Source organism: Cupressus sempervirens, chromosome 5 (genome assembly GCF_028749045.1).
Source record: "Cupressus sempervirens isolate cs-2001-9-10 chromosome 5, ASM2874904v1, whole genome shotgun sequence".
In the NCBI taxonomy this organism is placed as follows: Eukaryota; Viridiplantae; Streptophyta; class Pinopsida; order Cupressales; family Cupressaceae; genus Cupressus; species Cupressus sempervirens.
This window is the reverse complement of record NC_143122.1, coordinates 518,997,586-519,069,674: the sequence shown is the minus strand read 5'-3', so window position 1 is coordinate 519,069,674 and position 72,089 is coordinate 518,997,586.

Here is a 72,089-nt window from a genome sequence, read left to right as displayed (position 1 = left end):
ATTTATAATTTATAGCCAACAACTCCATACAACTATTCATTCTAGCAATCTTCAAGAAGCATTAATATGTAAGAATGTGAGAATGCATAGTATTTTAGGAAAACATCATCTCAAGTGCAAAAATGGCCTTCACTCTAATTAGATTAAAAACACACAAATTGATATGAATGGTAAAAATTAATTTTTTTAAGAAAATAATCAAAATTTCCATCACAAAATTATAAAAAATAATTACATTGTTGATACATGGAAAATACCATTTCTAATTAATAAATATGCATCAAATTAGTAAAGTGTGACACTATAACCTAGGAAAAGAGGGACAAACAACAAAGATCCAAAATTGAAACTAATACTAAGCCAAGATACCTAAAATAAATTTAAAATAGAAAACTAAATCACTTACTAAATAAATAACAAGCAAGGATAGGGAGAAAGTGGAACTAGGCCCCTACTAGGAATCTAGTTATCTTGACATCTACCAAACTATATACAAACAACTCGTAATATGTTTAAAAAAAAGTTGTCTCTTAGCTAATTTTTCATTGTCTAAATGAGTAAAACACCACTCAATGTGGTTCTATAGGATGTAAAATTGTACTCATAATAAGAAAAAACAAAGTTAGACACAATAGTCTCACTTCCCAAGAACAAATCTTGTAAAATCCATACTTAGGGTCATTGTCCTTGGTTATGTGTAATATATAAGGATATATTGCTACAAGAACAACCATATTCAAACTAAAAGAACATCAAAATGTAAAGGAGAGAGGAAAGTTACAACCTTGATCCAATCAATTTCTGACTACAAGTTAATGCTCATACAGTGTTATTTCATGTTTTGAAGTTCTTAACTCATTATGTGTTTCTTAATATTTCTCAAATATATAAATATTATAAAATAGAGAGTTTATTACTTATTATATTATATGGGATGAACACTTATTAGGTAATTAATTAGAACACCATATATTTCTTATTTGTGAGATTCAACTTTCTAAGAAAATGTCTTGGAACCAAGCAAACCTCTATTACATCTTCCATCGGGAAAAGCTAAAAAAAAAATTGTTCATTCATTAAATTTAAGATTAATAATTTAGGGTGATTTTTTTCATATTTTTGAAGTTTTGAAATTTGTGTCTATCCAATCATAAATATTCATACCAAGTCACATCGTATGTACATGGTCATTTATTATATGCAAATAGTCTTCAAAAAAATGGGTGGATAAATTAATTTTTATCAACAAAGTAATTATTCTATAATAATTATTCTATAATAATTATTTTATAGTGATCTCTCTAATGGAGATGAGGGAATGGAGGTCAATGAAGATTAATCTTCTCATAGGATTACTTTTGTGTAAGAGGGACAAGATTCAACTATTAACACCTATATCCCTTGATGATATGTCTCCCAAAATAATATTTAGTAAGGATGAAACTCTAGACAATGAGAATCCTTCTTAGAAAACCTCTATTCCTTGAGTCAATATAGTTAATGATGAAGATGCACATCTTCTTACAAGGACACCCACTCATTCCTCTATCCATCTTTCCTTTGGACCTCCAAATAATATTAACACAAGAATATCCAAGGAAGTCTACACTCAAATTCCTTCTCTATCACATTTGCAAACTAAATAAGATAATATCTTCAATCAGATTAATGATAATCAATAGCATGATCTATATATGCATATGTGTGTGTGTATATCACCGTATAGATATAGACACATACATAATTACTATTATATGACTCAAAATAATATTTATCTTATTGAAATTGATCATCATTTGTATCATATCATAATACTTATAGAGTCTTAGTATATTATCAATCTTAAAGTGCATTTTCTATCTATGAAATTGCTATTTTATATTCTTTAGATTTTGATCAAGCAATGGTCAAATGATTGATTGAATGAATCAGATCAAAGTTTGATTGTACTTTATATTAGATTGGAAATATGATATATATTGATTGAGTGCAAGCAACTATTAATCCCAATTAGTATTTGGGCTTGTATATCTAGTAAACAAACAGTTATAAAGGAGGAGGCATGTAATGAATGGACATTGCTCCACTTTGTGAAGACACATCCATTCATGGACATGACTCTCCACTTGATTATATATACTCAAACCTATCAGGTAGAAGACCATTAGAATCAATATATTATCTTCCCTTTGGAGTTTGGTAAATACAAATATCAAATTTAGAGTTGCAAAATAATATTCAGTATTAATCAATATTGAATAGTCATATACATACACATTTTTCAAAGATCGAATTCTGATTACATCTTGTAAAATAGAATTCAAAGATTAGTAATAATCTAATTTTGAAAATAAAAAAAAATCATAGCTTTTAAAGGATATGAACCTAATCATCATTAACATGGTATCAGAGCCAAGTTAAGAAAGATCTGATTTAATTTGAGACTTTTAGATTGTTCAAAACTCTGGGAATATGAATATTTTTTAGATGAATTCTTATTAGAGAAAAGTTTGGAAGAGATTGAAATTGTCACAAAGTTATATGTTTGATTATAATTGATAGTCTTAGTCAAAGGTTGGAAAGAGGATTGTAAAAAATTTTGTGATTGGTTGAAGAATTATGTTCACTGTTAATTGCAAACAATAGTTTGAAGAAATACAATACATGTTTGTTATAAACTGAATTCACTAAAGGAGCACAGCCTAAAGTATTATAGTATTTAGTTTTATACTAGAAGTATTGAAAAATGTTATAGGAATGCAACACATATTAGCCATAAAAGCATATCTCAAGTAAAAACAAAATGATATTTACAATGGAGATAGGTAATCTTTGTTGAATGAATTCTATGATTAACATGATCAAATGACTTCTAGGTAATCTATTATAGTGGTTGTGCAATATAAAGTTTCTCAATAGAGCTTTCTGTTTGCTAGCTCGATAGGTATTGAGAATACATAGACACCAAAGAAAAATTGTATGAGATGATAAAAGAAAAATCAAGAAGAGGTCAGTATCTAACATAATAATAAATAATGAACAAGTAACTATTAGGTATGTCAAGTGTATATTAAAAAATACTTGGTGACGTTTTAGATTAAGGTAAAAATAGGTTTTGAAGGAACCCAAAATCCTTAACAAAAAAGAAAAAGATATTAAAGAAAGCACAACCAAGTTTTACAAGGACCTAAAACCTATAGTATAATAGTTACAAAATCAAGTTTTACAAGGACCTAAAATCACAAAATAAGACTAGATAATGAAACTAGGTTTTACAAAGACCTAGAACCTAGTGTTTGAACAAAAGGAACAATAACTAGATAAAAAACCTAGACTAGAAACTAGTTACCAAAACCACCACTAGAATAGAGACTAGTTACTGAACCACCACGAGTAGCTATTGCAGCTCCTTGATCATTTTCACAACCTCCTTTCCCATTTCTGTAGTGTTTTGGATAGTGTCAGTAGTAGATCCCTCAATTACCTCAGCTACCTTTTTCCTTGAACTCTATCTTGTTCTTTTGCTTGGCCTACTAGGGGACATGATTTCCTCATTATTTATCTTCCCTAAGATAGCAGTAGCTACACAAATGCTTGAAGTGATCTATTCCATCTTATTTCCACTCTCTTTGATCAAAAGATGGAGTTTATGTTCATATTCCTTTAGCTTCTTTGGGATATTTCCACCTAAACTTCTAGCTGAATGATCTTAGCTCGATTAGCTTCCTAGTACTACTACATCTTTCCCATTCTTCTTTTTAGATTCATTAACTCATTGTACATCTAGGAGTCACCTTGGAGAGAGGAGTCTGCCTTGAGCTTAGCATTGTAAAGGAAAGGAAGCATTGTCTCCTTACCACTAGAGTCATCCTTCTCCTTCCCTATATCTTCCTCTACATTCATAGCACCCTTATCAGTGAGGTCATCCTTCTCCTCTGCCTTCACCATTTCTTCCTCCAAATTTTCCTCCCTCACTTTCTAGGTTTGCTCACTCTAGTTTTTATCCTCTTCTCCAACATTTTTTGACCCTATATTTTTATCATAACTTTCCTTAGCCTCATCGTTACCAGTCTCACCTTTACTGCCAAGGTAACCCTCTAGATTTGAACTAAAGTCTCCCATATCCATATTCTCCTCATTCTCCATATCCTTTTCATCATTTTTGTCTAAATTCTTAGACTTAGTAATTTCCTCTACATTTTTTTGAGGCATGTCTTGCTTCAAACTCCTCTTTCTCACACTAACCCCTTCTTCTCCCTTACTCCTCCTAGAATAGGTTTCACTAATAGAGCCCCTCTTTTTCTTAAAGGGTGGGGAAGATTCAATACTCTTACTCTTATAGTAATTCTCAATTAAAAGGATTAGCCCTTCATGTAAAATCATATGGGAATCATTTTTCCTATGGGCTTGAAGAATTTGAAGCAAAGAAAATCTCAGATAAAAAGGAAATGAGATCTTATCCTTATACTGAAAATGATTCAGGAACACAACATGATATTTATGAACTTATTTTTCCCTAAATGAAGTACTCAAAGATGCAAGAGAGAATGTCCTTCCAAATAACTTTTATTTGACTCAACTTGTAAAAGTCGCCATTCTTCTCTAGATTCTTTTCCTCCTCTTTTGTCTTCAAAAATTTCTTAAATGTAGCATTGGAGATACTAGTTTCCTTGCTGAATTTTATGCCCTCCTTAGGTAGCCTTGTAACTTTGGCAATGAAATCCTCAAACAAATGAACCATTACCCCATGCATGGAAACCCTATCCTTGATCTGATTTTTGAAGAATGCCTTCGTAACATGTGGTTTGTAGCCATTAAGGTGCTTCAGGTAAGTAGTGACATTAGCCTTCTCCAAAATCTTCCAAATAGAGACTTTGGCCTTTCATGCTTTACAATTCTTTGGATCTTGTTTTCTTAGTTCCCCACCCATTTTTGAAAACTTTGTTTCTCTGTGAAAGGACAAAGTCGAGTAGATAAGTAGATGTAAAGATTTGAGAAAAGCTAAGGTGTTGATTAAAACAACCAAGGCACTCATTAAAACACTTATGTACCAAGCTAAGATAATAATCACATTTATGTACTTTCTTGTGAATACAACATTGTCCTCCATAACCCCACTTCCATTTATCATTAAATTTCTAATCTTAGAAGATCTTTCCTTTTGTCATGTAAGTTTTCATAATTAGTTAGAGCTTTCAAATCCATGCTCCTACTTAAGTCATCATGCCATGTCATCTTACATACCCACTGGATAGCCTAGTTAGCAATCTAGTTAGCCACAACATTTCCTTTAGGAAAGGAATGAGATATAAACACTTTATCAAATTTATCCATTAAGGATTTATTTTTCATTACACTAGCTTCAATAAACCATGTGATGAAACTTTTTTCATTGAACATATTTGTGATGTTCAAGGATTCTCCTTTGATCCAGAGGTACCAGAAACCAGTTTCCATTGCTAACCTCATCGTATAAAGAGCTATAGTAGCCTCAACTTTATGAATAGTATAAGTACCAATAGATAAAGCAATAGCATCTATAATATCACCATTGTGATCCCTCAAAACCCCTCTATAGTTTGCTTTGCTAGGGTTTCCTTTAGCAACACCATTGAAATTCCTTTTAATCCATCCTGTAGGAGGAGCCTTCAACTTAGTATTCAGCCTTTGATATTCTTTCTTCATATTAGAAACTTTAGAATTCATTGGATTGTCAATTTGGATATCTTCATTACACTGTCTTTGGGAATTGAAGTTTTTCTTTATTGCTTTGACAATGTTTTAGCCAAGCACCCACTCAGGCATTTCTTTGTTTCTAAAGATTTTGTTATTTCTTTCTTTCTATATTTCCCACTAGAGATGGGGAAGAGTAATTTTCCACAGGAAACCAACATCATTATCCTTAGATGGGCAAGTCCAACTCTAAAAATAGTGTTCTATATTATTTTGATGGACCCAAGTAATATTCTAGAAGTTGAGAATAGAACTCCATACTTTTTTACTATAAGTACAATTTAAGAACAAGTGATATTTATCTTCATAACACTTTTTACATAGGCTGCACCTATTAACCACATTAATGCCTCTCTTTTTCAAGTTGTCTTGAGTAAAAATTTTATGCTAAAGCAAGATCTAATAAAAGATATTTATTTTTGGAGTAAAACCTTTTATCTAAGCTCTAGTCCATAAAGGGTGATTACTTTTCTCCTCAAATTTGAATACAGAGGAAACTTTGAAATGGCCACTTACATTAGCACTCCATATCATTTTATCTTCCTTATGGGGATATAAAGAAAAGGCATTCAACATAATATGGATATTATGAGAATCCTAATTATCATCAACAAGGGTAACCCACTTGTTATTATACTAGTAATGTCCCCCAAGAGTTCCATATAATTGCTTACATTTATCAATTTGGGTCCTATCCTTAAATTCCTCAATCAGAGGATGATCCAAGATCCAAACATCTTCCCAGAATCTAACCTTCTACCCATTTCCAACTTTCCATGAGCATCCTTTACTTACGATGTTCTTAGCTCCCTACATAGCTCCCCAAATAGTAGAAGGGGATAGAACATCTAGAGCTGACAAAAAATTAGATAAGGAAGGAGCATTAAAAAGGTATTTATGTTTCCATATAGTGCTCCATTCCTTATCATCATGATACACTCTCCATCCCTATTTGGCTAAAAGAGCTTTATTCATACTTTGCACTAACCTGATTCCCAAACCACCTTTCCTAGTAGGCTTACAAATTTGATCCAAAGCTATTAGAGCCATTCTCTTCCTTTCCTTGATGCCAGACCAGAGGAAATTCCTTTGGATTTTATCAATAGTATTTGTAAATTTTTTTGGAATTCTAAAGAGACTCAAAGCATAAGTAGGGATGCTTTGGAGACAAGCTTTAAGGAGGGTGATTTTTCCAGTCTAACTCAAAAGGTTACCCTTCTAGCTAGCAATCTTCTTATTAAACTTCTTAATGAGATCCTCCCAAAAAGAATCTAGAGCTTTAGGTCCCAAAGGGAGACCCAAGTAAATACAAGGAAAAGATCCTATTGAGCACTCTAGAATTTTAGCAATTTTCTTCTGTCTTAAAACTAGAGTATTAATAAAAAACAAAGAGCTCTTGTTCTAGTTAATCAACTAACCTAAAGTAGAAGAGTATAGGCTAAGGGCTTTTTAAAGATTTTTGGCTTCCCTGACTTCAGCTTTCCCCATGAAAATAGTGTAATCAACAAATTGATCATGAGAGCAAGTAACAAGTTGAGAAGAAGGTTGTAGACCTTTAGTATCCCCTTGCAAAACTAGTTTCCCAATATGCCTCCCCAAACATCCAGCCATTATAGTGAATAGAATAGGGGATAAAGGGTCTCCCTATCTCAATCCTCTAGAAGGGCTAAAGAATTTAGAGGAGCACAGTGCCCATTCACCAAAACAAAAAATTGAAGTAGTAGAAATCAACTAAAGAATTGCCCTCACTATCCTAGAACCAAAGCCAAAGGAAAATAAAATCTTTTCAAGAAAAGCCCATTCCACTCTGTCATAGGATTTCACAATATCAATTTTCATGATAAAACCCTGATTATTGGAACAAGATAAAGAATGAATATTCTCATGAGAAACAATAATAGAGTTAAGAATTTGCCTACCTAGGAAAAAACCATTGTGTTGAACAATAAGAGATGAAAGCACCATAAGCAACCTAGAAGTGAGGACTTTTGAGATAATCTTATAGAAAGAATTGTACAAACTAATAGCCCTGAATTGGTCAAGAGAATCAGCCCCAATCTTTTTGGTAATAAGGCAGATCAAAGTGGAATTGGTCTCCTTTAACATACGTTTTTCCCCAAACAATTCTTTAATAGAATCACACACATCTTTTCTAACTAGTTTCCATTCCTTCTAGAAAAAGAACATAGGAAAACCATCCAGTCCTAGAGACTTATCCCCTCCTAAGGAATAGACTACCTTTAAAATTTCATTTTCCTTAGGAATAGCGCGTAACATTTTTATTTTTCTCTTTAGTAATTAGAGATGGAATAACCTTTAAAAGTTTAGCTTGGTGAATGAAATCAATATTAGAGTCAAATGTCATCAGAATGGAAAAAAAGGAGACCATCTCTTTTGAGATTTCCTTTTCCTCTATAATCTTCATATTACCATTCTTAAGATATAAGATACAAATTTTAGGTCTATGCTTCAAAGTAGAAAGATGAAAAACCTGGTATTTTTATCTCCTTCATTCAGCCAGACCGATCTAGATCTTTGCCTCCAATAAATTTCCTATTTGGTAACAATGTCATGATACTCCACAATTTTTTCTCTAACAAGGTCAAGAGTTTATCCTTCCTTCTGTATCTTACCTTGGATATTTTATAGCTTTTCCTTGATACTTTATTTACTCTCAAAACTATTACCAAAACATCTTTTATTCTATATTTTAACTTCCTTTTTGACATTTCTTAATTTTGAAGCCACTCTAAAAAGACCAGTTCCATCAACATCTATATTCTACCATTTAGCTAATTTATGCTCAAATTGTGGGTGCTGCATCCACATTTTTTCAAACTTAAAAGGAAAGGCTTTTTTTATATATTAAACTTTTTAGCAGCTAAAATCAGAGAAAAATGATTTGACCCAATTTTATGTAATGCCTCTAACTTACATACAAAATCTTTAGAGTTTGGAGAAATAAGATCTCTATCCAATCGATCCTAAATACAATTATCACCTAGCCTCTTATTACTTCAAGTAAACTCTATACCATGAAGATCCAGATCCATTAAACCCTCTTTATAAATGAAATCCATAAGATCTAGTCTCTCATCTAGCTGACTCACATTACTCCCTTTTTTCATGGTCATAAAGAGGAACATTAAAATCCCCCATGAAGATCCATTTCCAAAGTAGTTTTTACTCTTTATATTAGATAGAGTTTCCCATACCTTTTTTCTAGAATTCTTAATATTAGGTTCATACATGTTGATATACCATTCATTATTCTGGTCAATGCTATTAATTTTAACCATCATGAAATGTTTACTAGCATTCAAAATAGTTCCTAAGAAGCGGGATTTCTTCCATAACATCATAATACTTCCTAAAGCTCCTTCTAAACTACTTGCTTTTAAATAGTAATCATTAAAAGACTTAATTTTTTCAGCTCTCTCCTTCTCCATTTTCATTTCTTGCAGCAAGAGAAAATGTGGCTTATGCTCTCTAACAAAATTCCTAACAAAATCAAGTTTATAACTTTTGTTCAATCCCCTAATATTCCAACTGATAATTTTCATGTTTTCTTTTTAGGGGTAAAATCCAAAATAGTTGCTTGTCTTCCATCAGCAATATTGTGTAAACTTTTTATTTCTCTGGTTTTCCTATAAGATTTCCTTCCAAGCTTCTTTGGATTTTCAACATTCGATTTCACCTTAGATTCTTCCTCCAATTTACTACTGTAAGTCTCTACTCCTTTAGGAGTTGTATTACTTTTCTTTTTCATCTTTTTTCTTTGACTCTATTTTTGTTTTAGATCCTTCTCTTCCAAGTTCCTCTCCTCAACTTTGAAATCATTCCAAAAGGGAACAATTTCTTTGCACAAAGGTGTCTCGAGAGGCTTAGAAACAACATTCTAGATTTTGATAGACCAAAAAAATAGGATTCTTCCAATACCATAGATCAACTTCTATTCACCAGAATTTCATCTTCCTCTATTTCCTCCATTTCTACTAGATCTTCCTAGTTTGTATCATTCTTCTGGTAGATGACTAATTGTTTCATCATGTCAACCATATTCTCTTTATTTTTCTCAGGTGAGGTAGAATCTTATAACACCTCAATCTCCTGATTTTCACTACTCAAGTTATCCTTCAAAGCAAAATTTGACATCATGCCAATTTCCTAATTTTCTAAATTTAGATTATCCTTCAAACCCTTCTCAAGAGTAACTTTAGGTTCCAAACTTTCTTCTGGGTTTCTTCTTCTTTCTTTTTATCCTTCTTATTAGTCTTAGGATAGTTCTTGCTTTTTTTAGGATAGTTTTTCACCCTATGACCCTATTTTTTAGAAGCAAAACAGGTATTTAGAAGATCTTCATATATAATTTCTTGTATTCTTTTTCCAAGTTCTCAAATTAGTTCCACCTTTTTAGGGAGGTGATTCAAGTTTGCCACTTTCACATATAATCTTACACTCTAAAGTTTAAACTTTAAAGCCGTAGCATGATCCACTGCAATTAGTTCCCCAGAGGAACCAACTATTCTCTTAAAGATATCCTCATGCCAAAATTCCAAAGGAAGGCTAGGAAGTCCAAACCAAATCAGAGTAGTTAAGAAGAAGGCATCAAATAAGTCCATGTTTGGCTCCCATTTTTAATAGTGAGAGTACTTTTTCCAAATGACCATGGTCCTCCATAAAGGACCATATTCATATTTTCCCTTTAGTTAAAAACAAATGAAAGGAATCCATTCAACATAGGAGCTATATCAACTTGATCATGGATAACCCATTTCTTTTTTATCATATTTTTCAATGTATCTATATCTGGTCTAGCCCCCATAAATTTTCCAACAAGAGTAAATTCCATAGAAGAGACAAAGAAATCAACAATTGGGTTTGGAATAAAGATTTGAAACTCACCTTTCTCCCATCTAGATTTTGATGTAACCAAAGGAAAGATGATTTTCCACCAGATTTCCTACCAAACAAGGAAGACCATGCCCTTTAATCTCCTAACCCTTTTCTGAGCTTTCTGCTTTCCTTTCTTTAGTCTCCTCCACATTCTCCAAAGGAGTCTTTTCATTCTCGGGTTCTTGTCCAAGCATGTGATTTGCAGGAAAAGAATCCAAAGAGAGTTTTTAGACCCCACATCTAGTGGAACCAACATCCCTAAATCCTATAGAGTTTGCCAAATTTTCCACATTTTGATCTTCTAGTCCCACCATGATCAATACCTCCCACAAGATTTCCTCCTTCCAATTTCCTACCTAATAGAGCACCAGCCAATTCAAAAATGCTTAGAGCACTAGCCATTTTTTGATAGCTCTTTTCTTGTTAATGGATTTGATAGCCCCCTATTTTTAGTGAACTTAAATCTCTTAATAGAGTTATAAAAATTTGGTGATGTTATCTATATTAATTAATTGTATATATAGCTTATCAAATTATCACCTAAAATGGTGTGTTTATAATAATGCGATAGATCATATGCCACCTCAATAAAGTTTAGAAGATTTTATTGAATTGAAATGATGACATGGAACCAATTATGTATTTTGCAAATAAAAATAACTTTTTGGGTGATAGTTACTTAAGGTCTTAACGTATTCTTCAAAATTTATTTGCTCTGTGAAGTTTTGGGAGTCCCAGTGTTGTAATACAAGTCTACTCAAATTGTCATTGAAGATGGGATAATTATTAGATGGCTAGAAATTTTTTAGATGACGATTACAAAAATATTGTTTGTGTGGGAGAATAATTTACAATGGAAAGAAAGGTGAAAATATGCATGGGTACCAATCATCATAGGATATATCTTTAGTAGAGAGACATGTTGATCTCTTTCCTACTGAAAACAATGACAAAAATATGTAACTCCTTATTAGTGCTTAGAAAATTTGGCTAATTATATAGGAATTCATAACTAGTCCATTATAATAGTAATAGATGGGAGAATAACAATCTTGAATCGACCACATAATTTTATGTGTCCTCGCACCATAGGAATGACATTTACTTATGGAAGGAACAAGGATACAATGAAAATCATAACATTCACCATGTCAGATAAAGATACAAAACATTTATAAGTTTTGAGGTGATGGTATCAATTATCAATAGCGCACTACAACATATAGGGGAGGTAAAAGACAATTGTTGAGTCAATTGTCTTAATTTAAGATAGATCAAAGTTGTTTATTGTCATAAATAATGTCTTTAATTATAGTCACTTTCAGATGATATAAAACAAAGGTATTGGTTGTCTCTTAAAGATAATTTTCCTTTTATTTCCTTAGTTGTCTTATTTAATTATTGTCTCTTAAATATGATATAAAACAAAGGTATGTATTGTCTCTTAGAGGCAATTTTACTATTTTCTTTGTCAACAATAATTTTCTTTAATTGTAGCTATTTTCTTAAGAGACATTATAAATATCACCTATTATCTATAGAGACATTATGAACAAATGTATAAAAAATAAACAATTTACTTTTAATGTATTTTTTTACATTTAATATTACAAAATATATTCAATAATAGAATATTCACTAAAGTTATTCCTTCTATTTTATTCTACCAAAGTACTTAACAAAATTGTCTAAAACTAACTTGAATAAAAAAATCATATTTATTGCATTTAATATCAATGTTATCTTACAAAATAATGTGAGAGTTTATCCACAAGAAAGGTAATGTACCATGAACATGAATATTATTGAACAATGGCATTTGACACTAATTTTTCAATTGTTGCAACCTTACAATTAACTAGTCAAAAAAAATTTCATACAAAACATTTCCACCAAGCCCAGTGGTCTTGAATAAAAGCTCCTAGATTTGACAACATATTTTTAAGAAGAAAACTATGAATTCTTCATTTTTTATTTTTTGAAGCTATAGTGCTTTTATTATGCCATATCCAAAAAGACCACTTGTAGATGCAATAATCCATAATTTTTTTAAAGAACAAGATGCATATCACATTCTTCATTTTCCTTTGATAGGCTAAAAGTTAAAAATTATTGTAGAATATAGTATAACTTAACCAAATGATGTTGTTCATAAGTGCACTACTCCATTGATATAATTAAGAAATTATAAAGAACATTAGAATAGATTAATAGATAACAAATTGTAAAGAACATTACAATAGGAAATAAAACTAGTAAATTATAAAGAACAATACAACAAATAATTCAAAATGAACCAATTAAAATAGTTATTGATAAAGAAGAAGAAAATTGAAGCATGCTCATTCATTGTATGTGAGTCAATAATAATTATCTCTAGATTGTGAATAAAATGTGATCTCTACAACTTTACTACAATAGAAAGTACATAATGTATCAAAAAGATTTGTAAAATTCATGGAGTTCAGGCAAAGTTAGTGACAACAAAAAGAACATTATATGATATTGAAAACAAGAACTTTGTTAGATTTGTTGGTATGAATTAAAAGAACAATTAAACATGCAACAAAAGAGAAAGTAATCATTACTTGTAGGCAATAAATATAGAATTTGAACTATGCAAATCTTTAAAAACTTGAAATATGTTTAAAGTTTATTAGATTGAAATTAGTTTCTCTTAATTTATTATTAAATCCCTTAAATTTAACTAATAATATCTATTAACTAATATTGACATGAATGTTGGACATATTGAAGTGGTTGAGTTGGGGATTTTTTTCTTTTTTTTTTATACAAACACTTTTCGATACAAACCTATTTCAATTCAAAACTATTTTAATTTTTATAACAAATGATGGTTGAGGTCTTAGAAATTGTTACACCTAGCAAGGAAAATGTTAAATCTTGGAAAGATAGCCCTATACAAGATTTTCTTTGTTCATATTTGGGAAATAGATCAAAAGAAAAACTTCAAGGGAGGTTGAACAATATCAACTGGTTGAATTCCTATGCAGGATCTTCCAAGTATGTAGTTGAGAGTGGACCTCTTCACATATACTAATGTTGGATTTCCATTCTTTATGTATGTCGCATGCCAATCAAGAAAAGACCTCAAGTTTTTACAACAAGGCTTGTAATTTTAGACATAGAAAGAAATTGATTGTCCTTTCCTTCATGAGTGACAATTATATTGGTTGGGTCATCTAAGGCTCTTTCTACATGTTTTCTATTAGGGAATAAGGAGTAGACTTGAGTTGCATCAACGTGATTAGTTTATTTGAATCATTCAATGCATCAATACTAGAACCAACATCCTATTGTGTCATTACTTCAAATACCATAACCCATTAGTAGACTTGGAACCATTAATAAAAAATGGTAGGGAAGCAAGCATCAAAGTGTGCATTTTCTTGGGATTGAGACCTAGTAAAAAAAGAGATCAGTACCCATCTATATTTTACTATTTTTGCATTACCTATGTTTCCTTTTGATGTGTTCTTTTAGAATAGTAGGGGGCAACTAGCTAGTCTAGTTACTCTTTATGAGCTGATTAATAAAGAGGTAGATAACTATGATATCCTATCGAGAGATCATGGTTGACATTCAATTCATGGCATTAATTATATTTTGATCCACATTCATTGAAGCCAATCAAGATCTTCCTTTTTCCATGCATAGGCCACCTCCGCCCTAGCTCTATATTGACCCCTATTCTAGCTATAATGAGATGGGTGGTAGGCCCCTACCTATAGACTACCCCCTAGTCCCCAGCCCCTCTCCCCCTTTAGAGTAGTTAGGTAGGGAGTAAAGTTGCAAAGGCCCCTTGCCGAGGCAACCCTACTTAATTCTAGTTTTGGTAGGGTTCATTGGGTGCATGTTATGTATGGAATCTAATCTTCCCAATCTACTCTCACCCTAGCCCAATGCCCCCCCTCTTGTAGTTGTAGTCAAGGACATGAGACTATAGCTACCAATTAAGTCCTCCACCCCCCAGACATAGTAAAAAATGAGCTTAGTGCCCATTTCTATTTCTACATCACCTATGTTGCCTTTTGGATGCATACCTTTAGAATAGTAGAGGGTAACTGGTTGGTCTAGTTATTCTATATGAGCTGATTAATCAAGAGGTAGATAACTTTGATATCCTAACCAAGAGATCATGGTTCGCATTTAGTTGATGAAGTTAGTTACATTTTCCTCTATTTTCATCAAAGTCAATCGAGATGTTTCTTTTTCCATGTATAGGCCACCCTCACCCTACCTCTATAGTGGCCCCTACTCTAGCTATAATGGGGTGGAGGGTAGGTCCCAATCTCCTCCCATCTCAACCTAACACCCCACCACTTCCTCCCATAGTTGTAGCTGTGGGCCCAAAACTATAGTTTCCAATAAAGTTCTAGAGCACACCCCTCACCCTTAACCTTACTCTTAAAATAGTAGGGGTAAGGTTTCCCATTACAATTTTCCTCAAAAAAATTTGCAAGGTCTTCAAACATGTTGGCCATGAAGTTGGGTTAGAAGGAGCTACTTACATAGACTATGGAAAGAAGCCATTTTATTGTGTGTAAGTAACCCAGGTGGTCATAACACTATGACATGCCCATGCCAAATAGAAGAAGAATATAGGATTGCACTTTTCCCCCACAAATACATACTAGATTTCTTTAATTTTTTATATGAATGACAAATCAAATATCATTTAAATAGATCAAACAAATTTATGTGATTTCTACCCAACTAGACTATGAAATCAATTCTCACAGCAGACTTGTAACATGTTTCATCCTATGAATAATAAATGTATATATACATTAGGATCAAAAGGAACTATCAACTACACTGATAGTGATTAAGGTCTTATAGTACTCTTGATGGTCCTCAATCTAGATGGTTGGAATGGATCAACAACATTGAGACTGATGTATGAAATTGATATCAATCTTCAAAAAGTTCTTTTGCTGGTTAGCACCTTATAAATTATGTCTCATTTACTAGATAGACACATGATCAAATTAAAAAATAGGGTTTCTATTCTAATATATTAAAAAGGTTCAAAAATGGTGGGACTTTATTTCAATCCAATACATCTAGATCTTTTAATCAACCGTGGTAATGATCCTTTTTTGAGAACAAAGTTGGCATACACATAAGAAGTGAACTTTGTGTACTTTTCTCCAATACTAGCACTAAATCATGATACTAGAGGAGGATAAATAAGATAAACAAAATCATCAACATAAAGTGTGGGAACTCATTGTTCATGTGCCTCTAACAAATGAGAAAGAAATTAAGTAAATAACTATAGAGAAGAAGAAACATGAGCTTCTTAACAAATTTGCAAGTGATGACTTTTGGAAGAACAATTTGAGGATAAGAAAATGTCTAATAATTAGTGATAATATGGCATACCAGAATGTCCTAGGCTTGATCAATTTTACCACATTAACATACCTTTTGTCTAGTTTTCCCAGCTTGAACATTCTTTCGCATTCATTTAGGTGAGAAAGTTCTTATGGTGGTTTTAGATCAATGTACTAGTTTGACACAGTCTTTGGTTCTTATCAAATTTGCATGGATGTGGCCAACAATTCAAATTTTGTGGATTTGTACTTCATACATACATTAGGAAATGAAAGCATTGGGTGGTATTCTTGTGGGCAATTTAATCATTTATGACAAGTTAAAAGAATATAAGACATGTATGAGTGATAGTTAGAAATTTTATTTTGGAAAGTGAATTTAAATACTCATAGGAAGGCAAAATAGATGTATGAGTAATAGTTATGATAATGATGAGGTGGATGGTGATTTAAAAACCAATGAACTTACTTCTGGTAGATCTAAAAAACCTAGAAAAGGATGTTGACTTGTTATACCAGCACCCAGATTGTTGAAATATATAATCATCAATATTGATTCCTCAATTATAGTCCATGTTGTTTAAAATTGCTTCCTAGGCTTAGGCTTCTATTGTTGGAATGTGTAATTTCCCCGTCAAATGAAATACTAGAGGATTTTAGAAACTCCAACTAGATTACCAAATAGGGTTAGGTCAAATTAATATTTAAGTTTGTAAAGTTCTAGAAGTCATTTCTATTTAGATATTTTTGGAAAATTATATTTGTTCTATGTCAATCAATTTAGATGTTTCCAGGAATAATCAAAGACCTCTATAAAAGAGGCACAGTGTAATGGTTTTTGATGATTAGGAAATGAAATGAGTTTACAATTTTTATAAGTGCCTATAGTGTGTATTCTATGTTTAATTTCCATTGTGGATCCAATCCTTCTAGCCCCCATTAGATTGGTATCAAAGCCAATTGAAAAAAATTAATAACTATGATAAAAGAGCAAGCGATATTTTGGTGCAGCGAACATGTGAAGATCATATATACTGAAAAAGAGAAGTGTTAGATTATTTTGTTTGTCAATTGGTCAGATCATGTGGAAGTTGTGAGTAGGAAAGATGCCAATTCATATTTCATTGAAGAAAAGGAATGTATTGTGTATGTTTAAGGATATCATGTCACCTTCTTTGACAAAATGAAGCTTATCAAAATTGCATCATTGGAGGGAGAAAGAACATTATTTTTTGTAGTAAGTAGACATGTGTATGAAATTCATTGATATTAGTTTTGACTAAGGAATATTCGTGTTGCAGCTAAAGAATTGTTGGTGTATCAAAAGAAAGAGAAATCATTTTGTGAAGAAGGCATTGAAGTGTTTGCAAAGCACATTGAGTCTATGAAAAGAGATCATAGTCACTATTATTGAGGAGTGTTGATATGAATCATGGTAAGTATGAAATTGGATGTTAATAGCTGATGGTGACAAAGGTTTTCAGATTTGTGTTTTAAGAGGGAGCTTGGATTTTTATTTAATAGATTTGAGTTTATTAAAATGGGGAAAACAAGTAAAAGAGTGTTAAAGTAAAATATAAATTTGACTCTTGAGATGGATTGTTTAAAAGAAAAATTATTTCAAAACTAGAGATAGAAAAATTTTGCAATGATTAGAGAGAGGTTAGAAGAAAAATGTAGACTTTTAAATAAAATTAGTGAAAATAAAGAGAGAATGGAAGAGCTAGAGGATAGGCTAAAATTTGTGGAAGAAGTACATAATTGGTAGGTGAAGGAAACATGCAAGCTTACAGAGCAAAATAAAGAATTAGAAGAAAAAAAAGTTTTAGAAGAAATTGGAAGAGGAAAATAGTATGTTAAAGAAGGAATTGTCTACTCTGAAACAAGAGAAAGAATGTGAAACCATTTGTATGTGATGTATCACGTGACACAAATTATTTGAGTGACTATATAATTGAAATGTGATTTTTCTGAAGTTGAAAGTGTTTGTGATGAAAAGTATAAGAATGAAAATGATAAGAAGTTTGTAGATTTTGTTTGTTATGATAATAATAGTATTGGTTTGAAGATTATGAAAAAATGGGTTTCAAAGGTAAAGGTCTAGAAAAGCATGAACAAGGAATAAGGGAATCTAATCAAGCCTATAGTTAGACCAAAATATGAACGTCTTGGATATGATGTAGGCAGTGGAAGGATGAATAAAAGTTTAAGAGAATTTATTGAAGGAGAAAAGATTGTGCAATGTTCACACTGTAATAGAAAAGGACATACAAAGGATAGATGTTAGGATTTAAATCCCTTTAATATTTGTGGTTTGAAAAATCATTGTGAATAAAGAGTGCAATAAAGATTTTATGGCAAGTTGTATCAAAATGGATTGTGGATGGATCTATGGATCAAATTGGTAGAAAATTGTAGGATTGTTAAGAAGTTTATTTAGGTACAAATGTTTGAGTGTAAGAAGGAATGCATCAGCATTGGAAAAAAAATTAGAGAAAGGCATCAAAAAAGAAAAAGCTTTCAATGTCTACAGGTGTAGATGTGGACATGAAAAATAGGCAAAGAAAAATAAATAATAATCATGGCACATTCAAATTTGTATGCGACAACAATTTAGGTTGAAATTAGGGGGGAAGTGTTGGAATGTGTAATTTCCCCCTCAAATGAAATAATACTAGAGGATTATAGAAACTCTAGCCGGATTATCGAATAGGGTTAGGTCAAATTAATATTTAAGTTTGTAAAGTTCTAGAAGTCATTTTTGTTTAGATATTTCTAGAAAAGTCTATTTGTTTTATGTCGATCAATTTAGATGTTTTCGAAAACAATCAAAGACCTCTATAAAAGAGCCACAATGTAATGGTTTTTGATGATCAGGTATGTGTAGTATCATGGTGTGCCAAAAAGTGGCGATGTAAAAAAATGGAGTTTGAAAATGTCTAAAAGCATTTCAAAATCTACTCTAATTTTTTTCCACCCATCCTAATATCAAAGCTAAAAAGTTAGGACCAAGCCTTTTTAGGTATCTAATAATTAGGTATCTGATTTCATATCAGGTACCAAATATTATATTGGGTATCTGATATGAAATTGGATAGTCGAAACCTATAACATAGATTTTTAAAAAAAAAACTCCAGAGCTCTTTTTAAATTGCATTTTTTTGCGCGAGTGTTGACCTCCATTTGAGTATTATATTTTGGAATGGTTATATTATTAAGGGTAATTTTTTTAATGTTTTGAATGAATATTACTATAAATTAGTTATTTTTAATCGAATTTCTTAAAGACTAGGTTTTTTAATAGAAATTAAAGAAATTAAGGTTGTTTTAATAGAAATTATGTTTTGCAAATTAATAGGTATGGCTGACCCAAATGATGATACTAAGGTAGGAAATAATGTTCCTCATAAACCTCCACCAAATGATCCAATACCCCCTCAAAACTGTCCACCAGACAATCCCCTACCCCCTTAAAACTCTCCTCAAGTTAAAGATTTGATATTTGAAAATCTCGTTGAACTGAAGGTTTTGCGTACCACATATAACACTATACCTGCATTGGCTCCCATTTTATCCATGGTAAACACCATAATGGATAATATTGAATCACTTACCAATGAACAAAATGTTGCTCTTCACTAGCATAACCAAATGCATGCCATGTTTGATGATGGGATGGACTATGATGAGGCTGGAACCATAATATAACTAAAGATGAATATGGTTAGCCATTCTACAGACCCAAAAATTGATAAACAAGTAGAATGCACAAAGCCCAAACTATAAATTAAATGGTGCACAAATGAGGCTATGTGTGTGAACTTTTGGGATCATTGGTGGATGGTTTTTGACATCCCTCCACATAGTAATTTAGAGGTGTCATTTTATTTCATTAGAAAAATGCCAAATTTATGTTGGGCCTCAAGGTGAACTATTGGAACATAAGGCCCAACATGGGTGTAGAAGGAGCTCCTTAGGATAGACCCCTTGCCTAGTAGAAGAAAGTTGGCACTATTGTCCCCCCTACTAATGTATCCCCCCTCCTCTAATGTAGCATCTTGATATCATTGCAGAGACTAGCTCTCAGACTATTAGAGAAATTCATATATTGAGCAGCCTATTGATATCCCAGGCCAGGTTAATGTTTCCTCTTGTGTTGATGATGCTGGCATGAGTTCATCATCAGAAAGCTCATCACATGTTTGTGTGCCCCATACTTGCATAACATGCAAGAATATTTGTTTGGGTCTCATGGGCGATCTTTATGAGTATCAATTTGTATTTGAGAAGGATATACTAGATGTGTATACAGAGGCTATACACCTAACATGAGAGAGGAGGAGCATGCAGAGGCATGGAATTATTCTATGTTGCTACATTTATATATTTTTTTGTTACAAAATATGTGATTTAAAGTTAATCTTTATAATAGAGTAATTTTGATTTTTAACCCATACTAACTTATACATGTATGTGATCTTCATTCATGTTTAGTTGATGACTAAGGAGGAGCTCAGGCAGGTTGATAATCTCATGCTCTTGGCTATTTCATTTGTCCTTGAGACATCTATGGTATATTATGTTTTGTCCTCATTATTTTTTCTATCTGATATTGGAGCACATATGGTTTCTAATCTTTCTTTCTTCTTGCAAGTATCAATTGTTAGTGGGGGTAGAGTGCGAGGGATGAGAGACAACCCATTGACAAGGGAAAGGTAATTAGGTGCTTTTAAAGTGATTAAATATCAATGCATTCTTGTAAAATGTTTGGGGTGGTGAAATTTAATTACATTTTTTATTGTATAGGGTGTGGCTACTGGTGATGAGTCTAGGAAAATTTCACATCGTAGACCCTCTAGCAAATATTCACAGTGAGAGCCCCATCATATGTATAAGTATCACTTTTTTTTTTCTCTTATTTTCATAAATAAATTCAAAACTAATTTCTGTGATATTAACAACTAGTATTTTGTATCCCATAGGAAACACCTAGTACATAGGAGGTTGGATGCCAGAGTTTTGTATATTTGTTGATGCAGCCATTATATCTAGAGGAGTTGACATAGGTAAGTTGTAGTTTGAATTCTTGATTATATATTATAAATTTAGCATACTATGAATTATAATGTTATAGTTGAAGTTGTAGATACATCTAACAAACATACTTGAACATATATACAAACCACAACCAATGAGGTTCAAGCATTGCTGAGGACATATGAGAGGACTCTTGACTAATGTAGGAGGTCAATGAGAGAGGTATTTATGATGAGAGTTTAATACTATAAATCTTCATTAACAAAAATATCATTATGCATTTGAGTAATTCAATGGTAGATACATAGAATCATATAAATTTAGTAGTCTAACTTTGGATTTTCCTTTTTTGTTTATGTAGGAGGCATTTGATCCACCTATTGTAGCAAAGAGGCTAGATTTGATCATCCACTAGTAGTATAGGATATTATAGGTGTCATAGGATGCATCATGAGACATTTTGAGATGGTATATGCCACATTGTATACAAAAATATTGATATTATACACATCCTAATGGCATGATCAGCCACATATTGTATGTGGATCTATGTATTTTGATATATATTTGCATAATTTGTCTATGGATACATGACCTTTAATATATATATTTGTGTAATTTTACTATAGATACATGTATTTTGATATATATTTTTGTCATTTATGTGCACAGTGATATACATATTAAATTTAGTATGGTATTGTTTAATTTATCATGGATCATGTGTATTGTTCATGTTTATGGAGTACCATTCATTTTGATCATGTTTTTTATATTTGGTTCAAATGCAATAATTTTTGAATAACATTTTAACAACCTTTATTATCAAATTTTGATGCATATGTTTATTTTGAAATAATCTCTACAATCCCTTAAGATGTCACTATGGCTCACTTGCCCAAATGCACTTAGAGTACCTTGAAAATGAGATAGGTTAATGTATGCCTTAGCATGACCATCTTGTAGCATTTGACATTTCATTGATAGCTTCCACGAGCTCCAAGTTATGACCTTTATAAGATTGACCTCAAAACAAACTTATAGCACCTTGGAGACTCTTCAATATAGGGTAGCCGTGAATGACAAAGGCTCTCTATGACTAGAACAAGGGTGTCGCTAAAGTTCATCTACTCATCTAGAGCTAATGACTTTGACAATTTGATGCCAAGATTAGCAGTTTCAAAGTTATACTATAATGTACCTTTGAACTAAGGCACATTGCGAGTTTTGGTATCGAGCAAGATTATTGTGCCGAATCCAAATGAAATGTAATCTCTCAAAAATGAGATAGGTTATTTTAGGCTTTGACATGACCATCCTATAGCATTCAACATTTCATTGATAGCTCCCACGAGCTTCGAGTTACGACCCTTGGAAGAACAACCTAAAAATGCACTTAGAGGACCTTGGAGACTCTTTGATATGGGGTAGCCATAGATGATGGAGGCTCTCTATGGCTAGAAAAAGGGTGTCACTATGGTTCACCTACCCATTTGGAGCTAATGGCACTAATGATTTGATGTCAAGATCAGTGGTTTCAAAGCTACATTGTGATGCACCTATGAATTGTGGCACACTACGAGTTTTGGCATCGAACGAGATTGCTATTTCGAATCCAAATAGAATGTGACCCATTAAAAATGAGATAGATTATTTTAGACATTAACGTGATCATCTTGTAGCATTTGACATTTCATTGATAGCCCTCATGAGCTCCAAGTTATGATCCTCAGAAGATCAAACTTGAAATGCACTTAGAACACCTTAGAGACTCTTCAGTATAGAGTGGTCACGAATGATGGATGCTCTCCATGGACAAAACAAGGGTGTCACTAGAGTTCACCTACCTATCTGTAGCTAATGGTACCGATGATTCAATGCCAAGATTAGTAGTTTCAAAGTTACATTGTGATGCACCAATGAACTAAGGCACACTAAGAGTTTTGGCATCGAGTGAGATTATTGTGTCAAATTCAAATGGAATGTGATCTCTCAAAAATAAGATAGGTTATTTTAGTCCTTGGCATGACTATCCTATAGCATCCAATATTTCATTGATATCCCTCACAAGCTTTGAGTTACAACCCTCAGAAGATTGACCTTGAAACACACTTAGAGCACCTTGGAGACTCTTCAGTATGAGATGGCTACGAACAATGGAGGCTCTCTATACTAGAACAAGGGTGTCACTAGGGTTCACCTACTAATGGCACTAATGATTCAATGCCAAAATTAGCAGTTTCAAAGTTATGTTGAGATACACCTATTAATTGAGGCATATTGCGCGTTTTGGCATCAAGCAAGATCATTGTGCCAAATCCAAATGGAATGTGATGTCTTGAAAATGACATAGGTTATTTTATTCTTAGTGCGACCATCCTATAGCATTCAATGTTTCATCAATAGTCCTCATGAGCTCTGAGTTATGACCCTCAAAAGATCGACCTCGAAACACACATAAAGAACCTTGAGGACTCTTCAATACGAGGTAGCTGCAAATGATGGAGGCTCTTTGTGGTTAGAACAATGGCATCACTAAAGTTCACCCACCCATTTAGAGCTAATGACATTGGCAATTTGATGCCAAGATCAGTAGTTTCAAAGTTATGTTGTGATGCACCTATGAACTGAGGCACACTATGAGTTTTGCCATCAAGCAAGATCACTATACCAAATCCAAATAGAATGTGATCTCTAAAAAATGAGATAGGTTATTTTAGACCTTGGCATGACCATCCTGTAGCATTCAATGTTCCATTGATAGCCCTCATGAGCTCCAAGTTATGACCCTTGAAAGATCAACCTCAAAATGCACTTAGAGCACCTTGGAGACTCTTCGATATAGGGTGGTCACAAATGATGGAGGTTCTCTATGGCTAGAACAAGGGTGTAACTAGGGTTAGTATTGAGTAAAAACATTATTTTTTACCTCTCTCAAGATTTTGGCATTGGGAATAGTGCAAGTTTGGTGTTAGTATGTATTAAAATCATCATTTTTTAGGTCCCTCCACATAAATTGCATGAAGTAAAATCACCTTTGTTTATTAAATTAAATCAACAAGTTTACATTTAAAATATCTCAAGTGTTTCATCATTATTACATCAATACACAACTACCAAAAATCGTAGTGTCAAAAATAGAATAGATTTTTCTTCATTTTGCTCCTTATTTAGTTTTTTATCTTCATGCATAGATACTCTTCATGATGTACTTACATTCCAATATCATAAAAAAATTAGTAACTTATTGTATTTCAAGATAATCATCGGTTCACTGAATCATTATGAACAAAATAACATAAGAAGTAAATATACCTAGTTGAGTGTTCCAATAGGGTCCTCTCTCTATTTTAGAGTCTCTAATAGAGCTTCATAATAAGCATTAGTAATAGTAAAATTATTTTTTACATTTGGTCTTTCTTGATGCTTCAATAACTTCACATTTGTTGCTATAATAAGATGTGAATATATGATAATTATTTTGTGCTTCTAATAGTCTTCGAATGCATTCCATTCCTTCTAAGCATGTATGTCTACAGCTATATTCCAGCAACAACCACTGAACCAGTAGGATATGTGAATCCATCATCGTTTATGATCAGTTGTGCTAGCTTTTGTTTACCTCTTACACAATCTGCTAACCAATAATTTGATTTCTCATCAATCCCCTATGGTGCAACCAATACAAATGCATATCCTAGTTGAAGAAGATGTGATAGATGAGTATGCTCAAGTGAACTTTTCATGTCATCATTTCTGATAGAGAGAATGATAGACAATGGAGTAAGATAATGTGGAGCCTATGTGTCCACCCACTCACTCAACTGATAGTGATCCTAATCACACTAAAAATAACTAGGAAAGAAGAAAGCTAGATGTCATGTCGAAATGGTCCATGTACTAGAATCAGAGCTCTAGAATGAATGCATTTTTGATGAATCTCTCATTATAGAACAATCTGATCTATCACCTATTGACCCTTCCTCAAAGAACCAAAAGAACCTGCATACTACTGAATTATGAGTCCCCCATGATAATGTTGAACTACACCAATCAATAATGCTACAAGCATAAAGAAGCTCTACTTCTAAAATATTACATTGCTCCATAACTAGAGCTCTCTTCACACATGCCTCTACTCCATCATGTTCCTCTTTCCCATGGTCAGACTAAAAAAAAATTCAAATATGATGCATCTGCATCTCTACGTGTATCCTACACAACCAATAAAAAATGTAAGCATTCTTGAATTGACCTGTGCAATTATCTGAGCAAATGATATGTCTATTCATAGCAATGTCATGCTCTTATAAGAAATCAAAATAATTCTCGAAACAATGTTGCACAAACTCATGAGATTGAGATCTATTATCACTCATATAAAAATGGTGCTCTCTAATAATCTTTCAATTATCTTCCACACTATCAAGGTCATGTCTATATGTTATGTGGAAAAAAATAGCAATTTGAATGGAGTTGTAATACTAAGATTATGTCTCATTTTGAGGCTACAATGTATAGTTCTCAGCAAAGTCAACAACATATATAATAGTGCCAATGGGAAAAGTCTCACACATTCTAAATTGTTGATCTAACCACTGCAACCTATGACTATGTTTTGCATACTTGTAGAAAAGACTTGTCTTGAAATTTGAAATAAAACTAGCCACACTAATTTTTTTTGCAACCAATTCACATCTCGAGCCCTCACCCCCACTCTTAAATGTGTACTTCACTATTTCATATACCATTTTTTTTACTATTGTCTTCCCAAGATCTTGTTTGCACCCCTGATGGAAACATGTGTCAAACTTGGATAAGCCACCACATTCTGAACACTTCTCATTTAAGAAAATATTGTTATAAAAGAAACAACCATCAACTCTATGACATAAAAATTGATCTAGCACATTTATTGATGATTTTGGAAGCTTACTGACACCACAATTCTCCAACATTTCTGTACTATGCAAAATAGAATAGATGGAGCGTAATAGTTCATGGTGCATAAAAAACTTGACATGATATGTGCAACAACATGCATTTCAAATTTTAAGTGACACACAATAAAATGGCTTCAAAGATTCAAAAGCCCTTTGTGATATATACAATCTTGGATGACTCTCTCTAAATTCTTTGAACAAAATAGTTTGACTTACCTTCAAATAATATTTAGGATGTGGTGTGTGGTCTTTAATACCAGTTCTCAACTTTAATACATTTTTAGCATTCAATGAAACTCTTGAGCTAAAGTGCCAAAACTATGTAATTTCTTCCTTCACATCATCAGATAGCTTCTTATCAAAATGTGGAAGTCTCCCACCAAAAGCCCATGTTTCATTTTGAAGAGGATCAACAATTCTTTCTCGTCTACTTAGTGCTCTTCTCAAAGTAGTACAATTTAGGTTCAAGTCAATACAAGTTTGTATCATATATCCACCCTTTCTCAAATGATGACTTACCAAAGAAGTTGTAATAACCCTTCGAGTAGTTCTCTTATCCTTCTCCCTGCCATTTTTCCCAATGCTATTAGCACTGAAAAGATTCTTCACAATAATGGTATTTATTTCTAATTTTTAATTGACATGAATCTTCGATTTTGAAAGCATAGGTCTCATCTTTTGTATCTTTAATAAGTGCATAAAAAGTTGGCATTGCTCCACCATTGTCTTATTGTCGAAAAATATCTTATATAGTCTTGAAGTCCATAACTGAATGGTTCTTTCTTATTTTTTCCCTTCCAAATTGGTAATAATCATTTTATCAATTTTAATTATCAATTTTGGTATTCTAGAACCTTCACGTTGATTATAATTAGGAGATATGTAATGTTTCTATGCATTGTCATTTTTGACATGGTCAATCATGCAATTTACATTATGAATTGGTAAAATTTTATTCTCTAAATTTTCATTCTCTAAATTTTCAATCTTGACATTATCATTATCAATTAGTACATTTTCATTCCCTAACTATACATATTCATTATCTAAATCTATGATTTCACTTTTGATCAATACATCGTCAACTTGACTCACATTAAGCATACCATGTCTCTTTCTTCGGTGATTTACCTTATCCCTTTCCCTATATGCTGCAATATCTTCATTTGATACCTTCCTTTTGTGTTTATCCTTTTGATGACTACTGCTCTCCATTCAAAAATAATATCGGACACCTAATCATACATTATAGAACTTTTTTCGATCAAATGGGTGCCAAGAAATCATTTTTCTCCAAATCCATGAAAATGGTCCCCCAAAAGCATGATTGTTCATGTCTACAATGATAGAGAATATTTTAGAAAAAACATGCTAGTATTTTGGGTACCCAATCCAATATTGAGTATCCGATCCCAAATTGGATACCCAATATGATATCAGGTATGCAAAATGGGTGCCCAAATTTTAGAGGGAAGTCAAAATTTGGAAAGTGTGGGAAATATGAACAAATTTGTACAAATGCTATTATATATTAGTATTTTATTAAATATAATATTTGCATATAATTATTATCATTAAATATAATGTAGTAATATATATGATTATTATGATTTTTACTATTATTGTTATGAACTATAAATTATATATATATATATATATTATTATTATTATATTTAATAGGATATTATATATGATTCAATCAAATGGGTCAAAACTGGTCATAGGTTAACCTATGACCCCTTTCGACGCATTTCATGACAACATGTCCCTAGGGGCCCTAGGACCCCTAAGGACCTATTTGATTGGTTTGAATGTGTTGAAAGGAGTCATATGATAACCTATGACCCATTTCAATGCATTTCATTACAACATATGTCCCTAAGGGCCCTAAGACCCCTAGGGACCTATTTGGTTATTTCAAATGCATTGAAAGGGGTCATACAATCACTTATGACTCCTTTCGACACATTTCATGACAACATATGTGACCCCTAAGGATGTCGAAAGGGGCCATGGGTTAACTTATGACCCCTTTTGGCACATTTCATGACAACATATGTCCCTAGGGGCCCTAGGACCCCTAGGATGTTGAAAGGGGTCATGGGTTAACCTATGACCCCTTTTGACACATTTCATGACAACATATGTCCCTAAGGGCCCTAGGACCCCTGGGGACCTATTTGGTTGGTTTGAATGTGATGAAAGGGGTCATAGGTTATAACACCTATGACCCCTTTTGATGCATTTCATGACAACAAATGTCACTAGGGGCCTTAGTACCCTTAGGGACCTATTTGGTTGTTTTGAATGTGTTGAAAGGGGTCATACGATAACATATGACCCCTTTCAACACATTTCACGAAAACATATGCCCCTAGGGGCCCTAGGACCCCTAGGGACCTATTTGGTTTGTTTGAATGCATCAAAAAGAACCTATGACCCCTTTTGATTTTATGATAACATATGTCCCTAGGGGCTCTAGGGCCCCTAAGAACCAATTTGGTTGGTTCAAATGCATCGAAAGGGGTCATACGTTTCCGACACATTTCATGACAACATATGTCCCTAGGGGCCCTAGGACCCCTATGGACCTATATGTTTATTTTGAATGTGTTGAAAGGGGTCACAGGTAAACCTATGATCCCTTTCAATGCATTTTTGATAACATATATCCTTAGGGCCCTACAACCCCTAGGGACCTATTTGGTTGTTTTGAATGCATTGAAAGGGGTCATACGATAACCTATGACCCCTTTTGATGCATTTTATGAAAAAAAATGTCCCTAGGGCCCTAGGACCCCTAGGGACATCGAAAGGGTTCATAAGTTAACTTATGACCCCTTTCTATGCACTTCATGACAACATAAGTCCCTAGGGGGCCTAGGAACCCTAGAGACTATTTGGTTGGTTCAAATGTGTTGAAAGGAGTCATAGGCTATCCTATAAGCCTTGTTGATACATTTCATGACAACATATGTCCTTAGCGGCCTTAGGACCCCTAGGGACCTATTTGATTGTTTTGAATGCATTGAAAGGGGTCATATGATAACCTATGATCTCTTTCAATGCATTTCATGATAACATATGTCCCTAGGACCCTTAGGGACCTATTTGGTTGTTTTGAATGCATCAAAAGGGGTCATAAGTTAACTTATGAGCCCTTTTGATGCATTTCATGACAACATATATTGCTAGGGGCCTTAGGATGCCTAAGGACCCATTTGGTTAGTTCAAATGCATCGAAATGGGTCATAGGTCAACCTATGACCCCTTGTGACATATTTCATGACAAGATATGTCCCTAGGGATACTAGGACCCCTAGGGACCTATTTGGTTGGTTCAAATGCATCAAAAAGGGGTCATAGGTTAACTTATGACCCCTTTTAATGCATTTTATGACAACATATGTCCTTAAGAGCCCTAGGACCCATACATACCTATTTAGTTGTTTTGAATGCATCGAAAAGGGTCATACAATAACCCATAACCCCTTTTGATGCATTTCATGACAATATATGTCCCTAGGGGCCCTAGGACCCCTAGGGACCTATTTGGTTGGTTCAAATGCATCAAAAGGAGTCATAGGTTAACCTATGACCCATTTCAACATATTTCATGATAACATGTCCCTAGGGGCCCTAAGACCCTTAGGGATTTATTTGGTTGTTTTAAATGTGTCAAAAGGGGTCATTCGATAACTTATGATCCCTTTCAACATATTTCATAATAGTATACGTCCCTAGGGGCCTTAGAATCCCTAGAAAACTATTTGGTTGTTTTGAATGCATCAAAAAGGGACATATAGTAACCTATGACCCCTTTCGATGCATTTCATGACAACATATGTCCCTAGGGGTCCTAGGACTACTAGGGACCTATTTGGTTAGTTTGAATGCATTGAAAGAGGCCATACGATAATCTATGACCCCTTTCGATGCATTTCATAACAACATATGTCCCTAGGGGACCTCTAGGGATGCGGAAAGGGGTCATTGGTTAACTTATGGCCCCTTTCAATGCATTTCATGACAAGATATGTTGCTAGGGGCCCTTGGACCCCTAGGGACCCATTTGGTTGGTTGAAACACATCGCCTATGAACCCTTTCAATGCATTTCATGACAAGATATGTCCCTAGGGGCTCAGGACCCCTAGGGACCTATTTGGTTGTTTCAAATGTGTCAAAAGGGGTCATAGGTTAGGGCCCTAAGAAAGGGTCATAGCTTAACCGATGACCCCTTTCAATGCATTCAAAACAACCAAATAGGTCTCTAGGGGTCCTAGGGCCCCTAGGGACATATATTGTCCTATGACCCCTTTTGACGCATTTGAACGAACCAAATGGGTCCCTAGGGACATATGTATTCATGAAATGCATCGAAAGGGGGTCATGGGTTAAACTATGACCTCTTTTGACACATTTCATGACAACATGTGTTCCCTAGAGAACTATTTGATTGGTTTGAATGCATTGAAAGGGGTCCTATTTGGTTGCTTCAAATATGTTGAAAGGGGTCATAGGTTAACTGATGACCCCTTTCAACCCATTTCATGAAAACATGTCCCTAGGGGCCTTAGAGACCTATTTAGTTGTTTTGAATGCATCAAAAGGGGTCATACGATAACTTATGACCTCTTTTGAGACATTTCATGACAACATATATCCCTATGGGCCCTATGACCCCTAGAGACATCGAAAGGGATCATAGGTTAACCTATGACCCCTTTTGAAGCATTTTATGATAACATATGACTCCAGGGGCCCTAGTACACTTAGAGACCTATTTGGTTGGTTTGAATGCATTGAAAGGGATCATAGGCTAACCTATGACCCCTTTCGATAAATTTCATGACAACATGTCGCTAGGGGCCCTAGGACCCCTAGGGACCTATTTGGTTGCTTTGAATACATTGAAAGGTGTCATATGATAACCTATGACACCTTTTGACACATTTCATAACAACATATGTTCCTAAGGGCCCTATGACCCCCAATGACCCATTTGATTGGTTCAAATGCATCGAAAGGGGTCACAGGTTGATCTATGACTCCTTTCGATGCATTTCATGACAACATATGTTCCATTTCATGACAACATATGTCCCTAGGGACATATGTTATCATGAAATGCATCGAAAGGAGTCATAGGTCAACCTATGACCCCCTTTTGATGTATTTCATGATAGTATTATATTTAATAATAATAATATAATACTGTATATTTCAATATAATAATAGTATATTACTAGATTATATAACAAATAATCATATATATTATTATATATAATAATAATAATTATTATCTTATAATATTACTATATATATTTAATAAATATTATTATTATCATATATTACTATATTATATTTAATAATAATAACCATAATTATCATAATCATATATAATAATAATAATCATAATCATAATCGTATGTAATAATAATAGTTAGCAAAGGTTCTGCAAGAGCTAGAGTCCCTGCCTTTTGGTGAAAAAATAGATGATTGTTTTAGTGATTGATTTGTCAAATTTTGTATTAATCATATTTTAAAAAAAAAATATTAATCCATAAGTATGTAATTAGAACATAATGTACAAATATATAATATGGATAAGATCTAATGCATTTCTTGCAAACAATTTTATGGCAATAAAATTAATATTAGTTATTGTAAATAAATTTATTTTAAGATACACAATAATAAAATAATTCTATATATTATTTCAATATATATTCATAGTTGATGTTTTAGAGAAAAGATATATTCAAATACACCAATTTGACCCTCAAAATATCACATGTAACAATTAGTCTAAAAATTTGAAAGCAAGAAAAAGATTAATCAGATAGTAGAAAAAAATTATGAAATTTACTACAAGATGGGACAAACACTAGAATATTCACGGTGAAAACAAAGCCCTATCTTTAAAAATATTTACTTTAAAAAGAGATGTCAAAGAATATGTACCTAGCTAAGGAGGAGAATAGATAGGTGGCCAAGGAGGAGCTTCACATTGAATGGTAGTGCAAACTGAAAGTTAGTAACCACAAATATAAAAAATGCCCAGAACATAGAAAGTTATGGAAAGAAGAAGAATGAAGATGTCTAGAGTCTTCCATACAATGACAATACTATGTACTATTAATTTCATAATGAGAGTAGACATCCTCTCCTAAAGTATAATGTTGAACACCATTTTTATCCAAGGAGTACATAACATGCCACTTTGACTTGGGGTTTTCATTACTTGAAGAATATGAACTTTGTATAACTCTATTTTGATGCGTTATTGAGAATGGAATCCCTACAATAAATATAAACCCTTTATAAATATATATAAGGCTGTTGCAATACAATACAAATCCAATATTGATGTGATATGAACAAAAAAAAAACAAATAATATAAAAGACAAGAAAGCCATAAGGTAAAATGAGCCATAGAATACAATGGAGAAAATGGAGAAAGACAACTACACTAGTTTTACTTATCTCCAACCCAATTCCAAAAAGCAAGTATGAAATATAAAATAAGTACAATATAATGGCTTAGTACTTGCCTTAGTTTTAATAGTTTTTAGAATAAATCTAATATTAAAATAATAAATTTTGTAGTGCGTGCCTCTGGTTCGCATTTTGTTATCATTGCTGAACTCTTTTAGAGCTAGTTTCATGTTAGTGGTTAGTAACATTATTATGAGATTATCAGATATTGTGCTATGGATTCAGTTGATATGTGATGAGATTACTTAGACTCCACATTTCATGTACGTATGATGATTATTTTCAGTGTTTGCAGTTATTAATGATGATTAGTAAGAAGATTTATTATCATATGTGTTTTCTTATGGATACTTACCCCATACTTGCATGTGTATGGTGTGCGTGTTTGCTTTGTGTGTTTGCTTTTGTATGGTGTGTCTGATGTGGTTAAAGAAGGGAGTCGTAGTCACTTGCTAGTCGGGATCTACACGATGCACCACTTCCTGCCATTGCCTGTTTAGTTTAGTATATATTGTGCTTGTACATGCATAGTTTTTATGCAAGTTGTAGGTATCAGGTATCGACTTCCCTGAATTGCCAAGATGAGCGTACCCTATCACATTATCTCAATGATAAGAGAGGAGAGATAAATTCTCAAGTTCAAATCTCAACCCTTTTAGCCATTTGTTCTAATTGAAAAATTAAGACAAGTATCTAAGTTGAGTACCCTCCAAATGTGTCAGATGATGTAATTCGTGATATAAACCCCTTGGTTTGATTTGTATGTATTTTGACTATGATGGGTTTTTCGTATTTTTACCCTTGTGAGTCTTTGGAGTATTTTCTATTAATTAAGCCTAATTAAAAGATTTAATTAAATAAAAATTAATATGATATTTTAATATTTATTTTATTTAATTAATTAGAAAATTAATTAAATAAAATAATTAAATTTGAAAATAAAATAATTAAATTTGAAAATAAAATAATTAAATTGGAAGATAAAAGTTATATTATTAAATTTGGAATGTGACAATATTTATTTTAATAATAATATATTTGGAGCTCATTTTTAAATAAATGACTAAATAATAATATTATTAAAACTAATAAATATTCTAGCAATAAAATTTTGGAAAATGAAATTTAAAAGTGGAAAATATATTTTAAATTATTAAAAGATTCTAAATCTCATATGATTAAAATATAAATATATTAAGATTGAAAAGTGGAGATATTCAAGTTAGTGCATGAGACTTAATAAATAAATAAATTAAATTGGAAAGAGTAAAGTAAATTGGAGTTATAAGCTTGCATGAGAATTAACATGTGTCAACAACACGGAGGTTAGTGCATCAATTAAATCACAAGGTGTCTACAACTCTATGACTCATCAAAAAGAATTGGAAAAGACCTATGCTTAGTTGGTGACACCTTTCAGCGGTTTCAAAAAGCATTCCAAAAGTTTCTTGAGAGCTTTTGATATTCAGGCATTCATAGAAGCTTAAATGAAAAGCTTAATGGAAGCTACAAGCTTCAAGCTAAAATAGAATCTTCAAAGCTTACATGCATGGGAGAAGATTCATATGTTCATATATTTTCTACTTGCTTCTATGATCCTTCTAGCACTTCTAATCACTTGGAGGTTCGATCGGATTGGATTCTTGGAAGAATTGCGAATGATGGAGTAGGAAAGGATTTTTTATAGACTTCTGAGGCATAAAAAATTAGCATCAGTGTCCAGGTGCACTCGTGATATTCTCATATTCCCTTTCCACTCTTTCTCTTTCTGTCTTCATCATATCTATTTTATGTGTCTGAATACTCTCTGTATTTGAAATTGGAATCTAGATATTTTATTTGGATGAGAAGAAAACAATAGAAAAATCCTAGATCTAATTAAGGAGAAATAATTAGATCTTAATCGAGTTTGGGTTCGAATTTATATTGTAAAATTAGATAGACAAGATTTGGAATTAAAATAGAAATTCTAAGTTGAAAATTCGAATGATTAGATGTAATCTTTCTATCAAATTATATTTTCAGATGCGTATGGACAAACTTATTAGATGGATGAATGGGTAAATTTAGAGAACAATTATTTTAAGAGAAAATTCTTAATTCATCACAAATTGTCCTGTCGCTGCCCCTTGGATAGACCTGAATTCAGTCATTCATAACTTTTTATCGTGATCGAATTTATTCGATCGCTCTAGTCAAAATTGGCGCAACTTGGCCCTCTCCAACATACTTAAATTTCAACCTGATCCAACAGTTCATTAGGGAGATATGGCCGTCGTACTGGGACAATTTTATTCAAAGACAGATATTTCTCCATTTCTCATAACTAAGAGTTTTTTATGCTTAAACATAACAAAAATAATATATATCAAAGTATAAAATAAATTAAAGATATTATTGTAATCTTTCCTTATTAGAATCTTATTAATATGCATTAGTTTTATATGATTTATTATCTAATCTAATTAAATCAAATTTAATTAAGATTAGTTCATAGTATAAGAAGTATAATTAGTTATTAGTCAATTTTAGTAAATGAATTTTTTTTAAGTGAGAAAAAAAAATTAGAAGAGAAGAGATATTAATGATTTAGTTGTTATTCATTGATTGGTTCGAATATCAATCATTATAATTGAATATTGAAATTATCAATGGGTTTATTATTTATTAATAATTGTTAAGGTTAGCAATTATTAATGAATGATAAGTATAGTTAGTATAACTATTAATTAATTTAGTTAAATTCAAATTGCGAATAGTTAATAATTGAAGTATAGCAATAAGTTATAGATCAATAATTGGTTTAGACAAAATCTTGGAAGATATATGACGTAAGGTTAAAATAGGTATTAGGTAATGAGATTTAAAAATAGTTAACTTTATATCAGTTGGAATACATCGAAAAATAGTTATGGAAGTTTCTATAAATTGAGTGATAATAGCTTTGGATGACTTTTTATATTAATTATTTAATGTATAGTAAATACTATCTAATATATAGTTAAGAGGTGGTAATTTATAAAAGTGTTTAATGATGATTATTAAGAGACTCAAATTTTAATGATATTGGATTTAGATTTAAATAAGAATTATTATATTGACAAGGAGTCATAGTTACATTATAACATTGTTATAACATAGCTATGATTTGAATTATTATATTGGTTATAAATTATTGATATGCCTTAAAAGTTAGTTAAATATTAACTAATGGGGCTTATGAAAATATAGTTTGACGAGTTTATTATTTATTAATGTTTGTTGGGTCTAACAAATTATTAATAAATAATAATTTAAATAGTTATCAACAAATTTGATTATAAATAATCTAGTGGAGATTATTTAATGATTAAAGTTTTGTAAAAAGATATTAGTTTTTGGTTTGAAGTATGATTGATTTTTAATCAATATTCATTGAGTTGTCAATATAATTATGTGATTGAGATTTATCTTGAGATGACTATCATTAATACGAATTAATTAAGGAAACATTAGTATTCATAAAGAATGACGAATGTGATCATTATAGATTTTTAAATGTAACTTGTTATTAAACAATAACAAGTCATTATTGAACTATTAATATGAGTATTAAGAAAATTGGATCATAGTCAACTTTGAATCATTGTTAGTTATTAGTCAACTGATATTATTTGGAATGTTGCTATGGTTATGAAATTATTAACTAAATCAATTAATGAGAGTTAATTAGATTTAATTAATAATTAAGTTATGTAATAGAGATTTATTTAATATAATTCTTTTAACGAGATTGTAGAGTATCTATATTGAAGTTGATAAGTCTTATGACTTGAATTATGATTTTAGATATTTTAATAGTGAAGACTTAGTAACATATAATTAAATATTAGGTCATGGAATTGTGTACCTAAGTTAATTGGTGGATTTAATTGATCATTTTAATAAAGTTATAATCTTCTTATTCGAACATTAGTAATTGGCTCTCTTATAATTTAGATGATTAATGATCCTTGATTTATGTTAAAAGTTGAAGTAATATTAAGAAGAGTCATTCAATTTGTAACATTGAGTGAATGATTTTACTAAGTGTCAAATGATTTAATATTTACCCTTAATTTATTCTTAAAATATTATTTTAAATAATAGAAGGATAATGCTATCGGGGAACAAATGGGTTGACTTGTAGGTCAAATGATGAAACTTAAGACACTTGAAAATATACTTGCAAACATAAAACTGAAAACCTCTACACTTGATTCAACTATGCAAGATAGCAAAACCAAAACATGTGTCTGCATCGTGTATTCTATATGCTTCTTGTTTTGGGTTTTGGATTAACTAGTGTTGACCAGTCTTAGGTTGTTACCAGAGGCTCGGGAGTTATGAGATGTGATGACATGTTGATCTTATTTGGTCTTGATCTTTTAAGCCCAACCATGGTAATGTGATCGTATGCTCTATAAAATGTTTGTATTTATTCATCAGTCTCCATGTCTGAATCTGAGATGTATGTGTATGAGACACTTGAGCTAATCATTTTTGAGTCATCGATCAGTTATCTTTGGATTATTTTCTAGTCACCATGATGGGACTGAAGTATTGATTTATTTCTTGATGATGTCATGTTGTGACATGTTTGACTCAACCATTTTGGAGTCTTCAATTAGTATGATTTTGAGATATTCTTGGTTGCTTGTTGAGAACCAATGAATACTTATGATTATCAGTGATGCCTTCAGTTGCCAATAGAGAACTGTTGTGGTCATGATTTTCTATGGATTTTTTTCAGATGCTCATAAAAATTTGGTGATTTGTTAGGAACCTGTGTGTTCCTTCTGTTTATTTTGTTAGAGTAGAGTTGTTGGACGCATATGCTTTGTAAGTCGTCCCGTGAGTTTATTTTATTATCCCACATGCATAGGTAGTATTACTTTTCTAGATCGTACCCAGTATATAAGAATAGGTTGAGGCCCTTGATGGGCACGGACGAATTTATTGTATTGAGCTTGCTCAAAGGAGGTTACCCCCTCGAAGTGGCCTGCGATCAGTAGATTTATTCTGAGTTCTGCTATCACTTTGTATTCTGTTATTTCGAGCATTCTCACGATATTGCTATAAGGAGGTTCATCTCATCTGGTATCAGAGCACTCTCTTGGGCTCGCTGGGTGGAAATTACATCAAATTTTTTTCTGTCGTGGCCTTCAGGTTCCTCTCACTTCTAATATCTCTTGTTATTGCAATAACTCTTTTCAGTTGTTCTGTCTGTGAGTGAATTTTTCTAAGTCGACTGTTCAAAAAAAAAAAAAAAAAAAAAAAAAAAAAAAAAAAAAAAAAAAAAAAAACCTTGTTTTATGGTTGTTACACGTACAGGAGCAAAAATCATGGAAGAGGAAATTGCATCCCTCAAAACCAGACTTCAAGATCTGGATGACAAAATTCTGGGTCTTAACTTTCAGCAGTCAGCCATGAGCCGAAACCATTCAGGAGATATTGGGTCCTCTTCTGGCAATTTCCGTGGACCAAAGCTTGATTTTTCACGCTTCGATGGTTCTGATCCGACTGGATGGATCTATAGGGCAGAGCAGTATTTCAGCTTGCATAATACTTTGGATAACCACAAAGTCTCCCTTGCATCTTTTCATTTGGAACATGAAGCTCTTCAATGGTTCCGTTGGTACATCAAGGCTAATGTAGGCCCAACGTGGAGCGAATTGTGCACCCTCATTTTGGAGCGCTTTGGCCCTAGTTCCTTTGATGATTTCATAGGAGCACTCACTAAACTGCGTCAAACAGGCACTGTAAGAGAATACCAGACAGAGTTTGAAAAATTAGCTAATCACACAGAGGGCTTGTCTGATGAATTCTTCCGTAGTTGTTTTGTCAGTGGTCTGAAGGATGCACTTCGCTCAGAAGTCAAAATGTTTCGACCTACTACAATGATGGAAGCCCTTGGGTTGGCTAAGTTAGCGGAAGACAAGATTAGTGCTCTACAACGCTCCAGATCTAATTTTGTTCCATTCAGAAATACAGGTTCTCACAACCCTCCAGTCATACCAGCTCCCAGAACTACTCCGATCAAGCACTTGTCTGAAACAGAGATGTGAGTTAGGCGAGACAAAGGGCTTTGTTATAATTGTGATGAGAAATGGTCTCAGGGCCATAGATGTGTTTAGCAAAAGCTCTATCTCTTGGATGTGGATTCTCCACCGGAACTGGAAGAATATGTAGATGCTCAGGAAACAGTGGATGCTGAGGTTGAGCCTCACCAGCCTGAACCTCCTTCACCAGAAGCTCCACCAGAGATATCTGTCCATGCTTTGGTAGGAGTCACTACTCCACAAACCATGCGGGTCCAGGGTTTCTTCAAGAAGATCCCTCTTACTATACTCATTGATTCTGGTAGCACTCATAACTTCATTGATCCACGAATAGCCAAACAGGCTGATTGCTTTATCCATCCCTGCTCTAGCTTTGAAGTCATGATTGCCAATGGGGGCACTTTACCTTGTAAAGGGAAATGTCGCAATGTGCGTCTCTCTATTGGAGATTATAACATGCGCTCTGACATGTTTGCCTTACCCTTAGGTGGCTGTGATGTGGTTTTGGGTGCCCAATGGTTACGCACTCTTGGCCCCATTCTCTGGGATTTTGCTGAACTTTGGATGCAGTTTTCAGCCGAGGGGCACCAACACACTTTGAAAGGCTTACAACCAGGGTCTCTCAGCATCATCAGTTCACACCGTATGGAAAAACTTCTTAAGAAGAATTCACATGGTGTCATCGCTCAGCTCCATTCCATTCAGATGCAGCCATCAGCAGTCTCTAGCACTCCTGCCGATCTCCAACACATTTTGGACAAGTATTCTGGTATATTTGCTGAACCTGTGGGATTACCTCCTTCTCGTCCAGAGGACCACTGTATTCAGCTCCTTCCTGGCAGTGTTCCGCCCAACATCAGGCCCTACCGCTACCCATTTCATCAGAAGACCGAAATCGAGATACTTGTCCGTGACTTACTGAAGCAAGGTATTATTCGCCCCAGTACCAGTTCCTTTTCTTCTCTAGTTCTGCTTGTTCGCAAAAAAGATGGGTCATGGCGACTCTGCATTGATTTCCGAGCACTTAATCATCTCACTATAAAGGACAAGTTTCCCATTCCAGTTGTTGATGAACTTCTTGATGAACTTCATGGGGCTCATTTTTTCTCCAAGTTAGATCTTCGTTCTGGGTATCATCAAATTCGGGTTAATGAGGAGGATATACCTAAAACTGCCTTCCGCACACATGATGGTCACTATGAATTTTTAGTCATGCCCTTTGGCCTCACGAATGCTCCTTCAACATTTCAGGCAGTGATGAATAACATATTTCGACCATACCTCCGGAAATTCATTCTGGTCTTCTTTGATGATATCCTCATATATAGCAAAACTTGGGCTGAGCATCTCCATCATCTGGAGCTTGTCTTGCAACTTCTCTCTGATCATCAACTCTGTGCAAAACTATCTAAATGTGTGTTTGGCCAGGAGGAAGTGGAGTATCTCGGGCATATTGTTGCACACCATGGAGTGCGGGTGGATCCTACAAAAATAGATGCCATGAAAACTTGGCCGCATCCTAAAACTCTCAAGAGCCTTCGGGGTTTTTTGGGGTTGACTGGCTACTACCGCAAGTTTGTCAAAGATTACGGGAAAATTTCTGCACCATTGACAGCTCTGTTAAAAAAGGATGCCTTCTCCTGGACCCCTGTTGCTGAGACTGCATTTGAACAACTGAAACAGGCTATGTGCAGTACACCTGTTCTCGCGATGCCAGATTTTTCCAAACCCTTCACTATTGAGAGTGATGCTTGCGGCAATGGATTGGGTGCTGTTCTCCTGCAAGATGACCATCCTATTGCGTTCACTAGCAAAGCCCTCTCTGGTAAGAATCTAGCCCTCTCTACTTATGAAAAAGAAATGATGGCTATTTTGCATGCTGTACAGAAGTGGCGGCCATACCTCCTAGGGAGTCATTTTTGCATCAGAACCGATCACCAAAGTCTGAAATACTTCCTGGAACAACGGGTATCCTCTCCTACACAACAGAAATGGGTCAGCAAACTCATGGGGTATGATTATGAGATCACCTACAAGAAGGGTAAGGAGAATATTGTGGCAGATGCTCTTTCTCGCACATTTGATAATCAAGCTTCCCTTTCCGCTATTTCTAAGCCCATTCCCAATTGGTTAGCGTCTGTTCAGCAGGGCTATGACAGTGACTCTTCTTTATCTCAAATCATTCACCAGCTAGCCAATAATCCTTCTGCTATACCACATTACTCTTGGGATGGTGCTTCTCTTCGATACAAGGGTCGACTAGTGCTTCCTCAGAACCCAGCTCTACATCAGGCTATTTTTTATGAACTCCATGCTTCTCCTTCAGCAGGGCACTCAGGCTTCCTCAAAACTTATGAGCGAGCAAGGAGAAACTTCTTTTGGAAAGGAATGAAACAGACGATTCAACAGATGGTGGCTGAATGTGATACTTGCCAACGCCACAAGGGTGAAACGACCCTCCTTCCTGGCTTGCTCGAACCATTGCCCATCCCTACACGGATTTGGACTGATATTTCTATGGATTTCATTGAAGGGCTTCCTAAATCCGGTGGCAAGACAGTGATCTTGGTTGTGGTTGATCGTCTCTCGAAATATAGTCATTTTTGTGCCCTCAACCACCCCTATACTGCCTCCTCTGTTGCACAAATCTTCATGGACCAGATATTTCGTCTTCATGGACTCCCTTCTTCCATTGTCTCTGATCGTGATGCAACTTTTACCAGTCATTTTTGGACTGAACTGTTTCAGAAAACTGGCACCAAACTGAAGATGAGTTCGGGCTATCACCCACAAACTGATGGTCAAACAGAAATTGTCAATAAATGCTTGGAAACTTATCTTCGTTGCTTCACTTCCGAACAGCAACATCAGTGGGCCAAGTGGCTCCCTTTAGCTGAATGGTGGTACAATACCTCTTACCACACTGCCTCTAAAATGACTCCATATGAAGCAGTCTATGGTCAGGCACCTCCAGTGCTCCTTCCCTACACTCCCAACAGCTCACCAGTCCAGGCAGTTGACATAGTTCTCCGCAGCAGGGATCAGATTCTTCGTACCTTACAGGATAATCTTCACATGGCCCGTAATCGGATGAAACAACAAGCAGATCAACACCGTTCTGAGCGCTCATTTCAAGTTGGGGATATGGAAAGCTTTTTTCTAAGGGAGAGGGGATGTTAGGAACCTGTGTGTTCCTTCTGTTTATTTTGTTAGAGTAGAGTTGTTGGACGCATATGCTTTGTAAGTCGTCCCGTGAGTTTATTTTATTATCCCACATGCATAGGTAGTATTACTTTTCTAGATCGTACCCAGTATATAAGAATAGGTTGAGGCCCTTGATGGGCACGGACGAATTTATTGTATTGAGCTTGCTCAAAGGAGGTTACCCCCTCGAAGTGGCCTGCGATCAGTAGATTTATTCTGAGTTCTGCTATCACTTTGTATTCTGTTATTTCGAGCATTCTCACGATATTGCTATAAGGAGGTTCATCTCATGATTCTTATCTTAGAGATTTGATGATTCTTATTATGGATATTTGATGCTTTTATTGTGGATATTTGATGATTCTTTTTATGGATTATCTTTTGAATTTTCTTTACAGTCGCTTGTACAGGACTATGGTGATTTTATGATTCCATGAGCTTAAGGTAGGTAATCTACTTGTAGTGTCGGGAAGTGGCTTGCAATGGGGGCCGGGGCCCTAAGTGGTTGTCAGGGTAACTCATTGTAAGTTTGGTTAATAAGTGATAACATTTACACACTAAATGGAGATTAAATGAACTTATAAAGATAATTGTTTTGGTTCTCACCCATGCTTTGAGTGCTTGTACAGGCTAGGATGGGAGTAGTGAGAATGCATGGTTGCGACCTTGCATTCCGTAATATGCCTCGTCAGTATGAGAGGATACTAGTGGCCGCATGAGATCAGTATGGACCCGTGGACTTTAGCTAACTGTCAGGGTAACTTGTACGTGATAATTGCGATGACACTTTTTCACTTGCATAGTAAGTTTCTTAGATGTCATTATGTGCCCTTGAAAATTAGATTTCAATTTTGTGTGTGATGGAAACCTTTGAGTTAGTATACTTTTAGGATTTTTGGACTTATAGAGATTTATGCTTTGTGGATTGATAGCCTGTTTGGGACTTGAGATTATCTCCTCAGCACGGTGGGAGTGGACCACTTAGGTTCCACGTAGTCGGGTGGTAGTGTATTTTCTACTCTTATCATTTGACATCCGTCGAAGACACTGTGGCTAGAGTATTCTTGGTTGGTATTTATCTTCATTATGTTCTTGGAGCATTATGATAGATGATATACCTTATGATGGATGTATTTGCTGGTATGTTTCCTATATTGATAATTTGCATATGTTAGATGATGGTATCCTATGCTTTACTTTGCATGTTAGTAGGATGTTTTAGGAGTGACATTCCTACTATGTTAATACCGATGATCTCTTCGGTGCTTTGGAATGTTACGCACGGAGGGATGGCTAGGATCCACGATGGTCTAATGATGCTATTTACGGTTGGGAGGAACCGTGCACTTAGCTATTTATGTTTGTGATATATGGTTATCTCTTATAATAGATATTTATATCTTTATGATGATGATGTATCATGTGATTATCTCTACTTTGATGTATCATGGATTGGAATAGGATGGTGTACCTTATTTCACATATGTATATTCTTTTAAGCCTTCATACCCTGTGACATGTACCGTGGATGATTGAGCATTTGAAAATGTAATGTATGAACATTGGACTTAACATTATTATTCATGTGGATGTTGTACTAGATGGATTCATGTATGTAAGTTATGATTAGATGTGATTCAACGTTAAGGGATCTTTAAAGAAATGTAATTTGTTAGGTTATGTTATGTGTACTTTTATTCGAATTGTTTCTATTGCTTCCGCAAGTGTTGTGAATGGTTTATCTTTCATGTTTTAAAAAAAAAAATGATACCAAACTTAGTAAAATTCTAAGTTAATTCTTTGGATCCCTTGGCGGGGCATTACATTTGGTATCAGAGCCTAGTTTCAACATTGGGAGCTCTGGGTATATAACTAGTTGTAACTAGTTAAATAAAATGAAAACTTTGAGCAAACTGAAAACTTGAAAACTATGTGAACTGAAACAGAACTTGAAACTGTTACTTGCATATTTTTCATACTTCAACACTTAGCTTTCAAAATTGAAAATTCTACTGAAAACTTAAACGAAGGCAAAACTGAAAATTGAAAACTTATTCTAGTTGCAAAACATGTATCTTTTATCTAAGTTTCAAAGTAGTATACCTTTGTTTATCTTTGCAAGCATTAAGTTGCTCTTGTATAGAATGTATTAAGGGATATATTTCAGTAGTTGTTAAAGGAATGATGTTGGATCGATATGATTTTTGATTTACTATTAAACCAGAATCATATTGCTCTAAGTGTGTTGTAAAATTCTCAGTAGAATCATATTCTCTTGTAGGGAGGAAAAGAGTTCAATGGGACCCACATAGTGAGTATTTTAGCTTTTCATTCTTGTAAGCTTCCAGAAGTAAGCTTAATTCTAGGGGGGGTGGATGTAGTGCCTGCCCCTGGTTCATATTTTGTTATCATTGCTGAACTCTATTTTCAGTGTTTGCAGTTATTAATGATGATTAGTAAGATGATTTATTATCATATATATTTTCTTATGGATACTTACCCCATACTTGCATGTGTATGGTGTGGTGTTTGCTTTGTGTGTTTGTTTTTGTATGGTGTGTCTGATGTGGTTAAGGAAGGGAGTCGTAGTCACCTGCTAGTCGAGATCTACACGATGCACCACTTCCTGCCATTGCCTGTTTAGTTTAGTATATATTGTGCTTGTACATGCATAGTTTTTGTGCAGGTTGCAGGTATCGGATATCGACTTCTCTGAATTGCCAAGATGAGCGTACCTTATCACATTATCTCAATGATAAGAGAGGGGAGATAAATTCTCAAGTCCAAATTCCAACTTTTTAAGCCATTTGTTCTAATTGAAAAATTAGGACAAGTATCTAAGTTGAGTACCCTCCGAATGCGTCAGATGATGTAATTCGTGATATAAACCCCATTGGTTTGATTTGTATGTATTTTGGCTATGATGAGTTTTTCGTATTTTTACCTTTGTGAGTCTTTGAAGTATTTTCTATTAATTAAGCCTAACTAAAAGATTTAATTAATGGTCTAATTAAATAAAAATTAATATGATATTTTAATATTTATTTTATTTAATTAATTAAAAAATTAATTAAATAAAATAATTAAATTTGAAAATAAAATAATTAAATTGGAAGATAAAAGTTATAATATTAAATTTGGAATGTGACAATATTTATTTTAATAATAATATATTTGGAGCTCATTTTTAAATAAATGACTAAATAATATTTTTATTAAAGCTAATAAATATTTTAGCAATAAAGTTTTGGAAAATAAAATTTAAAAGTGAAAAATATATTTTAAATTATTAAAAGATTCTAAATCTCATATGATTAAAATATAAATATATTAAGATTGAAAAGTGGAGATATTCAAGTTAGTGCATGAGACTTAATAAATAAATAAATAAAATTGGAAAGAGTAAAGTAAATTGGAGTTATAAGCTTGAATGAGAATTAACATGTGTCAACAACACGGGGGTTAGTGCATCAATTAAGCACAAGGTGTCTACAACTCTATGACTCATAAAAAAGAATTGAAAAAGACCCATGCTTAGTTGGTGACACCTTTCAGCGGTTTCAAAAAGCATTCCAAAGGTTTCTTGAGAGCTTTTGATATTCAGGCATTCATAGAAGCTTAAATGAAAAGCTTAATGGAAGCTACAAGCTTCAAGCTAAAATAGAAGCTTCAAAGCTTACATGCATGGGAGAAGATTCATATGCTCATATATTTTCTACTTGCTTCTATGCTCCTTCTAGCACTTCTAATCACTTGGAGGATTCGATCGGCTTGGATTCTTGAAAGAATTACGAATGATGAAGCAAGAAGGGATTTTTTATGGACTTCTGAGGTATGGCAAATTAGCGTCAGTGTCCAGGTGCACTCGTGATATTTTCATATTCCCTTTGCACTCTTTCTCTTCCTGTCTTCATCATATATATTTTATGTGTCTGAATACTCTCTGTATTTGAAATTGGAATCTAAATATTTTATTTAGATGAGAAGAAAATAATAGAAAAATCTTAGATCCAATTAAGAAAAAATAATTAGATCTTAATCGAGTTTGGGTTCGAATTTATATTGTAAAATTAGATAGACAAGATTTGGAATTAAAATAGAAATTCTAAGTTGAAAATTTGAATGATTAGATGTAATCTTTCTATCAAATAATATTTTCAAATGCGTATGGACAAACCTATTAGATGGATGAATGGGTAAATTTAGAAAACAAATATTTTAAGAAAAAATTCTTAATTCATCACAAATTGTCCTGTCGCTGCCCCTTGGATAGATCCGAATTCAGTCATTCATAACTTGTTATCATGATCGCATTTATTCGACCGCTCCGGTCAGAATCAGCGCAACTTGACCCTCTCCAACATATTTAAATTTTAGCCTGATCCAACAGTTCATTAGGGAGATATGACCGTCGTACTGAGACTGTTTTATTCAAAGACAAATATTTCTCCATTTCTCATAACTAAGAGTTCTTTATGCTTAAACATAACAAAAAGAATATATATCAAAAGCATGAAATAAATTAAAGATATTATTGTAATCTTTGTTTATTAGAATCTTATTAATATGCATTAATTTTATATGATTTATTATCTAATTTAATTAAATCAAATTTAATTAAGATTAGTTAATAGTAGAAGAAGTGTAATTAATTATTAGTCAATTTAAGTAAATGGATTATTTTTAAGTGAGAAAAAAAAATTAGAAGAGAAGAGATATTAATGATTTAGTTGTTATTCATTGATTGGTTCGAATATCAATCATTATAATTGAATATTGAAATTATCAATGAGTTTATTATTTATTAATAATTGTTAAGGTTAGCAATTATTAATGAATGATAAGTATAGTTAGTATAACTATTAATTAATTTAGTTAAATTCAAATTGAGAATAGTTAATAATTGAAGTATAGCAATAAGTTATAGATCAATAATTGGTTTAGACAAAATCTTGGAAGATATATGACGTAAGGTTAAAATAGGTATTAGGTAATGAGATTTAAAAATAGTTAACTTTATATCAGTTGGAATACATCGAAAAATAGTTATGGAAGTTTCTATAAATTGAGTGATAATAGCTTTGGATGACTTTTTATATTAATTATTTAATGTATACTAAATACTATTTAATATATAGTTAAGAGGTAGTAATTTATAAAAGTGTTTAATGATGATTATTAAGAGACTCAAATTTTAATGATATTGAATTTAGATTTAAATAAGAATTATTATATTGACAAGGAGTCATAGTTACATTATAACATTGTTATAACATAGCTACAATTTGAATTATTATATTGGTTATAAATTATTGATATGCCTTAAAGGTTAGTTAAATAATAATTAATGGGGCTTATGGAAATATAGTTTGATGAGTTTATTATTTATTAATGTTTGTTGGGTCTAACAAATTATTAATAAATAATAGTTTAAATAGTTATCAACAAATTTGATTAGAGATAATCTAGTGGAGATTATTTAATGATTAAAGTTTTGTAAAAAGATATTAGTTTCTGGTTTGAAGTATGATTGATTTTTAATCAATATTCATTGAATTGTCAATATATTTATGTGATTGAGATTTATCTTGAGATGACTATCATTAACACGAATTAATTAAGAAAATATTAGTATTCATAAAAAATGACGAATGTGATCATTATAGATTTCCAAATGTAACTTGTTATTAAACAATAACAAGTCATTATTGAACTATTAATATGAGTATTAAGGGAATTGGATCATAGTCAACTTTGAACTATTGTTAGTTATTAGTCAACTGATATTAATTGGAACGTTCCTATGGTTATGCAATTATTAACTAAATCAATTAATGAGAGTTAATTAGATTTAATTAATAATTAAGTTATGTAATAGAGATTTATTTAATATAATTCTTTTAATGAAATCGTAGAGTATCTATATTGAAATTGATAAGTCTTATGACTTGAATTATGATTTTAGATATTTTAATGGTGAAGACTTAGTAACATATAATTAAATATTAGGTCATGGAATTGTGTACCTAAGTTAATTGGTGGATTTAATTGATCATTTTAATAAATTTATAATCTTCTTATTTGAAGATTAGTAATTGGCTCTCTTATAATTTAGATGATTAATGATCCTTGATTTATGTTAAAAGTTGAAGTAACATTAAGAAGAGTCATTCAATTTGTAACATTGAGTGAATGATTTTACTAAGTGTCAAATGATTTAATATTTACTCTTAAGCTATTCTTAGAATATTATTTTAAATAATAGAAGGATAATGCTATCGGGGAACAAATGGGTTGACTTGTAGGTCAAATGATGAAACTTAAAACACTTGAAAATATACTTGCAAACATAAAACTAAAAACCTCTACACTTGATTCAACTATACAAGATAGTAAAACCAAAACATATGTCTGCATCGTGTATTCTATATGCTTCTTGTTTTGAGTTTTGGGTTAACTAGTGTTGATCAGTCCTAGGTTGTTACCAGAGGCTCGAGAGTTATGAGATGTGATGGCATGTTGATCTTATTTGATCTCGATCTTTTAAGCCCAACCATGGTAATGTAATCATATGCTCTATGAAATGTTTGTATTTGTTCATCAGAATTCATGTGTGAAGCTGAGATGTATGTGTATGAGACACTTGAGCTAATCATTTTTGAGTCATCGATCAGTTATCTTTGGATTATTTTCTAGTCGCTATGATGGGACTGAAGTATTGATTTATTTCTTGATGATGTAATGTTGTGACATGTTTGACTCAACCATTTTGGAGTTTTCGATTAGTATGATTTTGAGATATTCTTGATTGTTTGTTGAGAACCAATGGATACTTATGATTATCAGTGATGCCTTCAGTTGTCAATAGAGAACTATTGTGGTCATGATTTTCTATGGATGTTTTTCAGATGCTCATGGAGATTTGATGATTCTTATCTTAGAGATTTGATAATTCTTATTATGGATATTTGATGCTTTTATTTTGGATATTTGATGATTCTTTTTATGGATTATCTTTTGGATTTTTTTTACAGTCGCTTGTACAAGACTATGGTGATTTTATGATTCCATGAGCTTAGAGTAGGTAATCTACTTGTAGTGTCGGGAAGTGGCTTGCAATGGGGGTCGGGGCCCTAAGTGGCTGCCAGGGTAACTCATTGTAAGTTTGGTTAATAAGTGATAACATTTACACACTAAATAGAGATTAAATGAACCTAAAAAGATAATTGTTTTGGTTCTCGCCCATGCCTTGAGTGCTTGTACAGGCTAGGATGAGAGTAGTGAGAACACATGGTTGCGACCTTGCATTCTGTAGTATGTCTCATCAGTATGAGAGGATACTGGTGGCCGCATGAGATTAGTATGGACTCATGGAGTTTAGCTAACTGCTAGGGTAACTTGTACGTGATAATTGCGATGACACTTTCCCGCTTGCATAGTATGTTTCTTACATGTCATTGTGTGCCTCTGAAAATTAGATGTCAATTTTGTGTGTGATGGAAACCTTTGAGTTAGTATACCTTTAGGATTCTTGGACTTATAGAGATTTATGCTTTGTGGATTGATAGCCTATTTGGGATTTGAGATTATCTCCTTAGCACGGTGAGAGTAGACCACTTAGGTTCCACGCGGTCGGGTGGTAGTGTATTTTCCACTCTTATCATTTGAGATCCATCGGAGACACCGTAGCTGGAGTATTCTTGGTTGGTATTTATCTTCATTATGTTCTTGGAGAATTATGATAGATGATATACTTTATGATGGATGTATTTGCTGGTATGTTTCCTATATTGATAATTTGCATATGTTAGATGATGGTATCCTATGCTTTACTTTGCATGTTAGTAGGATGTTTTAGGAGTGACATTCCTACTATGTTAATACCGATGATCTCTTAGATGCTTTGGAATGTTACGCATGGAGGGATGGCTAGGATCCACGATGGTCTAATGATGCTATTTACGGTTGGGAGGAATCGTGCATTTAGTTATTTATGTTTGTGATATATGGTTATCTCTTATAATGGATATTTATATCTTTATGATGATGATGTATCATGTGATTATCTCTACTTTGATGTATCATGGATTGGAATAGGATGATGTACCTTATTTCACATATGTATATTCTTTTAAACCTTCATACCCTGTGACATGTATAGTGGATGATTGAGCATTTGGAAATGTAATGTATGAACATTAGACTTAACATTATTATTCATGTGGATGTTGTAGTCGATGGATTCATGTATGTAAGTTATGATTAGATGCAATTCAACATTAAGGGATCTTTAAAGAATGTAATTTGTTAGGTTATGTTATGTGTACTTTTATTCGAATTGTTTCTATTGCTTCTGCAAGTGTTGTGAATGGTTTATCTTTTATGTTTAAAAAAAAAAATGTTACCAAACTTAGTAAAATTCTAGGTTAATTCTTTGGATCCCTTGGCGAGGCATTACAAATTTATCATAGTATATAAAATATTTTAATCAACGTAAATCTTATATAGTTAAATTCTATTCATATATATCATATATACTATTATATAAAATATAATATAAAAATAAAAATATTTTAATAATAATATATAATAGTGTTTCTTAAAATATTATATAATATAAGTGTAGATAATATTTTTAAAAATATTTTAGTTGAATGAAAAAAATTAATTCTTAAAAATAGAATATTGAAAGTATAATATACATCTAAAACTTACTCACAAATAAAAATATTTAACTTCAATCCTGTGCATGTAAGAATCAAAATGATTCACCCAATCAAATCATCAAAAAATATTTAATAGAAATTATGTAGTTAAAAAACTTGCATCTAATTATATGCATTTTCTAATTAAATTTGAAAATGCTAAATTAAAACTCGTAAAAACAATAAGTTTTAATCCAATAAATTTTAATCACGAGTTAGGCATGAAATGCAATGCACAATAAAATGCATGTATTGCTGCTTAATAACATGCATATATGGTGGAAGTTTAATGAATATAATGCAACCACTAAGGCCAAATTAAATGTTGGTCCTTTATTTAAGCCACTTTCCTTTCACATAGTAATAAAATAATTTCAATGTATTTTTAAAAATATTTAAACCACTATCAAAAATAGTAATAACCAATAAAAAAAAAGCATTTAAGTATGAAAAATATGTATTTTAATAATAATATCAAGAGACATTTAACATTTGGTAATGGTTTCAGAGTTTTGAAAAAAGTAATAATAGTATAAACAAGGAAAAAACTATAGTCTCCTGCCTATAAGGTAGGGACTAATTAGCCCACACTTACCAAATTTTGGTTTCCCTTCAAAATTTGGGAGGTTTCCCTCCAAAATTTCAAAAATTTTGGTAGAGCTATGAATGTTTTAAAGAATTTTGACCACTACTTTTTGGGTACCCGATTTCATATTGAGTATCCGATCTAGTATCAGATACCCAATTACACTTGGTATTTACCAAACTTATTTGGCCAACTTAAAAAACATGTTTGAGAAGAGTTTCACTGACATTCAGACTTTGAGTAGTCATTTGACAATATTATTTTCATTGAAATCCAATGAAACAAAAAGGGTTTTTTATAACACTCTCAAGATTTCATCGATGTAATTGTTGTCAAATTTAGAGTTCAATAAATATTTATTAGTTAATTTTTAATAAAGATGACTGTAAAGTGTTGATTGACATATTGATTGAAAAATAGCTATAGCTTTCAAACGGTATGACATTTTTAAAATCCAAGAGTTGTGTCACATTCTATGCTTTGCCTAGTATGAGGAAAAAAAATTAATTTGGTAAAGTTTTCAATTAGATAAGGTGGTCATCCACAAGAGTTTTTAATTCTGAAAAAGTTATAGTGGAAAATTCATGTTTAATTATTTATTTGGAATAAAAATATCAAAAAATATGCGTCACATCGGGACATGAATCTACTCTTTATATCTAATAATTATATTTAAAAATATTATTATTTAATTTTGATTAAGGTGGTCAGACATACACCTACTTTTTATTTTTGTAGTATTGCATTAAAATTCAAACTTTTGACCAATCAAATATTTTTTTTTCCAATAAGGCCTAGTATTTTAGAAACTACATTCAATTAGTATCTGTAGTGTGTATTCTATGTTTAATTATAATTGTAGATCCAATCCTTCTACCCCCATCATCTAAGTGAGTATTTTTTCCCACTATACAATGATGGAGGAACATTCAAAGACACTATGTATCACTTGGTAAAAATACCAAGCACTACGAATTATCTAATGTCCAATAAACTATTGTATGATCACTTTCTCCTATAATGAGATAAAAAAATTATCTAATGATGTAAGTAAGATAAACAATAGAAAATTGTCTAAGTTGGGCATTATAGAGTCTTTAAAAGATAAAACATGTAATTAGATGATATTAAAATGGAGAAGTGTAACCACCCAATAAAGGAAGAGAATAGGTAGCTTTACATATAGTTTCATGCATTCTTTTAAAAGGGAGAGACAAGAAACCAATCTGGTCATTATAGATGAGAAATCTATCTCTCAACTATACAGATTAATATGTAAAGAGGGACAGAAAAATATAATAATAATTCTTTTGCACTTCCCTCTTATTTCTTGATTTTGTATTGGTATTGCTATTTCATATGTTATAATCCATTGAGTTCTAACTATGAGAAAAAATAAATCACAAATATAAAAAAATTGCTTGGCACATGAAGGTGTCGAGTGACAGTTTTGCTTGGCACCTTAAGGAGTTGAGTAGCAATTTTCTTGGCATGTGAAGGTGCCGAGTGATAGGAGGGGTGCCAAGTAACTGGACACAATAGAAGCCAAGTGAGCTTGGCTCTCAAAGGGCACTTGGCATAAGAAAAGATGAGTAAGCTTAGCTTCAACTGTAACCAAGTGGAAGCCAAGTAAGCTCGAAAAACAAAGGAAGTGTCAAGTTAACCTGTAAGATGGACTTACAATGCAAAATTATTCACCATTAAAAAATAGTTTGGCAAGCATTCAACAAAGAACTTTTCAACTGCAAAGTATGCAATGATGGATAGGAGAAGAAAAACAATAATATTTATGTCTATTTTCTTGCTTTCTTTCTATTCAACTTTGATTAAAAACATTACAAAATCTAGGAGCATTCGGCTTCAACCAAAAAACTCTAAAATAACTCTAAACTGGTAAACCTTAAAACTTAAATAAAATTTAAACTTGTAGCTCTAATAGCTGCATACAATGGTGCTTGGAGAAATAGCTGCTTCAACAAGACAAATCTAACAACAACAAACTTATAGAGTGAATGCAACTAGAGAGATTGGATCTGCTGATCACTTTCTTCTTCTTCCTTCTTTGCTCTACTCTGCTCTAAACTAACTCTCTGATCTCCTCTACTGAACACCCCCTACATGAATGAAAATGAAAAACATTCCTTTTGTCATATTTTTCCCCCTCCTTTTCTGATTTCAAAACTCACCCACGGCATTTATGTTTTATGTCTATTCTAGAGTTTGTCAGGGGTGGTAGGTGGGCATTTGGCTCCAAGGGCAAACATCAACAGCATTAAATATTCCAACACTCCCCTTTTGTCCTGAGCCAAACAAACAAGTATCGCTACCGATCCAAATCAACTACACCAAGACACTCTCTTAGGTGTAGAAAACTTCCAATGCCTAATGGCTTTGTAAAAATGTCTGCTACCTACTGCTCAAACTTACAAAATTCCATTTTGATATCTCCATTCTCCACCAACTCTCTGATGAAGTGATATCTCAATATGTTTGCTTCTCCCATGGAAGACTGGATTCTTGGACAATGCAATTGAAAAAATTTTGTCACAATAAATTGTGGTTCTATCCTCTTGCCTTTCATTCAAATCTATCAAGATCCTCCTTAACCAAATTGCTTGACATGCTACTGCATTTGCTGCTATGTATTCAGCCTCTACTGTATATTGAGCAACAATAGATTGCTTCTTGGATGTCCATAAAATTGCACCCGATCCCATATGAAACATGTATCTAGAAGTGCTCTTCCTATCATCTAAACTTCCAACCCAATCACTACCAGTGTAACCAACCAACTTGAATTCATTTGATGTAGTATACAAAATTCCAAATCCCTTGGTACCATTCACATACCTTAGGTTCATCTTTCTTGTTGCCAATGAGAATCCTTTGGTGTTTTCATAAATCTGGAAATCAAACTTACTGCATGCATTAGGTCTAGTTGAGTTGCAGTTAAATACATTAAACTTCCAACCATACTCTTGTATAGTGTTGGATCCACTCTCTTGCTAGAGTCTTCCTTGCTCAACTTTAGACCTATTGTTGTTGGTGTTGGGCTGCTTTACTGTTCTGCATTTTAAATCTCTCCAAGATCTGCCATATATACTTTTATTTAGAGATAAAGACGCCATCATGCATTTGTTTTACTTCTATGCCTAGAAAGTATTTTCAGAGACCTAGGTCTATCATTTCAAATTCATTTTTCATGGTCTCTTTGAACTCACCAATTAGAGCCTTGTCATTACCAGTAAAAATCAAATCATCTACATACAAGAAAACAATCAACACATTTCCATTTTTTGCCTTGATGTAGAGAGTAGGCTCACCATTGCTTTTGCTAAAGCTACTGGTCATCAAATATGAGTCAATCCTATTGTACCATGCATGTGGAGCTTGCTTGAGTCCATAAAGATCTCTCTTCAATCTATATACTGTATTATCTTCATCTACAACTTCATAACTAGGTGGTTTCTCTACATATACTTCTTCTTTCAATACACCATTTAGGAAGGTAGACTTCACATCCATTTGATATACCTTCCATTTGTGCTAAGCTGCAATTTCTATGACAACACGCACAGTTTTCATTCTTGCAACTAGGTTATATGTCTCATCATAATCTCTTCCATATTGTTGTTTGTAACCCTTGACTACCAGCCTTGCCTTATACCTATCAATCTTGCCTTCAACATTGCATTTGGTCTTGTAGACCCATTTCACTCCTATCACTTGCTTCTTGGGAGGCAATTTAGTTAGCTCCCATGTTTCATTCCTTTCTATAGCATCTATCTTCTCATCCATGGCCTTACACCATTTCTTCTCCTTAATAGCTTCTTCAAAATATATTGAATCACTATGAAAAAATAATGCAAAATTAACACTCTCATCATAATCTTCATACCTTTCATCTTGGTATATCTCCCTAAGAGGTCTTTCTTGGTAATAGGGAGGAGAATGTGGGATCAGAATCTTCACTACTACTACTTTGTTGACTAGTTCAGTCTTCACTGGTACTTGGTACTGACACTCGGTCATGCCTAGAGGAGCTTGGCAATGATTGATACTGCTTTCCTTTTCTTCTATCTACTCAATCTATATGCCTTTGATTCTGAGTTGTACCCTATGAAGATGCACTTCACACCTTTGTCATCAAATTTTTTCCTTTGCTCTTTAGGCATATGTGCATATGCAACACATCCAAACACCCTTAGGTGTTCAACTATCCATCTTCCTCGTGACAATGCTTCCATTGGAATTCTATCACGAACTACTTTTGTAGGACACCTATTAATTAGGTAAACTATTGTTTCCATAGCCTCTCCCCAAAATTTAGTTGGGAGACCTTTCTCTTTCATCATGCTCCTTTCCATTTCAACAATGGTATGTTCTTTCTTTTAGCCACTCCATTCTATTGTGGTGTATAGTTGGTTGTGAGCTCTTTTTTTATACCATGTTTCTTGCAAAAATTTACAAAAGAATTGGAGGTATACTCCCCTCCTCTATCTAATCTTAGGACCTTGATATAGTGTCCACATTCTCTTTCAGCCTGGGCTTTGAATTCTAAAAATTTATCAAATGCTTCAGATTTATTCTTTAAGAAATACACCCATGTCCTATGACTGAAATCATCAATAAATGTTATGAAATAAGTACTCCCCCCAATGGAAGTAACTTACATAGGACCAACTAGGTCAGTATGCACTAATTCTAATGGATATCTAGCCCTCCTAGAATTTGCAAAAATAAAGGGAAGCCTATGTTGCTTACCCAAAATACAAGCCTCACACTTGTCACATGAATTTTATATGCGTGGCAAACCTTCTACCATTCTTTTATTTGACAACAAATTTAAATTAGCATAGCCAAGATGACCATACCTAAGGTGCCATAGCCATGAGAGGTCTTCAATCACACTTCTTAGAGCTGATTGTGTGGGAGGTGCAGCACCAACTTGAGATGAGAAACATGTCTCAATCCTCAAGGGAAATATTTTGTTCTTTGTCATTTGAACTACTGCAAGTAAATTCTTGCTCCCATCCTTTTCTTGAATGATACACCTATCATTCTCCATCAACACTTTGTATCTATTTTGAATGAGATGACCAATGCTCATTAAATTGTGCTTCATACTAGGGGCGAAATACACATTTTGTATTTCCTTCTTCTCACCTTGCTTGGTGCAGACCATAATAGATCCTTTGCCCACTACTAGTAGGGTTCCATTATTACCCATTTTAATCTCAGATTTGAAACTTTTGTCAATGAATAAAAACAAGGTTTCATTACCACTCATGTGGTTGCTACATCCACTATCGAGGTACCAAATCTCAGGGCTTCCTTCTTCACCAACGTTACAAATGATGAAGGCAGTGGCATTGTTTCCACTTCCCATGTTAACATCAGCCACATTTTCTTGTCTTGAATCATCATTTTGCTTCTTCCAGCATTCACTTGCATAATGCCCATATTTATGATAGTAGTAGCATTCTACATTACTCCTATTTGAGTTCTAATTCTTCTTACCTCCTCTTGAAGTATTTTGTGAGCTACTTGCTCCATTTACTCTTCTTGAGCTTTTTGTTGCAGCATTTTTTTGTCCTCCATTACCTCGGCCTCTACCTTTGGAGTTTTTGCCTGAGCTATTTCTTCCTCTCCCCCTTCCTCTTGGGTTTAACTGAGTCTTGAATGCTTGCTCTTAGGAAGAAGAGGATGCAGATCTATTGATCCTATGCTCATGGGTTTGAAGAGTACCCATCAACTCATCCATTGTCAAAAAAATGAGGTCTTTTGCCTCTTCTATGGTCATGACCAAATTGTCATATTTATGAGGTAAACTTCTCCATATCTTTTCCACTATCATTTTCTCTTGATAGTCTTCTCCATTTGACTTTAGTTGATTAATCAAATTGGAGGTCCTTGAACTGAAATCTGCAATTGATTCATTTTCCTTCATTTGAAGGTTCTCAAACTCCCTCCTTCTATTCTGTAGCTTTACTATGTGGACTTTATCAGTCCCTTTGAAGTTCATCTCAAGGATGTCTCAAGCTTCCTTTGCATAATTTGCTACTGCAATCTTTGGAAAAACTGTCTTTGTCATAGCTGCCTCAATCAAACTTAATGCCTTAGCATCCTTTCTCCTTGACTCTTTCAATTGAGTCTTCTAATTATTTGTGAGAACAACATACTGAGCTGGGTCTATTACATCATTGAACCCATTAATCACAAATTTCCATAAATCATTTGTAACTAGTATGGTCTTCATCTTCTTTGCTCATGTATCATAATTCTGTCCATTGAAAGGTGGTGGCTGCGACCATATCTTTCTTGTATCTACTGCCATGTCAAATATCTCAAGAAAAAAAAATCCCTAACTCACTGTGGATGTGGGGCCTCAAAGCTTTGATACTATGTGAGAAAAAATAAATCACAACTATAAAAAAATTGCTCGGCATGTGAAGGTGTTGAGTGACAGTTTTGCTTGACACCTTAAGGAGCCGAGTGGCAGTTTGCTTAGCATGTGAAGGTGTTGAGTGATAGGAGGGTGTCAAGTAACTCAACAAAATAGAAGCCAAGTGAGCTTAGATCTCAAAGGGTACATGGCACAAGCAAAGCTAAGTAAGCTCAGCTTCAACTGCAACCAAGTGGAAGTTGAGTAAGCTCAGAAAACAAAGGAAGTGTCGATTTAACCTATAAGCTGGACTTACAATGCAAAATTCTTCACCATTAAAAAATAGTTTGGCAAGCATTCAACAAAGAACTTTTCAAAAACAAAGTATGCAATAATGGACAGGAAAAGAACAACAATAATATTTATGCCTACTTGTTTGCTTTCTTTCTATTCAACTTTGATTAAAAACATTACAAAATCTGGGAGCATTCAGCTTCAACTAGAAAATCCTAAAATAACCCTAAATTGGTAAAACTTCAAACTTCAATAAACTTTAAACTTTCAACTCTAATGGCTACATACAATGCTGCTTGGAGAAATCACTGCTTCAACAAGACAAATCCAAGAACAATGAACTTACAGAGTGAACAGGGGAAACACGTGCAACTAGAGAGATTGGATCTGCTGATCACTTTCTTCTTCTTCCTTCTCTGCTCTACTCTGCCTTAAATCGACTCTCTGATCTGCTCTACTGAACACCCCTACATGAATGAAAATGAAAAACATTCCCTTTGTCATATTTTTCACCCTCCTTTTTTGATTTCAAAACTCACCCACCACATTTATGTTGTATGTCTATTTTGGAGTCCGTCAAGGGTGTTAGGTGGGTGTTTGGCTCTAGGGGCAAACGTAAACAACATTAAATATTCCAACACTAACATATTTCAGATTTGTGTTTTAATTAGAGGAAATGGGTTCTTTGTTTATACTTCATGTTGATTTTGAGTGGTTTAGATTTTTGGTGCAAGAAACCATTTTATGCGAATGTATGTGCATTATTTTGAAGTAAATCAAAAGCCCAATCTGAAGTACAAACCTAATTGGAAATCTAGTTATTCGTCCAAGTTTCTAGCTTTAAGCACAAGAAAACTATGAATGGGTGAGGTTTAAAATCATGGAGCAAATTTTGGTTCATAAAATCTAATTTCATGGAATCTATTCTTGATTCTGATTCTTGATAAATACAGATTTGGATTTACACAACTTGAAACGGGTTTGCATTTTTATGGTCATGGTTTGTATGAGAGTGTTAGAACAGCTTTAAAGCAAGCTATTTATGATTTTAATAATGGCTTTGTTGACCAATTCTGATAAGATGAACTTGTTTGGATTTATGGGTGGCTTTTGAATATAAGTATCAAGTTTATAAAGTAACTAAATGTGCACCATGCAATATTATAGAGTTCACTGTGATGATTTTGGGGAATTGATAATGATCTTAAGAACTTGATAAAGAAGCTCATATGAGTAGTAATCAAAATTTGTTGCATTTCACTTAATATCCCAAAGTATGAATGTTAAGTGTCTTGGCATATCATTACAACCTATGACACCTTTGAGTTTGGATAAATGATAATGTTGGATAGATATGTCTACATATTCTCAATGGTGAATCAAATTTTGAACCTGCAAACTAGTATACATATAAAAGATGACATTGTGTGTGTTGTGAAAGCTCAGGGATAAACCATTGGACAAAATGCATTCAACAAAGCTACAAATAAGGACGGAGCTACTACATAAGTAAAGCTTTGAGTCCCAAGTTTGAAATGAGATGGAGGGTATGTAAGAAAAATGTTTCTTTCTAGTTTACAAGCCTTAGAGAATGGTATAGCTATGGCATATTACAGGGTTCATGCATCTAGATCCATGTGGAAATAGTTTTAATGGCAGAATTCAAGGTACCATGGGCAGTTGGGAGGTTGTTCCCATGGTGGGGATGAGCAGCTATAACTGTGCATTGGTGCAACTGACTAGTTGATAGAGTGGTGGCAATCAATAAGATTCTTGATCTGGTATGATTGGTGGGGGACGAAATCCATTAAAAAATCAATTAATATGAAATAGAAGAAACATATAAATATTTCAATGTTGTTAATAAAACAAATTGTATATTTTGTTTTAAAAAAAGTATGCTCTATTTCTAGAGAAAGAGAAATGAATCTTTACTATAGATTAGTAGAATGAAATCATATAGTAGCTTGGGAACCATCTGAATAGAAATAAACAATCTTAAAGAGGTGTAGAATGTAGATTTACAAATGAACAAACTTATATTTACTTTTAATAAGTTAATAAAAAAATTTCACATAATTTGGAAAGTAGAAACTATGAAGTAGTAGGAATTTGTGTTAGATTAGGTGAAAAACTAATCTCCCAAGAACACTTGCATGCATAACCCTATCACATGGATGAAGCAAAGAATAGAAGCAAGAAAAAATTATGGAGGTCAAAAAGCCAAAGACATCTTATGGACATGCAAAGAGAAATCTCTATTATGATCCAATAAGTGAATGAAATAATATAAAGAGGTGAATCCTTATAAAAGGAATCATGAAACCCTAAAAAGGAAAACTAGGTTTGCGCATTATAATTAATATATGCACCTAAAAGCAAGCTTAAGAACTAGAGTAATAAACCACTTAATTAACTAAATCAAGATGATCTAATTAATAAGTGAAACAAAATAATTACTCTAACACCCCCCCTTAAGCGAAGCTTGGGAGGAAGCTAACCTAGCAAAGCTATGAAAGTAGGAAAATGGGTCCCAACAACAAGGCCTGATCAAGTACCCAATACAAGGATATGAACTAGATGAAGGAAACAAAGCCTCCAATCTAGGAAATGTCCCAAACAAAGGAACAAGAAAGAGCATGAAGCATCTCTGAAGCATGAAGCTACAAACACTGTCAAAAGAAACTGTTGGAGCCCCCACTGAAATAATGCATGACTAGGTAGAGAAGACAAAGTCTAAAGAGCTGATCAATCGAAGAGGTGACCTCCAAAAGTAAGAATGAATGAGTATCTATATAGTAGATGAACCATCTCATCGAAATGCATAGGTTCCTAGCCACTACATCTGCCTAGTACATAGGAACAAAAACTAAATACGTAGATCACTCAACCGAACCAAGGAAGCAATAGAGCCAACAGGAGAACCCCCCCCCATAATGCTGAATAGGGAAAGGGGTGACAGGAACACTGAAATGTAATGCCAAAAATATTTGCAAGAAGAAGAATTAGGAACACCAATAGTGCAATAGAAGTACAAGCATAGGATAAAGGGTGGTGTCACCAACACATAACATGGGCTAATGTCGTGGAAGGAATGCTCACTTGACAAAGGTGGATGAGCACAAAATGGAAAAACATCATGACCCCCCATGGCACTTTATAACTGAGTGCGAGTAAAAACAAACAAACACAAGGTGTACAAGATCCCAAATATGCAAAAGTAGGTACTTTATCTCAGTGCATTTACAAAAAAAAGAATGCAATAGAAGAGAAGCATACAATGCTCAGAAATAGAAAGAAGAGTGAGCCAAAAGAATAGAAGAAGAGATCCCAGGACTTGTAGAATCCAAGTAATCCGCTAGAGTGTGAAAGTGAAAAACTCAGAGAAGAAAGAACCTAGAGAAGAATCTAGATAAAAGACCTCTACAACTAAATAACTCATAGAACCAGCTTTCCAGCGATATCTAACAAGCCCAAAAAAGAGTCTGGATGAGCGAGATATGGCTCCCAGAAGGCAAAACAAAACATCTAGCTTTGACTGCCAAAATAGGCAACCAAACTATAGAAAAAACCAAAAAAACCTATGTCATCATCTCTATCTTGGAACCAACTTTCTGACACATTTTTTGGATCGAAAAAATACGTCCGTATGCTCAAGTTATCAAAGAAAAACTGACAGGGCCTCTAAAAATGCATGAAAAAATATTTTATATAATAAAAAAATAATTTAAAAAAACAAAAAACTTTTAAAAAATGCGCCACCCTTGTTGGCTGAGGTGGAGCAGAGGAGGCGGCGGAGCTGCTGTTGAGCCACTGCGGAGCTGCTGTTGAGCCACTGCGGAGCCGCTACGGGCCGTTGTGGGCCACTGGGCGGTAACTGCTGGCGGTAACCGCCAGCGGTTCCACTACAGTTAGTAAATTGCCAGCGGGATTTTAAAACCACTTTTTTTTAAAATATTTTTTTCAATTTTTCTGCCTCGTAACACATGCAGGGGGCCATACGAGCCTGTTGGACAAAAAAATTTGCCTTCCAGATCAACGTTTTCCAAAATGGACAAGTTTTATATGGATTTTGGAGTTTTTGGGTGCTCTAAATGCAACAGTGATGTCCGTTTGAGCCCAAAGTGACTAAAAACAAAGGTCCCCCCTAAATCCACATAAAAAGCTTCTAAAACTCTTGGAAAACTCCTACTTCTAAAACACTTCAACAAAACACGAACAACAAGTAGAAAGATGGCTCTGATACCATGTTAGATTAGGTGAAAAACTAATCTCCCAAGAACACCTGCATGCATAACCTTGTCACATGGATGAAGCAAAGAACAGAAGCAAGAAAAAATTATGGAGGCCAAAAAGCTAGAGATATCTTATGGACATGCAAAGAGCAATCTCTATTATGATCCAATAAGTGAATGAAATAATACAAAGAGGTGAATCCTTATAAAAGGAATCACAAAACCCTAAAAAGGAAAACTAGGTTTGCGCATTATAATTAATATAAAATATTAATTATATGCACCTAAAAGCAAACTTAAGAACTAGAGTAATAAACCACTTAATTAACTAAACCAAGATGGTCTAATTAATAAGTAAAACAAAATAATTACTCTAACAATTTGAACAATACATCCATGGTAGAAAATAAAGGTACTTGTCCAAAATATCATTTATTGCTAATGCAAATTGAGAGGAGCCTAAAGACAACACATGTATTAAGAGACCCTAGAACATGTTACTTGTGATTTTGATCTAGTGAAGTAGGGATCAAAGGGGAGACTCAAGATTGAGGTAAAAGGAATCATAGAGAAACTAATTTATTTGTGTGTAAAACCAAGTTGAGTTTGAGGTCAAGCAGATTCAATTCTATATCTAGTTTACAAATATGTAGCAAATAGACCTCTTCATAGAAGGAAACAACCTTTCGTAGAAAGGCACATAATTAAATGATTTGGAAAACCTTTATAGAAGACAACAGTCTTTCATAGAAGAAATAATAGTTGTCACAGTGGTGCTTGCAAATGTGAAGCTATTATTACAATGATGCTTACAAATGCGATACTATTGCGCCTCTTCATAGAAGGAAGACATAGCACATAACACTCATTATAGAGAGATGATAGAATTTCTAGAAAGAATAAAATTGCCCACAAGTTTGTCATTCCTCTTTTCTCCTAAACTGGAAAATTGGTATACACATAAAAGATAAAACAACCTAATTGGAACCAAAATATGGTAAAAAAAAAAGCATAAAAGGAATTCATGCATGCAAAATGGAAAATTGGTATACATATAAAAGATAAAACAACCTAATTAGAACCAAAATATGGTCCAAAAATATATGCATAAAAGGAATTCATGCATGCAAAATGCTAGATCCGTGCACTATGTGGAATGTTTCCTCATGTTTCCAATTATTAGGGCTCTACAAATAAATTTTAAACATCATAAGGCAGAAAGTTTGGCTGCATACCAAAATTGGTCTATAATAGCAATACATTAAATCAAAATTAGTGGACTTTGAAAACCCAAATTTTCTAGTTGTTCATATGCAAACCAATCACTTTTTTCATGATAATCAATTTATATCCTGAATCTAAACTTATTATTGATTGTTATCCACTATGAATGCCAAGAGGATGACTTCTTGACTTAAATTAAAGATTCTTCTATTGCAACTTTGACAAATGTTTCTCTATTGTTATTTATGTAAACATTGCTGCATCGATTATTACTTTGCTTCATTTTCTTTTGTATTGTTGATGCATTGGATACTTCTAATGTTATAATATTTTGGACTGGTTTTTCCTAAGCTCTAGGGGCCAACATTAATATCTAAATTATTTCAATTAAATTTGGGGTCTCCAACTGGGATATTTGCTAGGAGATCAAGTAGGAGTTCTGTGAATCAACAAGGTTTTGAAATTTTGTGTCTCAAATATAATTAGAATATACTTTATATTTTGTTAAAAGGGTAGTACATTTGGGTGTTATAATGTAAAGCTTGAAGCTTGCTATAAAACTTATATGAATGGCATTAGATGAGCCTTATTACAACCAAAGAATAAATACCTCTACAGTCATATTGAATTTCTTTTATAGTGAGTTTTGAGCATTTCTAAACTGTGTGAAGGACAAATGTTGCTAGCAAGAATGCTCATAATTCTACCTACTCATGTTTCTCACTATAGATAATTAAGTGTATAGAGTGCTTAGGGAACATGACCCCCATTAATATGAGAATTGACTAAATAGAAAACTAAAACACCACTTATATAAAGTTAAATGAGAAAAATGTGTGCCCCCTAGTAAAATATATGTTTTCTATTTTCATTTAGTACTGGTTTAATATTGCCCAACAATAACTTAGATTTTTTAGAAGGTTGTCTGCTAGCAACCTTGGGCTTATTTGTTTGGTCTAAAAAGCCTGAGGAGATGGATTGTGAAAGAGGTATTAATGGGTCAACACTCTTTCTATTGCCAACACAAGGTGAGAAGGGGTTATGGCTTCCTGAAGAAAATGAAAATTTGGTTAAATTGGGAATGTTGAAGATTGGAAGTACACGCTTGACTTTCTTTCCAATTTCTATTGGAAAGTCGTTAAGCTCAACTCATCTCAAAGCAACTGGATGTAAAAATATTTATTCACCAAAACTCTCTATAGCTTCTCAAGTAGTTGAAGTGAGGTCATTGCTAGATGAGATTTGGCAATTCATTAATCTTCAAAATATGAAGATTATTGGTTGTCCAATGTAGCTTGGATAAGCTTTTTCACTTCATCGTCTAAACTCACAGTGATCCATCTACAAGAAACCATTGTGATGAAACTAATAATAACTCAAAGTTGTTGTTCCAGTAGATAATGAAGATGAATACCTTCTCAAAATTTGTCTAGATGGTCAAAGGGTGTGATTACCCAACTCTACACCAACATAAATAGTAAGTTGTACCTACTAAACCATATACCATTAAAAATAATTAGATAATGGAATTTACCATCTCATTCATGTAAGCTTCAGTTGGCTCTGACTTTCATGTAGTCAATAAGGCCTAGTGGATGAAGGCTGTAAATACTTCAATTGTATTAGTCATTTTTATACAACAATGGACCTTTATGTGTGTGTTGTTGACCTTCTTAGCTACTCAAGATATCTTAAGGAAGTCCTAAGACATCATCAAAATGCCACTAAAAGCTAAGGGGTCAATGTGGACGAGTTTACCCAACTTTTCTAAATCTCATAAAAATATAAGGCTAGGAGAATTTGTGGCAACACTCCTTTTAGAATTCAATCCTAAAAACCTTATGTTCTTCTTTTAAATATGCCACTGCTTACAATATAAGGAAATTAATGAATGATAGAGGAATAAAAAAGATACTTGGATGTAATTAGATTATAGCCCAAGAAATGGTGTAAATCATTTTTTCTAGGACACTATCTATAACCAAAACACAAAGTTCAACATAAAATTGGAGAGTTTTTCTTGGGAAGATGAAGGTAGTGGGGTGTAATCTAGGTCCAATGCCTAAATTGAATGATTTTAAATGGAGAATCCATCATCCCTCTACCAAAATAGTGAGAGAAGTTGTAATTATATCTGAGTTGTTCGACACTATCCATGAAACATCTATGAATGTAATGTCGTTGAGTGCTACATAAGTTCAATGATTAAAGCATTTTTTTCCATCATTCATGTATTGTGTGAAACCACTTTTAGTGTATTCATTAGTAGTTCCTGCCATGGAACTATTATAGAGGAAATAGCTATAAACGGTGATTAATTGATGCTCAAGAAACCAATCAGACTCAAATGTTTCTTAATTATTTTTCTACCTTTTCTAGTTGCATCTGTTAAAGTGGACACATTTTAGACAATTATTATTGAAAGCTTTATACAACACTTTTTGATTGGGCTATCAATCAGCTCTATGGGTTGTCATAGGGTCTACAAATGTTCCAAGGCAAGAAAAGGGAAAAATGTTAAGGGGTTGGATTATTGAATCAGACACCTTGTAGATGGTAGGAGGTTCCTATGGACATGACAATGTAGAGTGTACATAAACCTATACAAAAAATCCATAGTTTGGAATAGTTGGAAATTATGGTTTAATTGTGTTAAGAAGTTGACATGTTAGCAGCTTTTGTATGCTTGAAGAGGAGACATGGATGGTATTGCTAGAAAGCAGGGCATTCTTCCCAAGCAAGAATCCAAGTTTCTTAATTAGAGAGACTTGCATCTAAAAATTATTTGTTAAACCCATGCTTTTTGTTAGCTCCATCTGATCTATACATTACTCTTTTTGGAATAACAAGGTTGGCTTTGTTCATGTCTTCTGTTGCACAGATGTCATCTTGCCATTAGACACAATTTGGTTTTTGGAACTATTTCTCAATTCACATTTTGTAATCCTTGTACATCCATTAGATTTACTTGCTCACTGTGGATAGGGTGCCTGATACGGACAGAAGAAACTTGATGAATTTTCTATTGATAGGAGTTATTCATTTGTTTGCTCTCCTTTTCACCCCTCCACGGTAACTTATATATTTGATCAAATATTATTTCAACTTCAATGCCTCTAATGAATTTACATCCTTTATATTATGTTAATTATAGATATAGGGGTGTTGGAGGAAGCCTTGTTGCTAAGGAAGCCTTTGGAAACTATATCAATTATTCTTCCTATTGCAATAATAAATTTAAACGTTTCCAATGAAGTGCAAACTATATGACTTCAAACCATTTGATAACTATGATTTCTTCCATGGGAGGGTCATAGAAACAAAAGTTTCATGTTTAATTTTTGACAGACCCAAGTCTCCAAGGGTAGAGAAATTTGTCAGATGTTATAATCTCAACTACCCTATTGGACATCTATGCAACATATGGACGTAGAGACAAGGCATGAAGTTTTTGACAAAATGCCTCAAAGAAATGTGGCTGCATGTATTGCCATGACTAAACGATATGTACAAAAAATATTTGTTCAAAAGGTGAAAGGCAGACTTGGCATTATTAGTTCCTCCCATAGACAAGATAACTATAGCATTCAGTGAAATGCTATTTTCCAATAAAAGTATCCAATCATATTCTTTAATTTTTCAAAAAAATTTAACTCTATATAGTTCTAAAATATATAAATATTTTACTACTTTGTAAAAAAGTATTTATTTCCAATCTTATTGGTTGCATCCTCTACAGTCAAGAGTTAGCTTTTATTTTTTCACTTTGGTCCAAAATTTATACTTACCGTCATTAATATGATAATGAAATAAAATAAATAAGTTGATAATGAAATGAAATAAATAATTTGACAATATGTAAAAGTATCATCTTCATGTTCTCACATATGATTAAAGTGTCCAATCATATTATTTTATTATTCAAAAACTTTTAACTCTATATAGTTTTAAAATATATTGATATTTTACTAACTTACAAACAAAGTATTTATTTCCAACATTCGTTAGCTTTTATTTTTTACTTTCAATTTTTTTTATCCAAACTTAATAGCTACCATTAATATGATTTATTTTAACATATAAAAGAATAAAGATTTATATCATATTTTTATATCTATATATTTCCTATTTACAAAAGTTAAAAATAACATTTAATAAAAGTCATAAAATAGTAATAAAAACATATTAGCGTTAGAATAAAATTCTTTTGTAAAAGTACCAAATTGAACATTCTAGATTACAATTTAATTTCTCTTAAAGGAGAATATGCACATTTGAATTTTATGAACCTAAAGCTAAACATACATAAGTATAAAGAAACCAACTGACATACTACTAACATAGCTATATTGCATATATTATTAACACTTTTTAATACTTTGATCATATAAGCTTCTAGCAGGAACTTGATGCTATGCATCCTTTTTTATCAATATCTTTCCTATATATATCCCAAAATAGGAGCTTTGGAATATGATTTAGGCATCCATCAAATCATGAAAGATGGATAAGTTTTGTGAGATGTTATAATTACCTTGGTAGACATGTATGCCTGATGCAAAATATAGACATTGATAGAATGCCTAAAAAATATGTTATTATTTGGACAACAATGATATTAGGCTCTCACTAACTAGGAACCACATTATATGAAATATGATAGAAAATTCTTGACAAAATCTTAATAAATAAGAAAAGTTGAATGTTTATAGGAAACAACACTCCAAAGTTTTTCAGAGGTGCATTAGTGCAAATTGCCTTCACAATATGAAAGCTTGATTTCTACATAAAATTGTACTACATAGTCACCTAAATGTCCACAAATATAGGATGCCTATAGAAAAACATCACTTTGAATCAAGGTACAATAAAAAATCAACTAAGGCAAGGTTATGTTACATTAATAAATTAATTGACATCAAGGGAAAATATGCATAGAAGGAAGTCATTGGAAGATCATTTTGAATCAGGGTACAAGAACACAAGTAAATTTATGATTTTCTATTTTACCCTCACAGTTTTGTTCTTCAATCCTCTATAAATCTAAGCCATTTTATATTTTCATAGTTGAGAAACACTACTAGCACAACAATGCTCATTAGAACTTCATAAAACATTAACTCAATAATCACAATTTCCTATAATCTCTAGAAAAAGGTGAAACCAAATTTGTATCTAAGTGCAAGTTGAGTATGGATGGTGTAGTGATGTGGCATTATACGGTGGATGGAGGTAAGTGAAGAAAGTAGGTTCTACTTAGTGTTATCATCATTGATCATCACGTCCTTGGCTATCAATATTAGCCTCTCATAAAATTTCTCTTTTAAGTAGTGGCATTGCCTCATCTTTTCAATCCAATTTAGGCATTTCACATAGTGTTTATTTCAATAAAGGAAAGAGAGTAGAAATGAAATGAAATGAGGAGGATGTTAATATTGTCAAGAGAGGAAGCCATTAGGAACAACTGCCCACGCAAGGGAAAAGGACTACACAAAATCAGGGACTACACCCTTGTTTGAGCCAGAGGAGTTCAAATCATCATCTTTCTAGAAGGTAGGAATTGAATAATTCATGGAAACCTTCCTCTTCCTCTACATCACCATTTGCACTATTATGGGCATCAAAAGATCCTATGATATGTTTTTAATTGTGGAAATTTAGGGTATTTTCTAGGAATTTTGAGGAATGATCCTTTCTCTTGTGTACTCCATAGCCAAAATTTCAGATACACTAAAAGGGTTTTCATCCAAGGTCATCTATGTTTTTATGTAAGAGCTTTTTGAGTTTTGATTAAAGGTCTGTTGGGTTTTGATCTAAGGGATTTTTGGGTTTGATTCAAGGGTCTTGTGGAATTTGATTTTGTAATGTTTCGAAGGCAAACTCAGCCTGAATCAATTATAACCTGAAGGAAAACTCATCCTTAAGGGGATCTCTGCTCAGAGGAAATCTTGATTCGAAGGGGACCACAATTTGTAGGGTATCTTGATCTGAAGGGGAAATCATCCCAAAGGGAAACTTGATCCCAACGGAAACTCAGTCCAAAGGAAATCTTGATCTAGAGGGGAACTCGGTCTAAAGGGAATTTTGATCAGAAGAGGAACTTGATCTGAAGGGAAACTTGGTCCAAAGGGAGTGTCAACCCAAATGGGAACTTGATCCAATGTAGAATTTGATTCAAAGGGGAAAATAATCTGAAGGGGATCTCAACCTGAAGGGTACTCAAGTCAAAGGAAATCTCGATCCGAAGGGAATCTCAACCCGAAGGGGAAATTAATTCGGAGGGGACCTAACCCAAATGCAATTGCTCTGATACCACTATAATAATTTTTTCTTCTGTAGGTGAAGGTTCCAAACTCAAAAATTCTCTCAGTTAAACATCAGCTTGTATAGCTTGCATAGTGGAATTTAGAAGTCTGCATGGTGAGTAAAAGAGAAACTATAGGGTGTGAAGAAACAATCCCTATTGCTTAGGTGTCATGTAGTAATAGTGGCTTGGAGGTTGTATGACCTGTATGTCATATAGGGATGTGTATAAGGTGTATGGTGTGGCACTATTCTACATGATTTATTTGTGGAAGCCGTATAGTGTTATTGTAGTAGTTCGAATAGTGCAAGTACATAGGGACTCCAACAAAGGAGGTATTTTCATACAGTGCAAATACAATGTTTGATAGAGGCCATATGATTGGCATGTATGAGTGAAGGATAATGGAATGTAATAAATTTCCAACATATTGTAGGCATCTATGAAAGAAAGATAAATCACTACAAATAAAAATTATATTACAGGTGATAATACATAGATAAACAACAATAGCACTTTAGACTTGCAAAGTACAAATGATGGATAAAATGCCTATACAGATAAAATGTATATTTGCATACAAATATGGTACTCCAGATGTGCTAGACCCAAAGCAAAGTAGAGCACAACAAAATAGGATGAGGGTTGAATCCCACCAAAATCAAAAGAGCCAAGTAGGGAAGATCTTTCACTTTAGAAATGGCAAACAATAGAGAATCCCAATGGGAATTCATAGTACAATAATAATAAACCTAATTGCATACTAACTACTACCTACATGCCATGCTTGAATACCCTTCAGAGAAGCTTTTCAAGGGTTTACAAAGATAGCTGATGGTCACACCTACCTATGGAAATAATTAAATAAAAAAGGCTCTAAGATATACTAAATCAATCAAAATCATAAAAAAAAAGAATTATTAACTTGGGTGCCATATTAATTAATTAGAGTAATTAATTAGAGGTCCTTTTGTTATATTATTTAAATTATGGGACCATTTAATTAATTAATTAAATTTAATTATTACATTAAATTTTGGGGACATGACAAATCCTTGCTACTCAAAGATTATTTTCCCTCAAGTAATCTGTCATCGGATGAAATGCCAACAACTCCAGAGTCCCAAATCAAATGCATAGGTGAGACAAGTGAAATGGCATCAATCCTCTGTAGCACTACATTGCCATCAAACTTTTGTTGTGCCACTCTGATATAAGTATTGTCATAGCCTCTAGCAAGATCCCAAGGAAACAAATTGACGAAATCTTTCATCTCATTATGTTAAAAAATCTCTTTGGGTATGGTCATGCATGAAGACATCGAAGCTAAGACAAAATTAGCCACTGGCACAATCACAATGGCCACTATTATATTCCTAATGGATGAAACCTTGAAGAAGAGAACTTCAATGGTGAGAATGTTGAGGAAGGCGGCTCAATCATGAGTACCTCATCAATAGGAGCTTCAGTGAAGGGGGTCAAGATGATGGGAGTCTCAACAAAGAGTACCTCAGTGATGGAACCTTGATGGAGATTAATTCAGTGAAGGGAACTGCGACCATGAGTACCTCAGGAAAGGGAGACTTGGTAGAGAAAACCTCAATGGAGAGTACCTCAATGAAATTTTTTTAGCTATAGATAAAACTTCAATGGCACACAAAACCCCAATTGAAGTATCGATAATGGATAAGGCCATGACAATGAGCAATATCTCAATGGCAAAAAACTTAACTATTGTGATAGACACAACCACATTGACAGACACATAATGATGATAGAAATAGCCATGACATTGTTGATGGACACAACTATGACAATGATACAAACTCGACGTTAGTGACAGACACAATAACACTGACAGATGCCATGATCATGATGGACATGATGATGGATTTGGAAATAGACACAATGATAGTGATGACAATGGGCACAATGAAGATGATAGACATGATGACGATGGTGCTGATTGACATGATGATGGAATCAGTAATAGACAAGGCAACAATAACAAAAATAGATAGAATAATGATGATGGATATGGTGACGGTGAAAAAAATAGACACAATGACAGTAACGAACATGAACTTGATGATGGAGAGAAACTCAATGTTAGTGAAGGACACAAAAATGGTGACAAACAAAATGCTAGTGACAGACATGATGATGGACTCAAAAATAGACATGATGGTGTTGACAATAAAGGACATGGTGATGGTGACAACAATAGATACAATGACACTAACAACACAATGATGGGCATGGTGACTATGAAGAAAATAGATACAACTGTGGTAACAAACATGACAACAGTGATGACAACAAAAATGAGTATAGTGACAAATACAACCATAGTAATTGATATACAACCTCAATGACGAACATGACCACGATGATGGACCTAGTTTTGGTGATACACACATAGCCTTGGAAACAAACAAAACTTCAATGATGGATGTAGACTTAGGGATGAACACAAAATCGATGATAGAATGAGCCTTAGCAATAGACACAACTTCTATGATGGACACAACCTTGTCAACTGTTAGAGCTTCCTCGACGGATAGTGCCTTGGTGACAGGCACAACCTCAAGCACAACTTCAAT